Source organism: Anthonomus grandis, chromosome 4, assembly GCF_022605725.1.
Source record: "Anthonomus grandis grandis chromosome 4, icAntGran1.3, whole genome shotgun sequence".
In the NCBI taxonomy this organism is placed as follows: Eukaryota; Metazoa; Arthropoda; class Insecta; order Coleoptera; family Curculionidae; genus Anthonomus; species Anthonomus grandis.
The window spans coordinates 25,398,683-25,468,468 of NC_065549.1; the positions used below are offsets into that span (position 1 = coordinate 25,398,683).

The 69,786-nt window shown below is 30.2% G+C and overlaps 1 protein-coding gene across 5 annotated transcripts; it reads left to right on the forward strand.

Moving 5' to 3' along the window:
• The first annotated feature begins 1,212 nt into the window (after nucleotides 1-1,212).
• Nucleotides 1,213-55,646, forward strand: LOC126735629 (uncharacterized). 5 transcript variants are annotated; one of them, XR_007660480.1, is made up of 4 exons: nucleotides 1,220-1,575; nucleotides 12,664-12,870; nucleotides 33,666-33,796; nucleotides 55,176-55,646. XR_007660480.1 is itself a non-coding variant. In XM_050439689.1 (3 exons), the coding sequence occupies exons 1-3, from the start codon at nucleotides 1,344-1,346 to the stop codon at nucleotides 24,420-24,422; spliced, it is 807 nt and encodes a 268-aa protein (XP_050295646.1). In that variant the 5' UTR covers nucleotides 1,213-1,343; the 3' UTR covers nucleotides 24,423-24,660. The 5 variants fall into 5 exon arrangements, 4 of the variants coding, with proteins under 4 accessions (XP_050295646.1, XP_050295644.1, XP_050295645.1 ...); XM_050439689.1 differs by lacking the exons at nucleotides 33,666-33,796; nucleotides 55,176-55,646 and adding an exon at nucleotides 24,055-24,660 and having other exon boundaries at nucleotides 1,213-1,575; XM_050439687.1 differs by lacking the exons at nucleotides 33,666-33,796; nucleotides 55,176-55,646 and adding an exon at nucleotides 24,052-24,659 and having other exon boundaries at nucleotides 1,213-1,575.
• The last annotated feature ends 14,140 nt before the right edge of the window (nucleotides 55,647-69,786 follow it).

The following is a 69,786-nucleotide window of genomic DNA, read 5'->3' on the forward strand; positions in this document are numbered from 1 at the left end:
GTGCTTGTACCCGCTGGATATGATAAGGGTATAAAAAATTATTCTTTAAAATTCTGAAAACCGTAGAAGGACTTACATTTAAGTTTAAAGCAATCTTTATAGTGCTTGTTGCAGGATTTTCCTCAAATTTGTGTAGTTGCTGCTGTGTGCGGTCTCATGTTACCAACAGTTTATTGTTGAAAATCATGAAGACGCCTGGCTGCTAATAAACTGCCGTTGGCAGTTTTGTGTAAACACTATTTGTGTAAACCATCGCAAAAAATTAATAATTTAAAAATTATTAAACCCGTTGGATATAGTAGATAAATGGGTATTAAATGTATGTATGTTACAGGCCTTTTTGATAGATATTTTTTTTAGTATTTCTGTTGCGTTTAGGAATTTGTTATACACAATATTCTTTTTACATTTATTATTTAAATTTTTAAAAGGAATTTCACACAACCTAAAAAGAATAATTATTGTGACTTTTAAAATGTAATGCATTTATTATGTTAAGTCTAAATATCTCGAAAACAGTGGCTTGTAACGACTTCGACCAGGATACCTTTATTCCGTAAAAATAATAGATAAATCTACTTTTTTACTTAAAAAATAATTTAGGAAACCATAAAAAAGAATAAAACACTTTTAAAGTATAAAAAACCGTGTATGTAGCGCCCTCTACAAGTGCGATTCCTGGTAACATTACATTTGAATTTACCATAGCAAAAACCCGCAGATGCCAATTTTCGTTTAAATATCTGCATAACTATCAAAATTATTAGGAAAAAACAAAAATAAAAACTGTAACACCCTGTATTTTAGAAATGAAACATTTGCGAACATAAGTAAATAAAGACTTTTTTTATTATTTTTAATCAGGGAAACTGGGATCTTAATAAAACACCTTGTATATTAGATTTTTAAAAAGTATTATTTTATATTTCAAAATCAAACTGCTTTTTTTTTGTAAAATATAGGTGATGAAATATCTGATTAATATTAGTTTTAAAATACTTTATACTTTATATGACTACTTTATATGCCGTGAGTATTCTACCCTAGTATCAATATAGGAAATTCAAATCAAACCATTATCCACTTCAGTAGATCACATATAGATCTAGTGCGGAATGGTACAAATGACGCAAGTAAACAACAAAACGGTTCTCTACATACACAAGACAAGATGTTCCACATTCGATCTTCTTCTTGGTTCGTATAAATACTTCCCACTTTCTTCATTTCTTCAATCTTGATATTCACCTCTTAAGGTCAAGGTGCCGAATAACGTGTGTCTCTGTTTTTTTCTTCGCTGCACCTGAGACTTTTTACATTAATTTTCTTTTAATATTGGCATCATGTACAAAATTAATTTAGTTGTGTTTCTATTAGTGTCCGTTAGTATAATAGTGAAGTGTGAGACCATAAATGAAGAAAACGGCAGAGAATCCACAGAACAAGAAAGCATCCAACGAGGAAGAGATTTAGGGTCGTACATGGGGTTGGTCTCATGTGCTATTACATATGACGTGTCTTGTTTCGTTAATGCTGCCGAAGAATATTTAGAAAATAAAAGAATAGATCTACTTGGTAAGTATTCAACTTGCTTAGACTACTTTAAAATCTTCTTAAAAATATGTTTAAAAAGTATTAGTTTCAACTGGTATTGTTAATATAATTGCTATTTTAAATCTTTAAGTTAATAGTAACAACATCAACTTTGATAATGTATGTACTTTTAACTAGAAAAACAAAAGAGTAATATTTATATTTCTCCTATAATAGTTAAGAAAACTAATTTAGCGACACCTTAATTTAAATATTGGTAAGACAACTATAATACGTGCAACACGTGACAAGAATTGCCTTGAGTAGTAAACAGATATTTAAATAGTTTTTAATTAATTATATAGTTGTCGGTTAGACAAATATTAGTAAACAATTAGATTTTCATTTAAAAATTTGCATTATTTCTATAATGCTCCTTTTAAACACGTACGAGTATATTATGCGGTTTGCCTTTTATGCTTCTAATGAGGGATCTAGGAGGTCCTTGAGGTATATTATTGCATAAAACCTCTTAAGTATCACGCTCCTAGTATAGTCCACAGGTACTTCAAAGTTAAATTCAATTTTTTTTATTTCATCAATATATACATATACAAATACAATTCATCAACAATTTTATGAATATATATGCGAGGGCAAAAAGGACTACAGCGCGACCATAGTGGCCATAAAATACAAGTGATGTGTATTTGTGCGCTGTACCCCTGTGTAACCTAACTATATTAAGTTAATAATAAATTTCGAATGGCGTAGCAAATGACAGAAAGAAGAGTTGAAGGCGTGCGCGAGACAACCAAGGAAAGCTAACAGTAAATATATTAATTTTACCGGTTATCTTAGCAGGTAAATCTGACAACAGCACAGCACACATGATTAAGAAGAAATATAGTTTATTTGCTCATTAATAAGAAATTTCTTCGCATATTTTGAGAATCTTTTATAAGTTAATTCCTTTACTTTATCTGGAAAATCATTCTATAATTTAATTCCTATCTATGTAAAATATTTCTGAAGAGCTGCAGGGGATTTTGAAGCACTCTGTATTCACAAATCTTGTATGATGCCGGTGTAAAAATAGATTAAATAACGCTGCAAGGGTAGTGTTGTGTATAATATGTTCTCTAAATGAAATATTGTAAGAAAAATGCATACAGCTGTTTTGTATTTGGTGTGCTAATTGCATCCTCAAAGATGAACCATAAACCACATCATCGTAGTCGAATAGGGATAATGTTAGACCGTTACATAATTGATACTTTATTTTGGATAGTAGCCGGATTTTTTTGAAATAATTAAGTTTTTTTAATCTTATAAAAGCAACTTTTAATTTATTAAGAATATATGTTTGAAATGTTAGCGAATCATCAAAAAGAATACCCAAATTTTTCACCCCTGAAATTGAAGCCAAGGGCACATTATCTATATGTGGAACAAATAATTGCTTAATTCTCTCAGTCAGATATTTACCATTAAAAAATAGCATGCAGCATATATAAGAGTTTAGTTTTCAATTATGATCATCGGAGAATTTTTCTTAAAATTATTCAAATCTATGTTAAATTTCTCATATTATTTTCACTTATATTATCTAAAAAACAAGAAGTTTTTATTTGAAAATCATCAGTATTTGCAACATGTATGAAAAACAACAGACGCCCCAAAATTAAGCATTGAAGCACAACTGTGACAATTGGTACACATTCAGATCGAACGTTTTGAAAGTCTCTCACAATTTCCACATACACCTATCTATTATACATATACAAATACAATACATCAACAATTTTATGAATATATATGCGAGGGCAAAAAGGACTACAGCGCGACCATAGTGGCCATAAAATACAAGTGATGTGTATTTGTGCGCTGTACCCCTGTGTAACCTAACTATATTAAGTTAATAATAAATTTCGAATGGCATAGCAAATGACAGAAAGAAGAGTTGAAGGCGTGCGCGAGACAACCAAGGAAAGCTAACAGTAAATATATTAATTTTACCGGTTATCTTAGCAGGTAAATCTGACAACAGCACAGCACACATGATTAAGAAGAAATATAGTTTATTTGCTCATTAATAAGAAATTTCTTCGCATATTTTGAGAATCTTTTATAAGTTAATTCCTTTACTTTATCTGGAAAATCATTCTATAATTTAATTCCTATCTATGTAAAATATTTCTGAAGAGCTGCAGGGGATTTTGAAGCACTCTGTATTTACAAATCTTGTATGATGCCGGTGTAAAAATAGATTAAATAACGCTGCAAGGGTAGTGTTGTGTATAATATGTTCTCTAAATGAAATATTGTAAGAAAAATGCATACAGCTGTTTTGTATTTGGTGTGCTAATTGCATCCTCAAAGATGAACCATAAACCACATCATCGTAGTCGAATAGGGATAATGTTAGACCGTTACATAATTGATACTTTATTTTGGATAGTAGCCGGATTTTTTTAAACTAATTAAGTTTTTTTAATCTTATAAAAGCAACTTTTAATTTATTAAGAATATATGTTTGAAATGTTAGCGAATCATCAAAAAGAATACCCAAATTTTTCACCCCTGAAATTGAAGCCAAGGGCACATTATCTATATGTGGAACAAATAATTGCTTAATTCTCTCAGTCAGATATTTACCATTAAAAAATAGCATGCAGCATATATAAGAGTTTAGTTTTCAATTATGATCATCGGAGAATTTTTCTTAAAATTATTCAAATCTGTGTTAAATTTCTCATATTATTTTCACTTATATTATCTAAAAAACAAGAAGTTTTTATTTGAAAATCATCAGTATTTGCAACATGTATGAAAAACAACAGACGCCCCAAAATTAAGCATTGAAGCACAACTGTGACAATTGGTACACATTCAGATCGAACGTTTTGAAAGTCTCTCACAATTTCCACATACACCTATCTATTAAATATTGTTCGAACAGTTTTACAGAATTATTATAAAGCCCATAGTAATGAAGCTGAGCTAATAGCATATTATGGCTAATCGTATCGAATGCTTGGCTAAAATTAAGGAATATTGCTTAAATCAAGGAATACTGATATATTGCCTGGTAAGGCAATATATCAGCTTTTTATCTTCACTGTGACGAACATTATTTAAAAGATTAACCAAGCAAGTAGAACTGCTGTAGCCAAATCGGAATCCTGGTTTACATAATGGAATAAAATTTGACGTGTTTAGGAAGTCGTATAATTGTTAATTAATATGTTTTTTAAAAATTTTAAGAACTATTAAAACAATACTGATTGGTCTTAGATCTTTTAGTTCTTTGGGATCTGTGTTTTTAGCTAGCGGTTTTACGATTGCTTATGGAAAATAACTTTCTAGAATACAAGAATTTATTATATTTAATAAAGATGAAAGGCAGTATAGAAAGCAAAGTTTAATATCCTTTACTAACACACCATCATCGCCCATTGCCGCAGTAGATGATATATTTAATTTTTTAGCATTGCCCCAAAATTCTTTTTCTTTTTTTTGAAAAAAATGATTAAAGTAAATAATTTTCTCCCATGCAATAGTATGTTTTGTAGGATTGCTTAACTGTCTATAATTTTCTACGTTACGTTTTTAATGTCTTGCAGGAGCAATAATATAGTCATTGGAGCCTAGCATTATTTTATTGGGAGAAGCATTATTTTATTAAGGTTTCTTTTATATCCCTGATAAGGTCTATTTCTCTTTTATTACCCAATTCCAAAAGACTCTTTTGGCGCTGGACTATTCCTAGATCATCAATAGATGAAATTAAATTTGTTATTAGTATTATACTTTTCTATTCTTTCTCCCAATTTATAAAACAGACGAGCATCGAACAGCTGCGTGATTGTCTATAGTTTTAAGGTTGCTTCAGGATTCTTTAGATTAACTCATAATAATTAAATCTAACTCAATTATTGCATGTATTCACTTCAAAAGAGCGGCAATGTATTTGCCTACTAAAAAAGATTTTCGAAATTTTCTCACAAATACATATTTTTTCATATATTGTTTAAGTAGGAGGTGCAATTTTTTACATATTGGTCTCTGATAAGTACTATCTGATTAAATTAGAAGTATAGTTATCTGTAGTTTAAACATAGTTTACTGCTTCTACTAAATTGAACGTAAGAGCCTATTTGCTTTGTTTCTATTGCAGATGTTTTGATGCTTTTTATTGTCTTCGAAAACTGTTCCTAAAGCTTCCTTTTCTGTATTATTTTTTGGCCAAGAGAATCATTTGCTGTAAGTATTAAAAATAAAAAGGATTATATATTTGCCAACAAGCTTTAAATAGATATTAATTTACCAAAGACATAAACATAGAAAGGTATAACTATATATAAAAGTACTGTTATCTTTTTTACATTTACATATTTAAATCTTTATAAAAATATGTTCTCGTAAATTGCATTATCTTTTGTTGTCCACTAAATTTACTGCTTACAGTCTGCAATTTACTTTAATGAATCTTCATCGTTAAGTTTACCAATAAAATATCAAAATCACAGTATATCTTAAAGACCTTTCTTTTATGACGTTTCACTTTCTTGCAATATTTTCTTTTTCTCACATCCGCATTTTACTGAGGATGTAGAATCGCAGATGCAAAAAAATTATATAATTCAAAATCGACTGCATTTTAATAAAGCTCTGAAGCGAATGAAGAATACCAGCATCTATTAATAACAATAACGGTAATTTATCGAATTTTATAAATCGAGGACATGGCCCACAAAAAGGTGATATTTAACTGGCACAGATTAAATATTTATTGAATTTGTCACTAAAGAATAAAAAGTTTCAGGTATATAAGAAACATATTTTAAATTTTTTTTTATGTACCAAGAAAGAAAATGTATATTTTTTATTTTAGGAGTACTGTAAATAGTTAAAGTGCCGATATGGATCACCTAGATGTTCAAGAATTGTGCGCTTAATGTGCTTTTGCCCTGTGTGTAATGTGCTTAAGCCCCTGTAATTTCGTTAATAGTTAATTTACTAAATTATTGTGGCATAATCTGGGTAAAAAGTTTTAATAAGTAAGCTATAATTTAAGAATATATTTTTGAAATTTTAAAAATGTATATAATATACAGGCTGTTGTTTAGGTTGGGGTTTTTATGTAAGGCGACATAGAACTTCAAAAACATTTACCATTTTCTTGAAAACTCAAAAACATAGTCAATTGAAATAATATCAAAAATCAAATAAGCCTTTTTGTAAAAATCCTATTTAGTAGGTTAAATTCTAACACAAAGTATAGGCCCGCCTAAAAAAATAGTTCATTGTTCAAAATGATCACCATTGGATCAAATCACCTGGATCAAGGTCTGCCGACCTTGAAGGGCATCTTATTGAACCATTACGGCTTATCCAATTGTTGGTAAATTTTCTATACAAAAAGTCACTTCGCTTCTAACATGATATAGTGCTCGGTCGTGTAAAAACCACACGGATTGTCTTACATATAGGGGTACATTCTACTTTACAAGTGCCTGGTAATAATTGGTCTGGTAAATTATTTTCCAAAAAACATAGATAGTGTGAAAATTGGTTCGTCGTATAACGTGGTGATTTTCGATAGCCCATACATGCCTGTTTTGAAAATTATTTACTACATTGCGAGTAAAAGTTGCCTTATCGGTTACTAGAATAAATGTAGTAAAATTTTCATCGCGGGATTTTTGCTGTAAAAGCGATTGACAAAATTGCATTCTTTGGGGATGGTCTTAAGGCCTGAACTCGATCGCCGCGATTTTCCTGCAAGTTTCCGGTATTCAGAGCTCTTAAAATAAGGATAAGGATAAGGCATTCTCTGTGATGCCATCGCAAAGAAAAGCTCTCGACAAACAGTCGCAATGCTGCAGAAGCATTTTGGCGATACTCTCCGTATTAATAACATATCAACCAATTCGTTATTACTGTAAACATAGGCCATTTTAAAAACCAAAATTAACCGTTCAAATCCAAGTAAGGAATAATAGCATATGCTATGAAATGTTGTGGGTGCCTTATCGGTTAATATAAAGTGTTGACGTGTTTACATAAACAGTAGGAATATCAAGCGAGCGTTATTGTTGAAGAAAAACAACATTTAAAAAGTTATTATTATTAGTCCAAGTTATTACATTTGCAGAAATAATTCATTTTTCATATCAATTTTTATTATTTAAAATTACGTTAATTTTGAGTTTTTGAGAAAATGGTATTTGAAAAATTTATTTCTTTTTTAGAGTCTTTTTGCTTACAAGGAAAACTTCAACCTAAAAAATACCCTGTATAGTTAGTATCAACTTTATTATGTATTTCCAACACTACTTAAACAAATATTTTAGGCCTATTAAAAATGAAATCAAAGTGATTTTTTAGTGATCAAGTAGAAAAAAAAACTTTACCAAGATGTCAACCACAATTTGTATAGCTCTACATAAATTACTTTCTAAGATCTTAAGATGTTAATTTTTTGTTCAAAGCCGCCTTGTAGTCATTATTGCATGAAGTTGTCTTGAGACAAGTAAAGCATTCTTTTACCAAATTGAATTGACCCAAAACAACTTTAAAAGTGAAATTTTTTTGAAATTATAACCGGGTTGGCATAAACAAGTTTTTTATTTGATTGTCGTTCTACTTTCAAAATTAGCATTTTTCTAGAAATAAAATAAGAAATTTTTATTACTATACTCCTAAAAGATGCCAATTTCAGTAATTTAATTTAAAATGCATCCTATATAACACTTTCTTTCGTTTAGGTCAAATTAAACCCGACGCTTTATTTTTTTACATACAAACCTATCTAAATTACTTAGATATATCAATACCTGATATTCTAATATAACTATATAAGTATAATAATTCTATATAAGTTAAGAAATCATTTCTCTACACCTGTAATGTATATTTTTGTTAAACGAATTCTTTTGTAGTTCTTGAATATAACAATAATAAAATATATACTGTATCAAGTACCTGATAAATCTGTGAAATTAACGGATACCGATGTTCTATTAAAATCGTAAGTTAAATAGTTTCAATAACAAATGAAAACAAAATTGAAAACAAATTAGAGTGGAACGCTTACATCTAATGTTTGCTATTGTACCAAATGAAAGGCGAAGTACAAAACGCTGTCGCTTTTAATATTATGTATAGTGCCAGGAACGGTATTTATTCCGGTGCAAAACGAAAGCAAAAGCTGAGAAGTTGAGTGTACAATAGCTAGTAATAGTTCGTGCAATATACCGAGATATCTGTATGTTAAGCCATATCGTAATATGTTTCTAGTAAAACTATAGTATAAATATAATTGAATTTTAGAAGTTATAAGCCCAATTATAAGCGTTTAAGTCCAATATTACAATACCATAACATGTAAATAATTTATTTTACATTCCTGCTAAAAATGTGCATTTTTTTTCTGGTTAAGGATAGATTTTTAGCTCACAATGTCTATTACTCCGATTAAAAAAACCACGGACCTCGTGAACGTTGACGTTTCTTAATTATTAGTATAAAAGAGAGTTTATTTTCCTTGAGTGTGGAATATTCAATTAGCTGAGGATAGTCTCAAGGGAAAAACTCTGAACGGAAGTAAAATTGAATAGCCTCACTTTTTGCTTTTTTAAAACATGAATTTTAAAAAATTTTCAATACCAGCGTATTCTTATGTTCTTTCCAGGATTTTCGAACTCCTGTAAAACGGAATAAAACATTTTTAAACTTACTAAGAGATTTAAAATTAAATTATGGAGCTAGATTTAAAAATATTTTTAGAATGACAACCAGTATTGGGAAATTAATTTAAGATTTGTCTCAAATATTTGTAAATAAGATACAAAGTACAGAGCAGCTATCTCTATTGCAGTTCAATAAGCAATAACCCTTAGATATTTGGCCGGTGGGTATTTATATACTAGTTTGATATACAGGGTGTCCAAATTTGGACACTTTTGTAGGTTATCTCGGTTACTATAGGAGATAGAGCCTTGTGTCTTTCTAGTTGTGTAGTGCAATTTACATTTATTCAAATTCAGAATAGCAGTGCAAAATAATTACGACAATTTTGAAAAATATTATATGCTAGTTGATACTAAATAATTATCAGAAAGAGAATCAATTGAAAAAAATTAATGTTTTGGAATGTGTAGCTAATAATGCGTCTAGACCTTGTAGAGTCATGCAGTCTAAAGTCGGGGTTAAGAAAATCAAGGCCCATTTGAATCTAAAAACAAACAAATTTCACCCTTACAAGAAAGACATTTTTTAACATTTCAACTTAGAAACGCTAAACGCCACTTAGTTTAATTGGTATATTTCCTACATACAATTAAACATTAACTTTGGCCGATTTGTAATATCGAGAGATAAAACCTATTTTTCATCAAATGGAATCTTTAATAGACATAATAGAAAGGGTGCTAACAGCAGACCGGTTTGCTGTTAGCTAGCATACAACAAGAAGTAATTTACAAGCTTTTAGAAAATATTCTTGAAAATATACAGAAAATGTAAGCAATATATATTCTCAACAGAATGGTGCACCAGGACATAAAGCTAATATTATTCGATTATTCCTAGAGGATTTGTTTCTGCAAAAATGGCAAGGAACCAATGGTCCTATAAGGTCGTCGGAATGATATTCCAATTTTTCAATTTTAAATTTTTTTTGTATAAGGCTATCTAAAAAATAATGTTTATATGATGCGGCATACAAATTGTGAACAATTTCAGCAACCAATAATAACAGCTATACAGAATTTGCGTGCGCTTCTCATTATTCTTTTAAATGCGATAAAACAAATTAAGAGATTATGTGAAATTTGTGTATGAGGAAAAAAACAATTTTGAACATTTTTTATGAAATATTTTGAAACAATTTTTAAAACGGAAAAAAATAAATAATATAAAATGAATGAAAAAATACAAAATCAATTAATATGATTTTTTTTTTAATTGGAAGTTCGGTCATGGCCTTAATAACTACATCTATTTCATCTTCCAGTTTTTTAAATTGCACTTTCAATGCCTTGTAGATCTTGTTAAGCTTTGACCCGGTCAGTATTAATAATCAGCAGCTGATTAAAAATTATTTTAATATGTGGCATAATTTTACTCAACATTAGTAACCAAAACATGAAATCTCTGTTCTTCTTCTTCAAAAGTTTATATGCACTGGAGGAAGCCAGTCTAGTTTGTGATGATCGTGGTAATCGTTTATAAATATTTTATCCAATACTTTTGTTCTTTAAGGTGCTAAAAAAGAAACAAATCCCAATTAAATCAGCATGAAAAAATCTACACAGAAGCATTAACTAAAACCGCATTGTTCATTATAAGTTGATTTGATATCAATTTGATGTGATCATAGCAGTGTACAATTTTATTTAAAATAAAATTTGCTATTAAAATGGCGCTGTGTCCAGGAAGATTTGAAAATTTCCAAAATATTTCCACTGACTTATTGAAGATAATATATCGTGAAGTAAAATAATTTTTACTTTAAAGTTGTCTGCAACATTTTTTTTGTTTTTTTTTGTCAAAAATATCTTTTAAATCTTTATCTAATTGAAAACTAACATCTATTAATTTCCGTAAAACTCCTTTATTTGTGGATTACTCTTCAGACTCATCACGACCTCGCAAAGCTAATACTGATGCACCAGAAAATCTGATAATTTTCGAAATATCTGTTACTTATATGATATATCTGTTTCTATCAACTAGTTTTTTATGCATAATAATATTTTGTCTAGTAGCTAAACTTAACCTAGTCATTATATTTTATTGTCCGAATATAGAGTAACTACAAATATTATTTATATGTATCTTGCTATTTTCATTAATTTTTATTTTTTCATAAAATTGTACTAAATCAGTGACACCCTGTTTTGTACATGAAGAATCACCCGAAAACAAAACATATTCGAAACAAAAAAATTAATTTTTTTCATCACATCGCCAAATCCAGGTATTTTTAAAATATAAATTCCGTTAAATTTTCTTCTTTACGCCTTTAAAGTTTAAAGCTAGATGTAGAAGCCTTTTGGATTTTTACAATGTCCCAATTGGAAAGAGATCGTCCAAGTTCTTTAATTTGAGTTTTCTCCTCCAACGAGTGAATACTCTATAACTATAACTTTGTTCGTTATAGCTAAAAAGTACTAGCTTAAAGAGACTTATATAGCTTTCTTCACTTGTTCTTGCTGGCTTATCAATCGGCCATCCATGAAAACACAGCAAAGTTTCCGGTCGAATGGTAATGGGAAGAGAACTCCATCTCCCATGCGATTTGAAGTTTGGTTTCCCGCACTGACTTGAAACATCCTAAGGTGGCCCAAACAAAGTTCGGAAGTCAAAAATGATGTTCTTTATAGAAGACAAAACAGTGGGGTAAAGTTCGAGTTATTCACTTTGTCGTCTTCAAGCTTACAGTAAGTTATGCTGTCTCCTGTTATCCTCCTCAGCGTGGCTGCTTGAAGAAAACCATGGATTGCTACTTCTACAAGAGGTCCTGTTGCGAGAGATGAACCTTCTGCGTATATCGTCTTCCGCCGTTCGGCCGTCACGAAACTTGCTAATAATAAAATATTGTCAAAAATTAAGAAAAACTTACGTTACTCCAAAAATATTAAAAATATTTAAAGAAAAACATTTTAGACTTTAGACATTATTATTAACCTTAGTTTCTTCTTCGTTTCCTACGTCTGTTGAGCTACTACCTCTAGAAAGGTACCCTTACAACAGCAATATTTCGTAGCCAAGCCAGTTTCCTTACTTGGGAGACTTTGCTGCTTCACTTATCTAAGAAAATGGTGCAATTTCTCTTTTATTTGGGTTTAAAAAAAATAAAAAATAAAATCAACCTTAAGCAGAATTCGTTACATCTCTGTCTCTAAATCAAATTAGCTAACTGTAGTAATTTAGAGCCAATCTTAGCATTATATTTAAAATACCATTTACCATTTGTGAATTAAATATAATAATAATGGCTTTTTAAAAATCACTATTATATCACACAAATAGACGATCATGATCCTCGCTAATGCTTTTAGTATTTTTTTCTCCCTTTTATAATATTGATATTAATACAAATTATTTTTTTATTTTTAGCTGAAGCCGATGCACAAGCTTTACAATCAGGTAGATCAGACAGTGCTGCCGAAAAGCCTTCCAGTCTTGCCCACATGATTGCAGAATTAACTAAATTATTCGAAAATGGAATTGTTCGATTTTTTACTAAAGAGATCAACACTGAGGACGACGAGGAGAATGTAGACAATACTAAATCGGACAATTCGACTGATATTTCTAATGAAGGTACGTATCAATTGCATGTAAATAGATGCTTTTAAAATGTTATATGCGATTTAGAAGTGCAAAGAATAGGTCGTTAATATTTTATGTGTAGTTGTGAATATGTCGCTTAATAGCTTTTATGTTATAGATACCAGTTGACTCATGTTATTTGTGATTTTATTAAACTGACATAATAACATTAATAACATAATCTTTGAATACAAGCAAATATTATTGAAACTTAGTTTCATTAATTGTGTAATCATTATTTAAAAAACCTATAATGTATGTAAAATACTAGTTTCTTACTCTTTTTCTCCTGCTGCAGCAGATTCAATAAAAGGATGAATATAAGGAAAATATAAAGGAAATTTCAGGAACCTCCAAAAAAAAACTTTCCGATAAGCCTTCTTAAGTTTTAGGTATAAGTAATAAGCAGTAATCTCTACTAATCTACCTACATCTCTATATTTAACCACACTTGAGAGAAAAAATGCCATTCTTTAAATCCTTTTGTCAGACAAACAGACTAATGTGTTTTGCTTCAGCTATGCAGAAAAATGATAATATAATATTTTAGGTTATTATGCGATTATTTTACCTAAACTTATTGAATCCACAGCACACCATACTGTAAAAGCTAACCTAACTTAAGTTTCTTAATTTTTTAATCCACTTTACCTACCCTTTATGCTCAATACACTTGATTAAAAAATATTGCAATTTTTTGTGTGCACGGACTCAATGCTTTTTAGGATAACCAGATAGAATCAATGTAATTTATTCATAAGTAAAATATACTTTCTCATAAAGTTTATATAGACAATAAAACATTAAAATAGCTATACCTTTTTTCAGGAAATATAAATTTTGTACTTCTTGAAAACATCTTGAAAACTCCAATGATACACGGTTTAAAAAAATCCAAAACCTTCTTAATAATCTGCATTCCTATAAAATTTCTAAAAAGTAAAAACATTCTCATAATATAATTATTTATCATTACTATATTTTCTAACATAACCTGAGAACTTAGAGAAATTGGCTGACAGTCTGATCTAACTCCCTTTTAATACAGCTATATTATTGGATTTTGCCATATATATTTTAATTTTCAAATGCTATTAAAAAATGTGAGCTAAGAGCGTGTGCTCCAAGGATATTCTGAGTAACCTTCTTCTTCAAAAATATTAATTTAAAAATCTTTTAAATTCTTAAATTAATATTTTTGAATTTTTGAAAACGAGCCTCTTAGGCACAGATAAAATGTTTTTTTTTTTAATTACAAGTAGCCACTGTTTGATCATTCGGTTCTTGAAATGAAAGCTATTTTGGTCGCTGCAACTCGTTTTTATTTTTTAAATTATACAATTTATCGAAGAGAGAAATCAAGGCCTGTTGACACACCGCGTTGGTTCTATCACTGCCCATCATTTACAGCAAATCCAACATTGCCACGTCTTACACCTAAATCTAATATAATACTAACTAAACGTATGAATAGGACCAAATTCTAACTAGATAATAAAAGTATTAAACCAACTAACAGAACAGCCACTAATGTGACAATTAAATGTAGTTAAACTATTTTCATCACAACAAACTCAAAGTTCTGGAATAATACGAGCGGCTTAAAACGACACAATTATTATTCGTTAAAAAGTATCTTACAAAAGGTTTATTGACATTATGTAAAAATCAATATATCTTGAGCTGTTAATGCTTTTTAAAGTTGAGGGCCAATATATAATTTTTTTTATATAATTTTATATAATTTTTTAAAATATAGTTAAGCTGTTTTCAAAAACTTTATATTTTTTCTGTTACTGTTCTTGTGCCACTGACATTTTAAACTATTTTTAAGAGTTAATCGAACAATCGAAAAACGATAGATGTATTGCTGGTAAACTGTCGTTATTAAAAAAAGTTACAAGGAATTATAAATACATACAATTTGTACATTTTTTATTTATTATATATTATTTTTTAAATATAATAGGTTTTTAGATAATTTATCAGCTTTTAACTTCTCGGGGTTGAATATTTTGTATACAAATTGGATTGATTAAGTAATATATGGCCGAGTATCTAACCATTTTTAAATGAGTGTCGAATATGTAATGTTCTTATGAGCACAAACCATCAGCATATTCTGGCATTTACTAAGGTCACAACTAATTCTATTTGATTATGTATAATATAGATGTAATGACAAACTATCGCAAATTGTAGTCATTATCCGTTGTTTCAGAGTGATCTTACATTTTTCTTTTATTTATTATTCAACTACCTTTTAAGCATTTGAATTTTTAATAAAACCAGAATTCACGATAAAACAATATTTAAAAAAGCAAAAGCCTGCAAGAGGCTGAGTATAAATGATAATATCTAAAAATAGACAGAAAAACTGACATCTTTAGATATTCAAATTTCGGTTTTAATTCTTGATCATACTTTCTTTAATATAAGCTTCTTCTTCTTCTAAAATTAAATTAAACTTGCAATAAAATTATCGTTATAAAGTTACCTTCTGAATCAAATTGCAAATGATAGTTTATGCAAATTGAATGCAAATTTAAATATAATTTAAAATTTGTGGCAATTTTAGGTAAAGTCTGTTTTGCTTTGAATTTGTTACTTTTAAGTTAAAATTATTTTTTATCAAGTGCGGAAACACTTAACGACCTATTACCGTTACCGATTTAATATTGGGTTCAGTTCTCAGCTTGGTATATAAATGTTCCAGTCTAGAATCTAAAATTCTGTCTATATAGCAGACAATAAAACAGCAATATTTTTATTTAAAAAATTAACCGTTTTCGCAGTGATGTGACATATTAACGCGAAACATGTAAATTATTTTACCATATACTATTGTCCTCGATCTAGAATATTTTTTTGTATAGCGGATTTGGAGTTGTTTGATTTTCATTAGAAAAGGTGATAATTGTTTGTTTAGTTTAAAAGCAGTAATAACTGACCTAATAAGTTCTCTCTTCAATCGATGAACGCAAATCAAATAATAAGCTAACCAAATAAAGAATTATAATTCTAGAAATAAAACAATTTTATACTTAAACGTCGGTTACCTCTTCAGCCCAACTTGCCTTACAAATATTCTTAAATGCAACCCCTTTATTGTGATATCTTATCTGAAAATTCTTAAATAATGTTTCTCAATAATACGCTATTACTGTGGTTTTTTTCCTATTATAGTTTTATAAAAGCCGATCTAGCAAAAATGGAAGGTTGCCGCTGAGTAAGTAAGTAATAATGGGTGATGTATTCATCCAACTAGCGTAGGTTATAATTCGAGACAAGTATTTTTTTAAAAAATTAGTTTTAAGAGAAATTTTTGCATTTCTATTTTCACTTTAAAAGACGAAATATTACTATTATGAGAAATGTTTTTCGTTACTATTTTTATAAGAATTGCATTTATATTCACCAACTAGTACCAAGAAATTGGAAGGAAGTGATACTGTCACAAATAAAAGACAAGTATGAACTAATGCTACATTTTCATATCTTTCTCTAAAAAATAGCTCACTATTCATGAATTATTCTTTCGGTAAGTTGCACTAATTCTAATGAAAATTAAATAATATTAAATAATAAACTAATAAAATTAAACAAATCCAAATCCGCTACACAAAAAAATATTATAGATCAAAGAAAATAATATATGTTAAAATAATTTACATGTTTCCTGTTAATATAAAGAAAGAAGATAGAAATATTGCTGTTTTATTGTTTACTATGTAGAAATAATTCTAGATTCCAGACTCTAAATTTATATGCCAAAGCGAGAACTAAACTTTTCACTCTTTCGAAGAGGTTGAAAAAAAGGTCTTAATAGATGTGTTTTGTGTTTTTATGAAACATTTATTTCAAGAGCGCTAACGAATTTATTCCAGTTAGAGTCCACACCCTGTATGATAAATTATAATCAAATAAAATTAGTTGTGACCTTAGTAAATGATGCCAGAATATCTGGCGATGGTCACTAATCTCACAAAATTTCTAACTTGAGATTTTAAAAGCTGATAAATTATCTATAAACCCAAATTTTATAAGAAATTACCAAATTCCTAAATCTGTTTTCTATAGTATTATAATAATTGCATGTATTTCTACTTATAAGTTTTTCTAATAATAGCAACCTACCAGCAAAATAATTTAAAACAATGTCAATGGCACATTAGTAATAGAAATAATACAATAGTGGCTGCTTGTAATCTAATTAAAATTATTTATTTTATCTGTGACATACAGGCTCGTTTTCACAAAGTAATGTAACAGTAAAATTAAAATCTGTAAAGTATTAACATTGGCAGTGAAAGAGTAAATAAAAAACTTAGATTCATGAGATTAGGGCGGCCAATAATAATATGCCTAAAAATATGTATTCGATACTATAGGACTCTCATGGACAACAAGTTTAGCGGTAAATAGAGTTTATATTTTCAGTCAATGTCAACAAAAAAAATCAAAAAAAAACTACCAACAACAACACACCTATAAGCAAACTACACCTGAACAGGTGTAAGAAAAGAAAAAAAATAAATAAAAATGCGAAAAATAAGATTTCAAAGGCTGCCATTAATATTCTGGGACCATAAAGCATTCGGTGGGATCTTACGATCATCAAACGATGTATCGCATGACTCCCCTTTCTATTTAATTTTATTTTTCAAAATGGCGACGAGACGCCATTTTGCAAAATAAGCTAGGCCAACCTAAATACAACTTGTTAGTCAAGTAGGTTGCCAATGATGTATACCAAATCTCAAATTTTTATATAAACGTATTCAAAAGATATATATTTATTTTTATATATAAAAAATTTTAAGAAAATGTATTTTTAATAGTTATAGGACCACTGCCCAAAATTACTTAAAAAAACTACCGCCGACAAATTCATCCCCTAAAAACCACCCCAACTTTCTTTTTCAAATGGCACCACCATTATTTCTTCTAATATTTGGAATGCCTGTAAAACTAATTATTCAATTTCATAAACAAAATTATGTGTTAACATCAACGTAAGGAATTTTTAAATTTAAAAATTTTAAAATCAAAATACTTCTGTTGCAAAAATTAAAATGGCCGGTTTCTCTTTAAATGCAATTTATTTATTATACAATATTTTAACATCATATTAAACTGTTTTACAAAAATTTTAATCTATTATTTAATTAAATGCTCAAGTTGAGCTCCATCAGCTTCCACGCAAGCTTCATATTGCCGAAAGATCTCTTTTGTGCAAGCTGCGGTAATTGCAGCAGTAACTGTTCGACAAACTTAACAGCTCTTCAGGATTATTAGATGGTCGTTGATATCGTATATATTCTTTAAATAATCCCAGACCAAAAAATTCATTGAGATCATATCTGGAGAACGGGCTGGTCCTATTTCCAGTCCACCCTTGAGAAAATCTATTGTCTAAATAATCTGTAATAATTTCGGCATTATGAGGCGGAGTGCCATCTTGTTACCAATTCATTAAATTATACTCTCAAATAGGCACGTTTTCTAATAGTTCACACAGTGAATTTTAAAGATAATTTAAATACCGCTCTGAAGTTAATGTACCTTCATTAAAATATAAAATACGGTACAATAAAATGTCCATTGAATACACCGGCCCACACGTTTATGCCAATTATAGTATGAGAACGAGTTTCCGAGACCAAGTTAATTTATTTGTTTACAGATTAAAAGTACGCTAGGCCGCTGATTGGGGTGGTCTTTAGGAGATGAATTTGTCGGGGATAGTTTTTTTAAGTAATTTTGGGTAGTGGTTCTATAACTATTAAAAATATATTTTCTTAAAAATTTGTATATTTAAAAATAGGAAAGTTATAACTTGTGACGTTGATTCTGGGACACCCCCATATATAAATTTATTTATTTCATGAATCATGCCTATCCACTGTCTACTTTATTTTTAAATTTTGTGATAATTGTTAAAATTAAGCAATAAATAAAAATAATGATACATATGCTAACGGCAGTTTACAGCTTTTGGGCGTGAGAGTTGAGTCAGTTGGTCGTGAGTTTGACAGGAATTGTTCAAATGAGATGCCTACCTTGTGGGCACCATCCAGTTTTATCAGAGTGTATTCAAGTTTATCAGAAACTTATAACTCGAAAAAGTTTTCTGTGAATAAAAAGTCGAAAGAGATATCACACTCAGTTAAACACACAATAAGCTTCGGTCAGTTTTAATGGTCAACTCGATCAGAGACATCACTCTCGGTAAGAGTGATAACCTATTTCCAAAACCCATAAATCATGGAAGAAAACCGCCTCAGTTTTATTATGCCGTATGCTAGCAATCAGTAATACATTAAGCCTAGAGAAGGGTTTGTAGAAATTAAAAAAAGATTAAATAAATGTTGAGAATTTAAAGCTTATTATTTAATTAGGCAACCTATGAAAATAAAAATGCCACAGGACATTGTTATTAACTGTTATTAAATCAATATTTTATTATAATATGTAAAAAAGATGGAAAGGTTTTATTCTAAAAATAATAACATATAAGAGTTAAGTTGGATAAGGGGTCACTTAAAATAAAAGCTATTGAAGTTTTTTCCTTTTAATGTCAAAGTTTTGGCCTTCTTCAGGGCGCTACAAAATTTTAAAAACTTAAAAAACAATTATAGAGAAATTAGAAATATTATGGTAAACAGTGGTCAAAGACAATATTAAAACTAAACTCTGATATTATTCAATGACTACTTCATTAGTTAAATAAATTTTTAAAACTCACAGATGAAAATCAACATTAAAATTTGAGACTTATAATTAAAATTAAAAATGAAATGGGAACATTCAAATGACTTACTTAACATAATGGTTTTTCCCTTTTTTTTTAAATTATTGTTATAAATATTTTAAGATAAGTAATATATTTGCGTATGTTATTAATTGTTTGAATGGTTATACAGGATGTATTTGAAGAGAATTTAAATTATATTTTTGTGTTTTATTAGATAAATGAGATTTGCGTAAGATGTGCTTAAGTTGTCAGTATCTTGTTTTTTGTTTACACTGTTTTCAGGTTTTTCGATCTTCATGATTTCTGAGATCTTTCTTATGGTTATCTTTTCTTATGGTTATTTTGCTTATCATTGATGTTAACCTCCCCAAAATTAAATTCTCTCAAAAACTGAGTCTACATACTCTGCCAGAGCTGTTTTTTACGTTAATAGTATTTCAGATTTAACGCCCCTTTTGTTTTCCGTTATTCTAGTTTCTAAATAACGACCTATTTGACCTATATAGCCATCTTGACAGTTAGAGCGTGTTGACGTTTTTTGTCTTCTGTAAACTTCTTTTACTGTCACTAAAGTAATACATAAAATCAATTAATTTCAGGCTCACACTGACAAAAGAATTACACAGGATTTCTGGAGAATATTAGAAATACTTATTGACTTAAAACTCACAACATCTTTAAAACATATGCTAAGATTTAACACACAATTAGCAAAACTTAATAATTATAAAAAAAAATAATTTATTTTATTATAAAATGTTTAGAGAAGTTAGAAGAATTTCCAAATAATTTTTCTTATTCTGTTGTAGTTGCGCAAAAAAAAACCTGTAAGAAGTTGTCTAGACAAATTCAGATTAAACAAAAAAATAAACTAAATCTTAAAAAAAAAAATTAAGGTATGGAAAAAATAACAACATTAACAATAAGAATTGGTTCATAAATCTAACAAACATTGATTTTTCTAATGACATTCAAGACACCTTAAGCTTAAGTGACAAATTTAATATATTCACCAACTGATTTCTATAGAGCAACTTATTATTACCACAGAATATGTTTTGGACCAAATAACCGATGAAAATCTAAAAATTTAAAATAGGAACAAAATCATTACCATAATACCAAATCAAACTTAACCAAATGTATTTATAACAGGAGCAAGTAGGGGAAATACCCTGTATTAATGATCTAAGGAGATAAAAAAAAGCAAATTTACTTTTATTCGATAAAAATACGTACATAACTCTTAACAGAGATCTCACAATTAACACCCAAAACAAACGAAATAAACTTATTGATAGCATTTCTCCCTCCCTTACATCATTCGGTACATTCGGAATTAAAACCACTTTTAATATTTGATATGGAAAAACCAGGTCTGTAGTTGAAAAAAGTGGTTGTCGGAAGACAAAACGTCGGATCTAAAATTTAATAACGGCATATTAAAAAGGGAAGAAAATGGCTATGAGAAAGTGTCATTTATTTTCAAAAATAATTTGTAATAAACTCATCTGATATCTCCGGAACTACTCGGATTTTTTTGGATTTCAAGGCTATATGTTATTAAGAACCCAAAGCCTCTATATTCTTCCGACTAAACCAAATTTCTATCTTTCATGGTTAGGGAGATCCCTGTATTGGCCCTTCTTATCTTGGGCACATTTTATATCTTTTTTTATAATAGATAATATTCCAATCAAACAATTGTTTTAAGATAAGTATAGGAGTGAGTTATAATAGTTATAATAGCCTAGTGAATTATCTATAAACTATTTGGTGAAAATATACTTAAATTTACCTAGATCTATTATTTTTCAAATCAAAAAAATATATATTAGATACCTTATGGACTACGTAACAGATCTTTGACTAATCGATTTTATCACGTTTGGAAGTCTAGTATTTTCATTTATCGCGAATCTTGTTTGTAATAATAAGTAGCAGAATTTGTAATTTTAAATATTTTTTTTAAGAGTGAAGTTAATATATAATATAATTATAATTATATAATTATAGAATGTGTTGTTGCCTAAGTCTCTAAGGGATATTAATTATTCTTTGAGCTATTGAATTAATGCATATCATAAGCCCCATCCCATGCAACAACACCATAGGTTAACAGATTTTATACAAAATAACAAAAGTAATATAATATGAAGTATAGAAATCGGAGGTCGTCCAGAAAGCATATTTGTTTAATAGTTCTAAATACTACTGACACTAGACATTATTTGAAAAGAGTAATTATTTTATGTTTGTAAGGTTAATTGTTAGTAGACTTTAATCAAGCCAATTGTCCATTGTTTGCATATTTGAAACAATTGTCCTACCTCTTCCTAGCTTTTGTCAGTCATCAGCAAATGCTATAATGTTACTTGTATAATCTTGTTGAAAAAGTAAATTTATGTACACGAGTAATGTCATATCAAATATATTTAATAGTGTCTACTATCTCTTCGACACCTAGGTATTTCGTTTGTTTTTAGATACAAGTACGTCCGTTGAATTAGTTTACAACAATTTATTTGAACCCTGAGTGTCAGAGTTATACAAATAAGCAAGTAAAGGGCTTAACATAGTACCTTGTGGCAGGCCTAAGGCGGCTATTTTATATTGGGATATATCATTTCCTATTTTAATTGCTACGTATCTGTTATTAAATAATTCAATAAGGTTATGTGCAAACCTCTTCTAGAAATGTTCAAACCAATGAGTTTTACATGATGAGTATTACATGTCGTATTATATTTTCATATATAATACGACATAGAGATATATAATATAGAGAGTGCCTATATCTAAGAATAAGGCTGCTAGGTAGCCATTTTTTAAAAAAGTTTCTTGTATATCTGTGATTTAATGTCCTAAACAATCACTAATATTTTTATCTTTGCGAAAACCAAATTCAAAAAATGGAATTATATTTTTAGACCCCACCATTCTAGGTAATTTTAAAAAATTCCCTCAAGAGTTTTAGTTACGCAAGGAGCAAGAAAGACAGGGCTATATACTCAAGGTTTACCTAGTTTTTTTATTGGAATGACAACTGATTTTGAGATTAATTCTTCCTATTTAATTATAATGTTATGAAAAGCTTGAATTAAGAGATATTCATATTTGGCACAATCTGGCTAATCAAGTGATGCTAGTGTTTTTATGTTTTTTAATATTGATATAAGTAACGAAATTGTGATTAAATATATAATTAGCCATATTTTAATACAGCAAATTATATTGCAAGATCCAGGGGCAGAAAGCTCAATAGAGTGGCAAAGGCCTTAGTTCCGTTGTATAGATCCTGTGATACTTAGCCATGATCTCGGTTCAGATGAACTCGAAATTTTGCTTGCTCTCCTTGCAAGAATATCTAAGCTATTTCTTTGATGATAACTCCGTATATTTGACGAATAAAGGAATTATTGGATATAGATCCCAGATATACACGAAGGTTCTTCTGCAGGCCCAAAGATATATGACTGCAAAGATATATTAGAACTCTTTGGAATCCAGTTTCTATGTGACCTAGACACCATACTATCCTTGAGTTGTACATGTACAATGTCCAACGTTATAATGGATGATGTGTCGAAGTTACGGAAGATATATCAAATAGAAAGCTGTAAAAAATATTAGTTAATATGATGATCTAATAAGTTCTTACAGTGCGTAAATCTAGTAAAAGCGAAAGAACACTATTTAAATATAATATTTCAGTATTATAACGTACCCAGATTAGTGCTTATAATTAGGGCTTATAATATAAGTACTAAAGTATCTAAGATAATATTTAAAAATAGCAAATTTACTTTGTATTTTCTTATTTTCTACTATTTTCTTGTGCTGAAAGAAGGTAATCATAATTTATAGTAGAATAATATTTCGCGTGAATTTTATTGAAACTTACCTCTAAGCTATAAGATAATAAATTTTTTTATACATTCTGTTCACCAGTTTAAACTTTATACTCTTTGAGATTTATATGTTTATTATTGTTGACTAGATATATGAAATATGTTCAATAATAAATTATTGGTCAATTCAACAAGTGCAGGAGCTAATGAAGATTTATAAAATGTGTAAGATAAGCATAACGGTTTTCGGATGTGACTACATTCAAGTAAGTGTATTACTAACAATTAGAGTTAAATAGCCTATTCTAACATCTTATATAAAATTAAATTTTTATTCGTGTTTGCTTACCAGCTTTAAAGAGTCTGCTTAAATAAACTATTCTTCCTGAGTTAAAGCCTTTGCAAAAATTCTTAAAGCATATTTATAGCCAATATTGATGTAATAGATTTTCAAAACAAAGTAAAACAAGTTTTTTAAGAGGAATCTTGGGCTATAAATATGTTTTAAAATAGTTGCATCTGAAGTATAATTTTAAACAAACTTATAACAATTATCATTTTTAGCAGCAAGAGAACTAACCGCAACAAAAAAAAAGAAGAAAAAGAAGCCCTTAAAAAACCTGATTCGTTTAATCAAATTAGCACTCATCGCACTGATAATTGTTTTAAAATTAGCTATTATATTAAAAGCCCTTCAAACAGCAATGCAATTTAAATTCCTGCTAATTTCACTTGGGACGTTTGCGATACAAGGAACAAAATTGTGGATGTCTATAAGAAACAAGCATAATCATCATGAAGAGATTGTTTACAAAAATCCTTATACTTCTGGCGAGGAATATCCTTCTACTGGGAGCGCTTACGGTGGAGAATACAATGCTGCTAGGAGTGCACATGAAATAGCCTATTCAGTTCAAAGGGCTTTTAATATGTAGTAATTATGAACGATTTGAGTGCTAATATTTATTATAGATTTAGAATAATATAAAAAGTGATGATAAACTAATTACTTTCAACAAAATACCTTTTGAAATTTTTTATGTACTTTTGGTAGATATTTTGTAGGTAAGTTTATTTTTAAAAATGCGTGTACGAGAAAAGATTACAAAAGTACAATACTAGATACATATATAAAAATGTATTTTTAGCTTACTTTAAAAAGTTACTTATAAATTATGTGTAAATATTAATTAATTAATTAATTAGCTTAAACATTTTATAAAAAATAAAAACAAAAAATTGTGGGATTTCTGGTAGTTTGTTCTATATTTAAGATAGTATTTATTTAACTTTATTAATTTATTTGCAAAATAATACCTGTCGTACAATTTCCCTTACCCAAATATAATTTAATCTAGGAGAACACCGGCTGACTATACAATTTGATGTAGTTTCTTAAATTGGGCAAATATGTAGAGAATATAACCTGTAAATTTAACTTTTGAAAGCAAAAGAATTAAAAAACCTTAGTTTTTTACACTTTTTCTACATCAAAACGTCGTCGGGTAATATTGACACATATATGCAAAAAAGAATATTTCTTCAGAAATAATGTTTATTTAAATTACAGGTATAAAAATCAAATACAACTGTATGATTTTCTGTAAACAAAAATATATTATTTGATCATCTGGAAAATAAAAATACAAGATTTCAAGTATTTGAATACAATATATTATTATCACTATTAATTTTTAATACAATACAAATTATAAAATCATAATAATAGTCTTGGACATGTTCTGTTTGTATCCCAAAGACTGTAAATAAAAAAAAATAAATAATTAGTTTAAAGTATGAAAATATTTTATTTTTTTGAATTCTTCAGTACAAAGGTTCAAAAGAACATAAGTATGCGTCAATCACAAATTTAATCTAGGTATACAATTATTAAAAATCCTTATAAACTAAAAAGAACGAATAATGAACTTAGAAATAAAGAAAAAAGACTATTACAATGCAAACTAAACTTGGTACTTCTAGTAAGCTTTAGTAAGTTCACATAAATACTCCAGAAACCGTAGGATATCTTAGCTTGGTAAGTTCAGAAAAAAATCAATATGACATAGTATAATGGATTATCTAGAAGGAGTTGATTTATTTTCAATTTAAATTTCTTCGTACTGTCAATTTCTCTTATGCTCTTTGGTAGTTTATTAAATGCCTTGGGCGCTCTTTTCGAAAAGAACCGACTTATGTTGCAAAATGCTAAAGTTGTGCTGATGTCTTGTTTGCATATCTCTATTGTAATCCGAGTTCCTGGCGAAGTAATGACTGCAGTTTTTCGCAAATATTAAGAGTTTATAGAAATAAATCGAGTATACTGTCATAATACGGTGCTTTCAAACAATGGTGCTGCATGAGCCAGAAAACCGGCACCGTTTTGTTTTGTAATCATTCGTTTTTAAAGAATGAATAATCGCTCCAGATCAGAAGAGACCCCAATTAATGAAACCATATGAGAGACGACTTAGACATGGGCATAAAAAAGTCTAACTACACTCGTGCTTACCACGAGTGTAGTGTTAAGTTACTCACCACAAAGCACGATGTTGCCAAACCTTTTGCTAGATGGTCGATGTGGGTATTCCATGACAGCCTGTTCTTATGTTCTTATAGAACACTTTGGGGGTTTGTAACAGTTGAGTGAATATTTTTAAAATGAATAACAGTAGACTTTTCGACGTTTAATAATAATCCGTTTTCTTTGCACCAGTTTGCAAAATTCATAGAAAGTTCATTGCAGCTAAAGACTGCATCAGTGTAGGTCGGTTTTCGCACTATGATTGATGTGTTATCCGCAAATTGGCATATATGAGAGCCTTGACTACTTAGGTGACTAGATAGATCGTAACAAAAAATAAGAAAAAATAGTGGGGATAGTTTATGTTATAGATAACTTTGAATCTTACGCCAAGCATTAAAGATTTAAAGGGATAATTTTCTATTTCATTTAATTTATTTCGGATTTAAACATACTGTTTTCTATCCAAAATATAAGACATTAGCCAGTTTAAAGGTGGGTCATAATATATACCATACACTTGCCGTTTAAGTTTTAGTAGTTGACCATTAATCACATCAAACGCTTTGCTTAACTCATAACATATCCCAAAAGTCACCAAACCAGAATCCAGACTACGATTTATAAAGGCCAATGCTTTAAAAACTGCCATATCAGTAGACCTCCCTTGCAGAAAGCCAGGTTGACACGGTGAAAAGAGTTTGTTAAGTCTAAAGAATTTTACTAATCTGTAAAAAAGTCTTTCAAAAATCTTCGAAAATACACAGAGATTCGAAATAGGCCGGTAACTGCTAATACTACATTTATCGTCCTTTTTGTATATATTAATTTTTAATCTTGTTGAAAAATGCCCTCACTAAAAGAAGTATTAATTATATTTTCAAGGAGCGCCACACCTGGCAACGTAATTGAGAATAAAATATAGGATTTCATCGTTACCCGCTGATCGTTTTTTTGAAACTTTAACAATAACATCAAGAATTTCCTCGGCAGTGATCGGACTAAGGAAAAAAGAATTGTTCGAATATTTAGGGATTACCTTATTTACATCTGGTTTCTGGTTAATTATTATTTTGTCAACAGAGGATAAAAAGAACGTTGAATTCTTCACAGATTATTTTATTTTTATGGGAGTTTGTGCCAACAAAAGTATTTAGGTTTATATTTGGTTTAAAAATGTTTTTATCTATCTATTTTTTACTTGATTTGAGAGGTTTAAAATCTCATCTGTCACTCACCGACTTTTTTTTTTTTTGTTGAAAACTTATTAATTGTTTTAAAAATGACGTATTAAAACGATATGTGAAAGTGTGAATTTTAAGATTTTGAATCTATGTTGGGTTCTAAAAATATGTTTGCTCAGTTTTCGGCTATTAAAGAGTTTTGAAATTTATTTTTGTTAGACTCGCTATACAATCGCCTTAACACTGTACTCACTTCTGCAGATCTCTTAATCGCTATGTCCACCAATACCGCCTTGTGATCAGAGAATTCACATTCTTCCCTAAATGGCAGTATCACATCGTAGTTAGTGTAAATATTATCGAGTGTTGTACCTGTATGGTTCTAGTAGGGAGAGAATGCGATGGTTTTAGAATATAGGCGTATATAATAAGATATAATATCTTCAAAGCTAGACTTATTAGATTCAGAATTGTTGAGATTAAGAAATTTAAATTAAAATCGGCACTCAAAAAAATATATTTTGCCTTTTTATTAGATGCCGAGAGTAGAATCTCTCAATTTTTTGAAATTTGTATATTTTTTCTTCCTATAATCTGAAGAGCGGTATAGAAAGAGAAAAATGCAATCTATATTTTCGAGTTTAAACTCACATGCACAATATTTAAAAGTTTGTTCAAGGCAATCGAGATCATAATAGGCGGGTTTTACCTCAAAATCTGATCTTGCAAATGAAGCAACTCATCCGCCACCCAAATGAGACCTACAAAAAAAATTGATAAAATAAAAGTCTTGTCTCTCAATTTCAACAACTTTTCTCTCAAGAGAAAATGTTGTTGAAAACGAGGTTAGGTCAACAATGTTGTTGTATTTGTTATTGTCGTTGATCAGCTGCTGGCGTAATTTCGGCTTACTGAAGTTACCGTTGGAGGCGCTACGATGTTGTTTTTTGGGAGCAGGGTATTGGGATTGGTAGACTGAGACATAAGTCGTTTATCTTGTGTAGTGGCGTGCGGTTGTTTATTCGTCTTTGTCTCACGCACTTGTTTTTTTTCCATGTCTACTGAGGTTAGCGATTGATGATGATGCGCCCGCGAAGTAGATGAAATGGATACCGACGCAAATTGGATTCCTTAGCTTTATTATTAAATAATTTTCGTGTTTTATTTGCTCTGGCAGAAATCTTATATTATCTTGCATGGTAGAAATTTCAAGATTTTTCTCCTTTAGGATTTGTTTCAGTTGGAAAAGCTCACCTGCTATAGGTTAATTAGCTCCATCGGAAGGGCTGGTGAAAGTGGTATTGCCAGATTGATCGTAAATGTCGTTGGCCATGTCTTTAGAAGCTATGTTATCAGGATGAACAGGTTTATAACAAATTATGCTATTGTCGCTAAGTTTTTGGATATCATTGTAGTGTATTTTATACAACCTGGGTACATAACGGATCTGCAACTAACACATTTTAAGCCATTTGCCGACGCGATATTACACTTTTTATATTTTTTAGAAGGAAGTTCATCACTGACTCGTTCACTTCCCGCCATCTTGAACTGATCTGTGTAGTTTGAATGTAGTCTGTATGATCTGAATAGTAAACTTATCTAAACTTCTAAATAGAACAAAGAGTATGAAAACCCAAAAATTCTATTTAAGTGTGTAATTATAATATCCTACATATCAATATGATAATAACTGAAATTGAAAAGCTAATAGTATCATATTTTTTTATATCAAATTTTTTTTTTGCAAATGTTAGACTAATGCAGAAAAATAAAATATAAACTCTAAAAACAAAACAAAATATACTTCAAAATATCTCAACAATACCTATAATTTAAATATACAGATTGCTCGTAAACTAAGGAATAAATTCAATAAATTAATTAATTAATTCGTGAAAAATTTCTTTTTTAAAATCGCTCGGACCCGTCGAGTTTACTTTTTTTTATTTTTTTAGATTACCGTAGCCAATCATCATTAAGATTTCTATGCGCTGTGTCTCAGTAAGCCGCAGACTAATGTAATTTAGTGTTAAAAAAACTAAAATAGACTGAAAAACTAGTAAAACGTTACCAAAATACACATAGAAATGTCAACGATAATAACTATTAACATTAATTGTTCTTTTATTTCCCGTATCCTACATCTTTTTCAGTGTTTCATTTTCAAATTTTAAATATGAGAATAACTCCAAAACGTTTGAACTTAGAAGCACATGTTAAATGAAAAATATTTACAAATGTAAGGGCAATCCAAAAATGCAATAAACAAATAAAAAAATAAAAAGATGTTTAGCAAGATGTTTTTCAAAATTTTTTTTTATAAAATATGCCTCGAAAAAAATAAAATCAATGGCTCCGACCGATTTAAAAAAAAAACTATGTTTTCTTGAAACGAAAAAACAACCTAAAACAGGAATGTAATAAATAAAGAAGCTTTTAATTAAGCTTTAAATTCGCGGGTATGACGAATGGTGGACTGCTGTACTCGCCACAATAACCTTGTATTGTTCTTTATTACATCACAATGAATCCTGATTCTCTGTTAAAGTTCCTCTCGAGTATCGACAGGAATTGAATACGCCAAGGTTTTGAGGTGACTCCATAGGTAAAAATACAATAGCGTTAGATAGGGAGAACGAGGAGGCCAGGCAATATATCCGCCTCTACCTATCAAATAGTTTAGAAAAAACATATGTGGTTCCTTACTGCAACGATAAAATGAGGTGGGACTCCATCATGCCTAAAATACATGTTTCGGCGGACCTCAAGTGGCAAATGCTCTATTAAATCCAGAAAATTGTTCTGAAGAAACTCCAAATAAAGTTCTCCATTCAATTGTGGCGGTAATACTAATGGCTCAATCAGAAAATTGCCAATGATTCCTGCCCAAATATTAATTAATTGGAACTAATGTTGATGATTATATGAACAACAGCAGCATGAGGATTTTTATTAGCCCATAGATGCGGTTATGTAAATTCACAATACAATTTTTGGTAACCCCTGCTTCATCGGTAAAAAGAATAATGCTAATGAAGTTTGAATTAGTTGCCTGCTAATCTAATAGCCAGTTCGCGAACTACATTCTACGAGGAAAATCTTCATGAGTTAGTTCATGCACTTTTTGTAGATGATATGTGTATAACAGCTGTTCCTAAAGTATTTTATTTAATACTGTGTTTGGTGTATTAAGTTGAGCGGCTAATTTTCGAGTGCTCATTGAAGGAGGATTAGCTACAGCATCTAAAATATTTTTCTGTAATTGTACCGTAAGTACTTCTCTGACCAGCATCAATACTTTTTTTTCCAAAACTTCCTAAAATTACAATAAAGAAAGTCAATAATATCACCTCAATAAGTGGAATCGCCTACCAGTTATTAAGGTACCAGCCAGCCTATTCGTTGAAATGTCATTTGATTTGAAATAGTGCGATTAGGAAATCTCTCTTCATACAGCCTTTTTTTTTCTAATGCATTGCAAGACGCAAGACCATAGATAAGATACATATCTGCATACTCAATAAACGTGAATTCCATATTTCTACTTAATTCAAATTAAATTTACCAAGAAATCCGAATATCAATAAATTGTTATCGAAATAAACGATCAATATATTAACAACGTGAAAGATGGCAAGTTTTGAAAGATAGGTATTTGTTAATTGTATACCATAGAAACGTGTGCAAGAATAGTGCATTTAAAAAAACAAAAAATGCTGATAAAAAGATGCAAAATCATTTTCGCTTACATTATTTTTCAGGTTGTTTTTTCGTTTCAAGAAAAGCATAGGTTTACATTTTTTAAACAATTTCGTTAAGGTGCCTTTCTAAGAACCACACTACATTTTTAAAATTATGTACTTTTTTCCGATTAAACATTTTGAAAATGGAACTTCTCTGTTGTTTGAATAACTGTCGAATTGCTAAAAAAAGAACATATAATTGTTCTTTTTAATTACAATAAAACAGCGATTCCTTAACTATTTCATTCTCCAAAACGGTTCATTTTATCGATAATGAACAGGAGTGCCTTTTTTTAGTGTAAGGTTCAAGCTATTGTTTATCAATTTTATTATTTCAGAATCTTTATCATACAGGGTGTTGAAAATTTAAGCATTATAAAAGGTAAATATGTTTTAAGAGGTTCTTAGTAGTGTTGATCGCGTAAATTTTTTATTAAATTATATTAAGTACTTTAAAGGTTATTCAAGAAAAACCAATTTCCAGCGGTGCCTTTAAGGGACCGCATCTTCATAGGGAGAGCCTATAGAAATTTTTTTTTATAGGAAAGTTGTTTTTTTTATTTTCTACAAGAATAGACACAAAACCTTAAATCATGAATACAAGAGCATGGTTTACTTGATTGGCGTTTTTACCCAGAGAATCTAAGTCTTCAAACCCTGAAATTCTCTGACTAGATGTTTCATAAAACTTATTATTAGAAATACTTTATCAAACATATTACATATATATATACATGTACATACATACATGTATATATATATATATATATATATATACAGGGTGTTCATTTAAAAACTTCCAACAACGGATTTATCGAAAACCACTGTTTAAAAAAAAACGCCGAAATACGTCAAAAGGTTTGTCAAGGGGAACAACTTTCTAACCTAAAATTACTTCACCCCAAGAAATAAAAACTGATATTTTCATGTTTTTGTTTTCTATCTGAACAAATTAAGATAAAGAAAGATTTTTCTAATTTTCTCGAAAACGAATCGACCAATTAAAAAAATAAAACGTCAAAATAAAAGACTTCGAAAGACCTTTTAAACAAGCTTTTACTCGATACCCCTTGCCATTTAAAATTTTTAAGGGGATGACCCTGGGGGCAGAGGGTAAAAGGTGGTAAAAAAATTTTAGGTTAGAAAATTGCCCTCCCCCTTGACAAACAATATATATATACAGGGTGTTCATTTGAAAACTTCCCACCACGGATTTATCGAAAACCACTGTTTAAAAAAAAACGCCGAAATACGTCACAGGTTCTATCAGTAGGTATATATATATAGTCAGGTATATATATATATATATATCTATATATAAGTATATATATCTATATATAAGTATATTTAATTATATATATTCAATAGACACAAGTTACTATTAAGTCAATATATAAGGAATGAAAGCTAAGAAAATAGCTTCACAATCCGGCAATGCTATAGTAATTAGTGTAATTCTCCGGAATAGGTTGTATCTCAAATGTCAATAATTTAACAGATGATAAACATCAACGTTATATTTTTTTTTAATATAGGAAAAAAGTAAAAATATTTTAGATCAATATAAAATTAATAAGTCCGCGATAATAATCCAGTATACTTTTAATATCTGTGTCCATAAGTAAATAAAAGCATAGGAAAATCGTGGTTTATATACAACATACATTTTCATTTTTTTTTGGTAAAATGGCTCAACCAAAAATTTTTTTTAACTAATGGATTTAAGGCAAGATTCATAAACATACCAAAAAAAAAAAAGATGCGTCGTAAATGCGCCTGATCACCAAATCATACTCTCACATGCTTTTTAAAAAGTAGTGGAATGATACTGAGGGCTGCAATTTGTCAGAGGAGTCTCTCAGCTACTCAAACTAGTTGGAGGCTATACGCGTATTGTGGCTGGTTAAAGAGAAACTACGTCATGCAGAAGGCACTTTTTTCTGGGCTTATTGGTCCCGGTCAATTAAATGGCTACCTTTTCAAAATAAAACTTAGCAGAGTCCATTGTAGGGTATGCAACTATGAAGACGAGGCAGTGGAGTACCTACTTTGCAATTGACCTGCTCTTTCGTCAATATCCAGCACGACGTATACTATTTAGCTTAGAGAGATCAGGAGGTTCTTGGCGACGTTGTCGCTCTTATTTATTCGTTGGTCTGCCTTCCAGAGAGGCGCGCAATGGGCCGTTTGAGTACTAAATGCTGTGGTGTTCGTACTACCCTCTGTAGTTAAAGATACAGAACTCTGGTGTTTACATTGATGCACTGCATTGACAAAATTATAAAATTGATCAAGGTGCTTAGAAGAATATTCTTTTCAATCATCATTTGCATAAATTTTATTATAAAGATATTGTCCCAACGATCGTGTGACAATTTACAGTAACGGTGTTAAAGTTATATACTCAGTCTATCTATTGTTAATTATCTGTTTATTTTTTCAGTTTTCCTTAATTTAAATTTAAGAACTTTATAATTATTTAAAAAATAATGAGTTCATTTTAATTAGTTCATCTACTGTAATGACCTATAATATAACTAACAAATAAAAAAAAACAAGAGGCTAAACCTTTATCACCAATTTTAGTAATTTCACCTTTGGTACTCAAAATGTACCTAAGAAATAAATAAGAATAAACTAAAATGTAGTACCTTCTCATAACTTAACATATACATTTTCATCTAATAAACAAATGGCATACTAACATATTTTTAAACCTTTCAGGTTTTAACTAACAATAAGTTGGATAAGGAAATCAATCTCACCATCATGCTTCCTGAAAAGTGCATGTCATACTTTTATTACATCATCTAAAGTCGAAAAGATGCTCTTAACTCATTTCATCCAGTTAAAAGGTCGGTATTAGGTTAAAGGTCATTATTTAAGAATTATTAATCCTGATAATAAACTTTATTAAATGTATGTATATATAAAAAAATGTGTGTTCATACACATCATAAATAGAAAATTTTAAAATAAGAAAGAGATACCAGTTTTGATATATTATGGTGTAAGTAAAATGCGCTAGAAAATCTAATTCAATAAATTGTATTGAACCCACCCCTTTCTGGAACACACTTACTCCAGTAATAAACTTTTATGTCAGGAACCCATTCTTTTTATTGCAACGTCAAAAACTTTTAACTGACACGGGTTGACTGTCGTTTAATTTTTTCTAAGGTAAACAACAAAACTAATTAAAAACGTTTTTAAAAACCCAACTAAAGACCCAACAATTTGGAACTGCTTAGAATTTTCTAGATTATTTTTGCCGATGGAGATCAATTATTTAAAGAGAATACTGATCGTCAAAGCAAGGATTTATAATAAAATAAGCTAAGAAACCTAAATTAGGGCCGATATGGGGCCCTCAAACAAGATACAAACTAATAAATACTAGACACTTTAGGTGAAAATATTATACTACATGTAAGTAGAACCCTAAATAAACCTAACTAATCAACTTAAGCAACAAAATAAGAGCAGTAAACACTACAAAAACTATGAGAATATTAACGAATTTACATTTTCATAACAATATGACCATACAATATGTCCAAAAAGTTTGGAAAAAATACCTTTTACAGGTAAACGAATTACATAGCTGAAAAATGTTCGGACACTTCAATTCTCTTTTATTTTCTGTTAACTGTCAAGAAGACTGGGCAGTTGTTGACTTTCTTACGTTAAATGGAACACCCCATTTCTTAATGCATTTTTAGATTCTATGATAATTTCTACAGACATTTCATGTATAACACCCTATATCAATCTTGAACTGTGTTCGAAATATCAACAATTAAATATCTACATTTTTAAAAACTTTACCAGGCTTTAAAATCTAAATTATTTAACTCTCGGTACTTTTTTGTGTTATAGATGGCATGTTGACTTTGATTAATACATTTGATGGCTTCGCAAAGTTCAATATTGTCCGAAAATTACATTAATAAGGTTAAGGGATTATGAAGATCGTGTCAGACCATACGAAGAGGTTGTTCATTTATTTGATGATTTATTTCCGAATAGAAATCCAATTAGCTTATCAACTGCTCAGAAAATAGTAAAGAAGTTCGACGAAACTAGCAGCAATAAAGAAATAAATTACGAAGAAAGAATGTTTTACAATGTTTCGGTGAAAATGCCCACACTTTGTTGCCAAAAATTCGCTTAAAAAATTAGAATGCCCAAATCATCGGTTGAACTAATTTTAAAACAAAACAAATTCCTGCCTTATAAAATTCACTTTACGCAAGAACTTTTGAAAGGTAATTTTGAAAGGAGGGTAAAATTTTATAAAACAATCATCGCAAAACTAGACCAAGATCAAAACTTATTAAATAACATTGTGTTTCTGGGTGAAGCTTCGTTTCGGCTTTATGGTATTTTAAACGGCCACAATTGCAGGTACTAGACTGATGAAAAGCCACATTGGATGCGGGAAGTGCGTACCCAGTATCTCCAAAATGTTAATGTGTGGGGTGGGATAGTTGGAATCCACATAATTGGCCCGTACTTTATTGTGGGAAAACTTACTTCTGTAAAGTATCTAGAAATGCTTTAAACCGCATTATTTCTTATTAAACGTTTGGCCGGTCCAAACTACCGACAAGATATTTCCTCCGTACTATATTCGAGAGGTGCGTGATTATTTAAATTTTACTTTTCAAAATGAAATTTGGTAAGTCGGTGTAGCATCTAAATTGGAATTGGCTGACGTATTCATGACGTTGTTTTCTGTCATTTCCGGTTCAACCAGAAATGACCCTAACATTCTTATTTTAAATGAGACCCCCCAACTTGTTTTACATATTTTGATATGATATTACAATCTAAGAAAAATGACAACCCATATGTCAACTTTTGACATCTAACCTTTAAATTATTTAATTTTCAATTTAGAGTGCCATGAATAATTTAAAATCGTTAATTTTACATCAAATACCTAGTCCTAGAAAAATATAATTGACTCTCTTTTGTTTTTCACAGCTTTCCTAGATGCGTCTAAACTTTGCAAAGTCGTATTTTCGACTCTAACTCATTTTTTCAAATAGAACTAGGGTGGCTCATTACCATAGTTAAAAAAAAAAAATTTACAAATAATTTGGTATAAGACAATCGATAGTGGGTACTTTCAAAAAACCAGTATTATTGAAATTTTATTATTTATCTCTTGGTATTGGATTGATCGCAGCGCCGCCGTCGCGTCACTGTAAATTCGACTATAGTGATGCGTAACCTACCCAATGAAAAAACAAGTAAATTATTTGACAATTGACATGTCGAATAATTTATTAAGATACAAAATGCTCAAAATGCCCACCCATTTGTTGCTGGCAAAATTATATACGTCGAATAGTTGCTTAAACGACGTTGTCCAATTGTTCAGGAATTATTCGATTAATTGCCGCCCGCACTTTATTTTCCAGTTCATTTTACGTATACGATGGTGTATCGTATACTTCATTTTTAATGGTTCCCCATAAAAAAAAAATTAGTGGGGTGAGGTCAGGTGATCTTAAACAAAAGTAATAAACGAAATATCTAAGTAACTTAAAAAAAATGTACCTGGATGGCCATCGATTTGGTCCTAAATTTCCAATCCAGTATTCTCCGTAGTTATTGTAGGTATTCGGTAACTGCTCGAGCATTATGAAGAGGAGCGCCATGTTGTTGGAAATACATCTTTACTTTATTATTAAGTGGGAGATCGTCGATAAAGTGCTCGATTTGTTGCATTAAATCCAAAACGTACTTGAAAATTTTGATTTTCAGCCTGTTATAGGTTTTTCTTAGACCCTTATCTTTTATTGTTTCGGTTAAACAGTCCCAAATTTGTTAAGCGACTTTCATCAGTGTAAATTATTTTAAACGGGAATCTATTATTTTCTTGATATTGGTTCAAATACCAATTACAATATTGCAGTCTTCTTTCTGCGTCGTTTTCAGAGAAATGTTGATGTAATTGATATTTATAACTTATTTGTTGATATTTGTATTTATGCAAAATTCTAGTGCAGATAAAAAAAATAAAAATCAGTGTCTTTTGATATTTGACATTCCACAGCAATCTCTCTTAGAGAAACATTATTTATTTACTTCGTGCCAAAACATCTATTTCTTATTCTTCATTAATAACAAATCGGGCATTTTCATTTTCAACTTCAGGCTCACGGCGCATTTCTCGGGAAATATTGTCTCGTGGAATGACGTCGATTGGGAAATCTTTTAGCATACATTTGAGCAGCATTAGTCGAATTCTGTCGGCACTCTCCAAATGTGAACAACATATCAATTTTCTCCGATCTGGTATAGCTTTGCATGATCATTAGAAGAATAAATGAATAAAAATAAACTATAAAAACTACTAAACTAGATAAGAACAATAAATTAAAATAACCAAACAATAAATAACAATACAATAAACGCGATTAGGATAATAATGATAATTTAAAATTACAGTGAAAAATGTCTGAATAACTCAAATTATATCAGAAACTGACACGTTGCCGTGACAATTCGTAGCAATGATATGTCAAATCCAAGGCCAACTTAGAATTACCAAATATCTATCAATATTTAAAAAAAAAATAAGTTATAGCCGAAAATACGATTTTGCAAACTTTAGATGCACCTAGGAAAGCTGTGAAAAATAAAAGTCAATTATATTTTTCTAGGACTACTTCATGTACAATTAACGATTTAAAATTATTCATAGCACTCTAGATTGAAATATAAAAAATTAAATAATTTAAAGGTTAGGTGTCAAAAGTTGACTATTATTTTTCTTAGAATGTAATTTTCTATCAAAAAATTGGCGGATCCTATTTAAAATAAGAAAGTTAGGGTCATTTCCGGTTAAACCGAAAGTGACAGAAAACAACTGAATACGTCAGCCAATCCCCATTTGGGTGCTACACCCACGTACCAAATTTCTCTTTTTAGCTTAAAAATTAAAAAAGTTATAGGGGCGAACCACTTTTCTAAGACACCCGGTATATTATTCAGCAGTTTGAAAACATGCAAAAAAATAAAAGATAATTGATGTGTCCAAGCGTTTTTCAACCAGGTAATTCGTTTACCTGGAAAAGGTATTTTTTCAGAATTTTACGACACACTGTATGTATGTTCATTTTAAAATTCAGTACATTAACTGCCAGGGCAGAGACTGGTATCCGACTGACAATTGTCGAATACTTTCCTATAATTGTATTAAAATAAGCCAGGAAATAGTCACATCTATGTAATTTTTATTATCTGCTAGCTCAATCAGATGGCTTGATGTCTTTTGGTGTTTTATCGTATTTTTTAGAAGATTTATTTGATATGAGTTGCAAATTCAGCATTTCCTGATATTTTGCTTTTTTTTTCTAAAAATTAATCGAACAATCCATGCATTTCTAAAAATTCTCATTTGAAATTGGACCAACCATATTTTCCCTTCTAATTTTGTCATATAAAAAATAAAAATTTGTAAAAACTATTTCCAACAAAATGTTCCAATTAGCATAATTTTATGATATCAATTAATTGTTACAGCTGACAAATGATAGGGTAGGTCAATTTTTCTTCTTTCTGTTGTTTTTTTTGGATTGCGTTTTTTGTTCAAATTTCCCACTAAATGTTTCTCTTAAAGTAACTGCTTGGGTAGATTAGCACTGATAATAGCTCAGCCAGTATCTTATTTTTTTAACTTACTGTTAGTTCCAAAGTAACGTAAGTTAAAAAAATAAGATACTGGCTGAGTGTAAAGTTTTTTGTTTCGTCCCAGCTAGTACAGATATATAATACACCTGTAATATAATGGTACTTTGGCGATATTAAATCTCTCGCGCGATGTATTTTTAATATAACATAGATAGATAATAAGTAAATTTCACGTAATATACAATAAAAAATCACACGGGGTTGCAAGGGGGCAAGCAAGAGTTTCCTTGTTTTAAAATTTTTTTATTTTCCTTGATTTAAAAAAATATTAAAATATTTAGTTTTGCCTCAAAAGTTATTTAAAGTCATACAACCGTAATGTCATAACGACATTTTTCGTAGATACTGAGTCATACTGATGCTACAGATAAGTCATATCTGTAGCATATCATATATGTAATATTTTAATATTGGATTGTAATAGGATTAATAATTATCTGTATGTTGGGAACGAGTTGCAATCAAATACATCTAGAAAATCAAGACTAATAAATTGCAAAACAATTCGCTACGTAATATGCTAGCTTGGGTGGTGCTGAATTTTTTTGACAATACCGTTTTATTACTAACTAAAAAAGTAACTTTTATAATGGTATTAAACTATAATACAATAATGTATATATCGATAAATTGACAGATTATCTGAAAAATCCAATTGAATTTGAATTTTTATATTTAGGATCTATGATTTTTAATTATCTGTATCTTCAACTAAACGTTGAGTAGAAAAAATATTAGTTTGGTCCATAATCATTGTAAATATTTATTTAGGTATTAATAAATTCTTAAGTAAAGTTCCCCATCTTGTAGTAGAGATAATAGTTATTAGCTGATGCTTCCTCCCGGAACACGTTTAAAATTCTTCTAATTCGAACAAAATACTACCACAATCGGTCTGTAAAGAATTTGTTATAATTGGATTGCTAATTGGTATATATTTTGTTGTATATATATTTATTGTTTTGCATGCTTGCTCCAGTGTTGCGTATAAAAATCTTATTTTTTCTTTTCTTTCTGCGCCCAGAGATAAGTCAAACATGTCCGATACCGGTGTCTGCCAATCATTTTACATTTGCGGTATACATTTGATGAATGTGGTGCAAAAAACTCGTATAGTAAACGCAGTTCAATACATATCTACTTCTTGGAAGGTAATCTACCCGAGAAACCCTGAAACTGACATAAGGCATATTTGGAAAAAATATTGAAGACATATATTTCGTACTGACGCGATGGACAAAAATACAAATTTAAACATCTGAAATCCTGCATCTTTTTATTAGCACGTTTTATCAATAGGGTGGTTCATTAGTAGTTTTATTTTATATTAGAAACAAAAATATACAGAGTGCTCAATCGAATTTTGTAAAATTAGTCATTTTAAATTGCTTTACAATGAGCCACCCTGTATGTTTTTAGTATTTCCTTGCATATGTTTTTAATCTAATTATGCTTACTGTGTGGGAAGTCAAGTTATATTTTATTGAATCTATGTGACTTTAATACTTTTGAGCCACTCTACCTAAATCTTTTTTTATTATAAATAGTGAATTATTCGTATAATCATTTTCGGTCTCTGTAAATTTCGTGGTTCACAATTTTTGACAAATTATGTGTTTTTTCCCACATAGGTAAGTGTAATTGGGTTATAATTATCTGTTTCCCAGGGGTCTAACAAATAATGTTTTAATTTTCAGGGAGAAAAAAGAATGACCCCGTAGCCGATGGAAAACATAAAAAACAACTTCTAAATGAAGGAATAATTTTCTTAAAGATCACTGCCATTATTGCCGGGATAGCTCTTGTGTTGACCATACTAGCTGTTCTTCTGGGAGTGAAACTGATATTTCTGAAGAGTTTTGTAGGCATTGGTTTAGCGATTTTCTTGATGGTTAAAAAGCTACACAGTAGTAAAGAACATCATGCAAGCTGGAGTTAGACTAAATCTTCTTTTAAATAAAAAATCGGAGGGATTTATACAGGGTGTCCCTTAAATAGTGGTAAAAAATTTAACAGCAGATTCCTTTTAAAAAAAGGATTTGGTTAAGTTAACTTTTTCCTCAGATGACTGACCCTATAACTTTTTTGTGTTTGGCATAAATAATTTTTTTATTAAAAATATGTATTGTGAAAACAGTTTTGCTTAAAAAAGGTACACTTCCAAATCTCGTTTCGATTCACCCTTTTCGAGAGGTTTACGTTTAAAGTTTTTAATGCACTCGAAAAAAATACATTCATAACCTATTTAAATTGCTTTATTACTTCGAATGATTAATAAAATAGATAAGATAAATTTAAAATAAAAATTATGAATATTTACCAGTAAATGATCAGCATGACCTCCATTTGCCTCAATACATTTTAAAATTCTTCTACTGAAAGATCGCCAAATCCTAAAAAATAATTGATCATTTCGAAATTACTTAACAGCTTTAACATTTTACCATTCTTTTCATATATCTATAATGGGTTAAAGTCTGGGCTTCGTGCAGGCAAAGGTCTTCGGCTTTGACGTCATATGCTGTAAGTAACAATAACTAACAGAACTAATAATAAAAAGGTAATAAAAGGTAATAGATAACATTACTACCTGTGTGAGTTTGAATAACCACTCATCAAAATAACTGACAAGAACATAAATCCTGAGAGTGAAACTCAAATTTATCATAATTCATCTTGTCAGGCACAGCCTACTTAGCAAATATTTTAACCTGGAGTAGGAAAATAAAATGTTATCTTGAGCGCATTGAAAACATTTAATCTAAGTATATCGAAAAGGGTAAATCGTAGCGAGATTACTATTATTTATGGGAGATCCTGTATCTTGCACTATGATATTGCCTGATATGTCAATGTTAGATTATTAACACAAAAATTATTATTGAGTTGATCATAAAATCTGCATAACAACTTCTCAAAAGAAAATTCGCTCATCGTGTGTTTAATGCATTTACGTGTCCTTTCACATTGTAAAAATAGTTATTTCTTTATTTTAATATTGACAAATTTGGCCCGAAAAATATCTTAATATTAATTTATTATTTATCTGAAGTATGAGAAAAGTTAATGTATAATTATCACTATTTTTTAAAACTGTGTTGTGCATAGGGCATCCTCAATAAAAAATAAACGTATCTTAAAAAGAAATAGAAGAATTTTAATTAAGTTTGTTTGTTTCCAAATGTAATGTTAAATACGAATACTTACAGAACATTGTGTGCCTCTAAACCGCTATTATTATGCTTAAAAAATGCTTCTTACCTGTTACAATTATGTTGCCAATTGCTATTGACATTTGTCAGGTTCAAGCAGGTTTTTTTTGATATTTGACCAAGATAAATTCTTTAAGGCTGCGACTATACTTTTTAAAGTACAAAGGGTTAAGGGGTTCGATAAAGTAGCTAATTAAAGCTAGACTGTATAGTCGTAAACCACTTCGGTCAGTTAAGTTAACTCTATATTTACATCAATTAATATAATAAGCAACAGAAATTCATAGGCAAGCGTATGTAAAGAGAGAACGCCAATGCCATAGATAAACAGTTTATAGGGGTTAATTGACCAATTAATAGGGTTAATTGGCCAATGCTTCGCCTGAATCCCCACTTCCGCATAGCGCTGAGGGGACAATGAAATGAAATAGGTCTCAATTATCTCGTTTATTTTAAGTCAAGAGTGTAGTTCGTACACAGAAAACAGACCAAGGATAGAAGACAAACCTCTGAATACAGTTCTGCGCAATAAAACGCCACAAAAACGGTGGATGCGATCCGAACTAGCAAACATACCTGTAAAAATGTATACCGGACCCCTTCACCAAATATGGAGAAATGAACATTAAAAATCTGTTGAAATAATAATAGACAATATTAATTATTTTCCCCATGATATTTCAATCAATATTCAGGTAACCTGAAGAAATATTATTACATTTCTTTTAGAATTTCAGTTTACCTCCGAACATCAATTGAAATATTATAGAAAAATTAATTTTTGTTGCCTATTATTATTTCAATCAACGATCTGAAAAAGACATAGCAAAAACATAAAATTCAAATATAGAAGTTATAGAACTAACAAAATATTTATTAAAACAAGTAAAAATCTTAAAATCAATAAGTACTACATAATAATATGCATTTACACGGTATTATATTTTAAATTAAAAAATATGGAGGTGAATTTTCGACTTATCTTTTCTTGGCGACCTTTTGTAAGTATTGTCTATTTTGCATTATGTCTATGCCAAATACATAACATACTACGAAATAACATACATGCAGAAAAAAATAGTTGTCTCTGATATGTATCAAAAAACGTACATGTATACGTTTCTGTGATTTCACGAATAATAATTTATTATTGGTGAAGATGGATATTATAATATACATCATTTTATAATGAACTTGTAAGTAGGACTATTAATATGTTTTCATTGGTTTTTAAAATCTGTGGAATTGACATATTTTTCGGCAATACCTATTCTCTCTTTGTAAGATTTAATTTTTTTTTCCATTCCATATATTTCACTCCTCCAATATGTTAATTTGGTATATAATTTTTTGGCCTTTAGTGTCAACTCAAACGATGAATATTTAAACTTTTTAATGAAAACCTTCTTTTTTCAAGACCTAAAAACATATTTTTTAAATATTCAAATAATGCATTTGTTTAAGGGAATATTAATAAAATTGGCAATAAAAAAACGAATAAGAACTAGTGAGGAATAAAATAAATAAATAAATAAATATAATAATAATAAATGAATTTTATAAAATAGATATAATAAATGTATACATATTATTATGTAAGTATACTCACGTTTCTTAGCAGATTCCTTTTTTCTTGAGGCATTAGGTACAATTTGTAATGGTAATTTTTCAATATCTATTTGATTGTTGGAATTTTCTATTATAGCAATTATTTCCATATAAGATGAGGTATTTTCTGGAATATCTTTTTGATTTAAAGCATATGAGGATTTCTCATCAGCTATTTCCATAGGTACTTTTAAGATATTTTCTACCACATTAGTTTGGCTGATAGGTTCTAAAAGATTAGTAACTTTAGAACATATGGACCCATCGACGAAACCTTTAAAAAAATTATTATATATTTTTAGATACATATGAAGGTCTAATAATTTTTTGGTGGGAAGTGCTAAAAAATACTTTTGGAAAAAGGCAATAAGTAGTACTTGTTATTTTAACAAATGTTAAGTAAAATGAAAAGGTTTTAATTAAAATATAAACAAAATCCAAATCTAATTGAAACATAATTAGGTATCAAAATGCATTAATTTAAAAGCATGGTCGACGTCTTCTCAACGTTAATTTCAAAAATAATCATTTCAATAATTATAATATTAATTAGTTAATGTCATCATTAGTTAATAATCATTATGCAAAACATATATTTAAGCCATTTCATATATTAGAAGTGACAAAAAATATGCAGAAAATATCAAAAATGTATATAAATATATTCTATTCTGAGTTTTGAAGAAATCTTACCTTTTGCATAATATATGCCATTTATTATATGTCCTTTATTGCTTAATAATAGCTCAACATTATAAGCACCATACCCTAAAAAATAAATATTGCTTTAAATATAAAGTTGCTTCCCAGATGATATAAATTAATGTAAATAATTTTTACTCTCAGAAAATCAAGATGTTAAAATTAATTTATTTTTATAAATAAGATCTACATATATAAAAAATCTTGCAAAAAAATGTTTTAAAGCAAATTAAAATGATATTTTGAACCTCTCCTAACATAATTTAATGAATCCCTATATAAAGTTGATACCTAAGCCAAAATTTTATTGTTTTGAATGTTTTAATCCACATCTCAAACTCAGGATTAAGTCATATCACTCTAAAAGATATGACTAATTTTTTTATAAAGTACCTACTTGATGCTTTATCATCTGTTTTCAAGTTTAAAATCTATAGCTTTTCATATTTTTTAAAATCAACTAAAGACAGATCCATTATCTTGAATATTTGAAAAGCTGCTCTCGGAAACAACTATTTAAGGTAAGTATATATTATGTAAGCCCCCAGTTGAAGATGCGGGGTTTAAATTATTTTGTTCCCCTCAGCCAAAAGGTAATATTGAGTACAAGATACAAGCAATTTTCACTTTTTTATAAAATACTTTAATGCCCAATAATCAAAAATTTATTTTTAATAACTCAGCATTCTGTTTTATTAGTATAAAAAAGAAAAAAAAACAGTTTTTAAGGTGAATGTTTTATACCCAAAGCCCCCAGTGGTAAGAGGACTGAACTTAAGAATTTGAAAGATCTTTTGCTAGTAAAACATAATTTTCTATTTAAAAAATATAATAGTAATATCATTCTATATGTAGATATATATAAGTAAAACGTGGAAATTTTAATTGCAATAAATTCAGTCTGGAAAACCCTGTTCATTGAAAAAAAAATAAAAAAATATGGGTCCCAAATTTTAGGTTTGCCACCAATTTAAGGAAAAAAATTAAATAATAAAATAACTTACATGAGTAGATAATATGTAAATCTTACTAAATAAGATTTACATAGATATTCTTTTAATAGTAATTCATTCATTTACTTACCTTCAATGTTAAGAGTAGGTATTGCTGCTCTTTTGAGTCCTCTCTTACTGGTTGGCACTTTGCAGTACTCTTTAAAGTGACAATCGCAAACATAAAAACGATTATAGATTTGTTCCAAGGATAAACAATGATAATTAGGTGGATTAATAATGGAAATCCATACATTGTATATTTCTGGGTCATTTTTTGGAAATTTATGCCTCTTACTATCCTGATTCAGACACCCAGCTAGGTACACAACATTTTTTTGGGTGTGACTATGGAGCAGTAGATAACATGATTATTTATAGAGAAACTAAAATTTTAAAACCTTAATATTAAAATAAAAGAGAGTATATAGAATCTTACCTGAAAACTAGTTCTTTATTAAACAAATAATAATAGTTTTGTAAATTGCAACCCTAATCTGGAAATTTACCACAGGTTACAGCACTATAATCTATTCTATAATGTCCTGTTAGTTTGTTTTTTTTAATAATAAAACAACACAAATTGTCACAACAGTATATAATAAGAAACTAATCACTATTCACATAAAAAGAAAATCTATTATGCGGATAAATATCATAAACTCGCACAAAAATATGAATTCTAAATGTTTTCTGTAATTCCCAGCCAACTACCAGGAAACGAAAAGTAAGCACACTTTTTTGCATATAGTGCTGCCATCTGTCAGTCAAAATAGAAAACAGAAAATAAAATGGGACAGTGTTACTAGCGCCAAAGTGGACGCGATCCGAACCTTTTCCGTGGCGCAAATCCCCATTTATGTTTTTTTTCTATTTTCCTCTTTGTGTTCTGTAGTTCGTAAAAGACCAGTAAAAGAAACGCTATCATTATCTTTCATTTTAACTTGGAACTTATTACTTTGGGACTATTTATTTATTGCAAGTTAATAACGTATTATTGCTAATTAAATGTATTTCCGCAACCGAGGCCTGAGTTTGCCAAACGTGTATAGAATATAGATAGGATTAAGACTGTCAAAGATATTATACCCAATATTAATATAAACAAAGATAGTCCCGATAGTCTTATATTATTATAAATATTTAAAATAATATTATAGTTTATAATTATAACATTATATAAGTTTATTATAAGTTTATAGTTATAACAAACTATTATAACCTTTTGCTATTTAGCCATTTTACACATTTTATTGTTACATCAAACTTCAATAGTGAGCAAAGTGATATTTTACACATGTATAACTCACATTGATTCACACTTAATTTTTAATACACCACAAAAGAATATAAATATACAACATACAATCTATATACAGGGTGTTTCACTAGGCGTGAATCGCCACTATATCTCAGGAACTGTCAATCTGACATCATTGCAATATTTTTTGACATTATAAAAATGGCTAAGAGAAAATGCTGGAAATAATTTTTGAGTTCGAAATTTGGTGACTAGGGGTCTTAAAAAGTCAATAATTCAACTTTAATTTTTTCCGGAGAATGTCAGCTTAAGGTACCTTTTTTAACAGAATTAGAAACCTTGAAGTATTTTCCATCATTTTGGTCAAAAACTTATTGGCGTAGCGACCTTCATAAGGTAGGGGAAAGTAGTGAAAGTCTAATTGTTTAAATGGCTTTAACTTTTAAAAGACCTTTTTAATTTGCGCTTGTCTAAAATTGAAATGTACTTACATTTAATTATTGTATCCAGTAGTATGTGAAAATTTTTAGTAATATTGGTAGGAAGCCTCATTTTAATTAAAAACTGTAAGTTTAATTTTTTCGCAAAAATTTACTAATTAAAATTTATTAATAATTTTGATAGCAGAATCAAAAAGTAGATCAAATTTACTAGAAAAAAACATGGAAACCGCAATCGGCTATCTTTATTAGTTTTCGAGGCATTACCAAAATAAACATTTTTGACACCCAAGACGTGTAGTTGGCAATTATTGGGTTTCTTTTGTTTATTTAGCACCTCACTTCGCAGTTTATTGAGGTATCGGACTAATCCAAATTATGTAAAAATAAGAATTCTCCTAAAACACCCAATAAAAGACGAGAAAGACAATTCCAATTTTTGAAAAACATAAATTATTACGTCAAAAACCAGGAAGAATCGAAAAAAATGTCTTCAAAAACTTGGAATAAAAGTGACGAACGTGATGACATTAATAAATTGCTCACAAGAGCTTGAAAGAATTAATTTTTTTTCTAATTTCCAGGAGATGAAAAAATCACGTCGAAAGTCTGGAAAACGGGAAGAAATATTTGGTTCCTGGAATACTCAAAAAAATCCTTTTAAGAGCGTGTTAAAATATTTTTTTATCTGACGTTGAATTTATACTCCTAAAAATTACGTCAAAAGTAAAAACGAAAAAAATTGAATTCTGGGAAAATATCGTAAATTAGATCAAAGACATTAAAAAAAATCTTTCCAAAAGCCTGGATTATATCCGATTTCTGGCAGATGTAAAATATTATATTAAATATCTTTTCTCTCTTGGGTCCAAAATAGAACAAATGTAATCCACTTATTATAAATAAAATAAAATAAAAAAAATATATTTATCCTTTTCTAAAAATACAAAACATATCAAAAAAATTTCAGACTAGTTCGGACGCTACTATGACACACATAATACATATATTTTTCAAAGGAGGGAAAAAAGTAAACTCAAAGTCCAAGTCTCATAAATCAGCGTCTATTAAAGGTTACGCGTTTCGCCGCATTAGGGCATCATCAGACCTAAATAAAAATATCAAAATTAAATGATACGGAACAGAACGCTAATTAACAGAAAAGATATACCTATCGAAATTTAAATATAATCTTTGATGATTGATTATTTTGAATTACATATATTTTTATTCGCACATAGCAAAAGAGGAACGGCGAAATAGCGGTCATCGATAACATGATACTACTTTAGGGAATTATTAAAATGTTATTATTTATTTTTTTATTTTATCTATTCAATTCTTCATTACAAAGGTTCAAAAGAACATGCGTCAATCACAAACTTAATCTAGGTAAACAATTATTAAAAATCCTTATAAACTAAACAGAACGAGTAATATCGAATCCTAAATGAACTTATAAATAAAAAAAAACAATACAAACTAAATAAGTACCAAACAGACTATTTATTCATACTGTCAAATTAAATCTAATAAAATTAAAAGTCAAATTAAATACTACCAAGTTTATTCATACTGTCAATTTCTTTGGTAATTTATTAAATGCCTTGGACGCCGCAAAAATTGCGCCCTTTTCGAGTAGGACCAAGTTCTTTGCGAAGTAATGACTGCAGATTTTCGCAGATATTAAGAGCTCATAGAAATAAATCGAGTATACTATCATAATACGGTGCTTTATAGACAATGATACTGAAAACCGGCTCCGTCGTCTAGTTTTCTGATCATTCGTTTTTGAAAAACCAATAATCGCTTCAGATCAGAAGAGGCCCTGGGGTTTGTAATAATTGAGTGATTATTTTTAAAATGAAAAACAGTAGACTTTTCATCGTTTTATAATAATCCGTTTTCTTTGCACCAGTTTCCAAAATTTATAGAAACTTCGTTGCAGCTAGAGACACTGATATGATTGAGGTGTCATCCACAAATATACACATATATATGAGAGTCTTGACTACTTAGGTGACTAGATAGATCGTTACAAAAAATAAGAAAAAGTGGTGGGGTAGGACAGTACATGACAGTATCTCGTGGTAGTTAGTGTAAATGCTGCCTTTTTAATAGATTCCGAGAGTTTCTAAATTTTTTTGAATCTTTAAATTTGTTGGAATTTTTTTATATCTGTTCTTTGCTGTAATCTGGAGAGCGGTATAGAGACAGAAAAAATGCAATTTATATTTTTGAGTTTAAACTCACATGCACAATATTCAAAAGTTTGTTCAAGTCAATCGAGATCATAATAGACGGGTTTTACCTTAAAATCTGATCTTGCAAATAAAGCAACTACCCCGCCACCCAAATGAGACCTACAAAAAAAGAGTACTTAAATAAAAATCTTCAAGGGAAAATGTTTTTAATTCAGATTCGGTGCACCAGTTTTGACAAAAATACCTGGACTTCAAGCTACTTTTTACCCGCGCTTCTCATATTAGCTTTGCTCGCGGTGACAGTCCCCGACAAAATCATAGTTACTTCGCATGCGCATTGTTAAAAATAGCGTTCACGACGACCAGTCCCGAACTTCTAGTTCGAAATCCTGCCGTTCGCGGATGTTTTGTTACTTGTTTTGATCTGTAACTAGTTCAATCGATCCTTGGACTCTCATTAGAATTTTGAGTTCTGGACTTGCGCAGTAGATCTTTAATGACATATTTGATGTATGTCGACTATTTATTCTTTTTATGTTTTCTGATAAGTGGTGCTTATTTTATTTAATATTTAAATTTAAAAGCAATAATAGTTTCTGTTACAAATAATAATTGCTTGCCTACTGTTTTTATTAGTTTTATGGATAGTTTGTTGCTTAAGTAGCAATTCCTGCTTTAATTCAATTGATTTTGTTCTAGATTAGTTGTCCATGATAAAATTACTACCATGATCTAACTAAAGCAAAAACCTTCTTAACTGGTCTTACTGGTTCATCTATAAATATAATCAGCACATCGAGACTAGGAAAAACAAATAAAATGGCCACCAGTCCTTCCGGCTTATCCTAGATTCCAGTGAAACTATTTTTAAGTCATTAACTAGAAAAAAAACAGAGAGATCGAAGCGTAAACAACTGAACAGCGTACAGAGGTAAATGCTCTAAAAACGAGCTTAAAGAGAGACAGTGAAATGGAGAATTTGATATTATCCTTAAGTATGCGAATGGGATTCCTAAGCTTTAAAGAAATTACTTCTGTAAGTCATCAACTATTATTTATCTCTACTAGTATTTTTTTTAAATGTTAAGAGGCTCTCGTACAAAACTTCTTTTTGAAAATGTATCTTATTGCCAATATGACATCTTATAGTCTTCTGAAAGAGATAACGAAACATACTTGATAAGTGATATACATAGTTCGAAATTACAGATGTTCGACTATAATATATACTAAAAAGATAGATCCTCTCACACTAGTATCCGTCATAGGGGGGCAGGGTCTTAAAAATAACCAGTAATAAAATTTTAACTGCAACTATAATCCTTGTGTCCATAAGCTTTGTATCCTTGGGTTGTCCTTCCTTTTTATTCTTCCTAGCAGTATATGGATCAAAGATGAATTGGCATTAGTAACAAGTCCTTTGATTGGCGGTTCAAAAAGTGAAATTGAATCCATTCAAAGATCCAGTCCATTGATTTTAAATCAATGTACATGAGCTATGACCATTTTTTTATCCCAGTTTGAATGGGACATATTATCTTAGAACAGATCTCTAAGTGATATGATCAATATATTTTAGGATATTGTTTATGTATCAGTTCATAGTTTTGTTCCCTTAAAGTCATTTTGAGCTCAAGAGTTTTCTATTTGGTTTTCCCAGGACCTTAAAGAAAAAATTATAGAAAAAAACACATAAAAAATATCAAGTGAACATTTACAGACCTGTAAGTATATTGAGCTGCATACCTAAGGTCTTTGAAATTCTAGTATGTGACTATCTCTCCGCAAATTTAAAGGACTATTTCATCAATTAATAGTTCGTATTTTTACCCAATCGTTCCGCTAAGCTAAATTTACTAACCATTACTGGTTTTCTCTAAAAATCATTGAAAGAAGGATTACTATATACACTGATTTCACTAATGCTTTTAAAAGATTAAACCATAAAATTCTAACAAAAAAAAAATGGTATGAGCTTTTAGGGTCAGCTTTTAGAGTGGTTGAAATCATATCTTACAGAAAGGATTCAAATTGTACGTATTTAGAGCTTTCTGTCCACTGAAACCAAGATGTCATCAGATGTTCTACAAGGTTAACACTTAGACCCTTTAGTCTTCAATGTTTACGTAAATGATTGCTTCTTGTTTTATGTTTACTTTTTTCGTACTATTTGCTGATAATGTGAAATACAATATTCTATATTTAAAATTCAAAATCAACATGACTACAACAAACTTCAATCAGACTTAGAACTAATAATGGTATGATCAAAAGGAAATGGAGCTTAATAATAATAAGTGTTGAGGCTTGACTTCCAACAACTCTCCAAATCCGTGGCATGCACAGAGTCTTACTTCGTTCTATAACTTACTGCGCCCTCATTCTCATGCCCCTGAACTCACAAGTAATATGACTTCATGTTCTCTCTCGGCAAATTAAATTAAATCAAATCATTCCTTCCAAGTCAACTCACATCGGACTAACTATGATCGGAACTTTACGTATCTTAATTATGTTTGTTTTTTTGTGATTAAATGAAAGCTCCTGGTTAAACTTTCATTAATTGTTATTTATATATTTTTTCTTGTCGTTACCTTTATTTTAGTTATACTTTCTAATATTTAATCATTATAAATAATCATTTATAACTTGGTTCTGTGATACCTAGGTTAGGTCTAAACTATAAATGTTTGCATTATTTTGTTAATTTTCTTTATATTAGGCAGTAGCCACTTGATAGATAAATAAATAAAGCAAAGCGACAGACGAAGTTTAGGTTTTTTTATTTTTCTATCATGCTTGTACAGGGTGTCCCAAATTCGAGGGTGACCATTGGGATCTCGGAAACCGTAGAGTTACGGGGTCGGTTAAATAATAGAAAAGTTGCGCTATTTGGAGCTTAATAAAATGACGTTTAAAAAATTTTAAAATTCCGGATACTTCCGGAGATATCCAAAAAAAAAACGAAATTTGTCAAAATCGTTTTTAACTTCTACCGACTTTATTTAAAGAGATATCGGAAAACTAAAAACAGTTTTTTATTACCACTTTTTAGAGCATTCTACAACATCACACAAAAAAAATAGTCCGACGTTTCGTTTTTTTTTCGATCATCATCAACTTTATTTTTTCTTATAAGCACCATATTCGATTTTCTCATTTTTAAAAAGTATTTTTAATTGCCTTTAAAATGAAATATCGCACTTGCATTTCCGATTAGTCCTTCTAGTACTTCCCATAAGAACTTAATGGGATTATATCAACGGGATTGGTTAACAAGTTTATCTGGGAAATTATCATCAACTCTGTTTTATATATGAACCAAAGTTATGAAGTACCCTGTATTCAATTGATACATTTTCATTGAATTGGTTTAAAAAAAACTATATCAAATACAGGGTATTTTATAGCTTCAGTTCATATAAAATCAATGTATTTGGAAATCCCATTGATATATCTTTCTCTCTTGCACTCATGGAGTTCTTATACGAAGTACTAGAAGGAGTAATCGGACATGCAAGTGCGATACCTCATTTTAAAGGCAATTAAAAATACTTTTTAAAAATGAGAAAATGCATTATGGCGCCCATAAGAAAAAATAAAGTTGATGATCATCGGAAAAAAAACGACACGTCGGATTAATTTTTTTTTGCGTCATGTTGTAGGACTTAAAAAGTGGCAATGAAAAACTTTTTTAGTTTTCCGATGATCTAAATAAAGTCGGTAGAAGGTAAAAACGATTTTGACAATTTTCGATTTTTTTTTTGATAACGGAAGTATCCGGAGTTTTAAAATTTTTTAAACGTCATTTTATTAAGCTCTAAATTGCACAACTTTGCCTTCATTTAACCGACCCTGTAGCTCTTACGGTTGCCGAGATTCCAATGGTTACCCTCGAATTTGAGGTTTTGGGTACTTTTACGGGATATCTCCGTTATTTTTAGAGATAGAGAGTTGCGGTTTTCGCAATTTTCGACACTTTTCATGCTACTTTTGCGTGAAACTAAAGATGCCGTCAACAAAGTTTTCGAAGCCCTTTTAGTTTTTAAGATACAGGGCATTTTTGAAAATTTTGCATTTTGGGACCCCCATCGTATCTCCGTTATCTTTAAAGTTTTTGTAAAAGTAAAAACTCATTCTTATAGATTTTCTTCCGTAGAATCCAGTGGTGTAGATATATATTTTTTTAATAGTAGTTTTTAAGTTATAACCCAAAATTATGTTCTTTTAAACGCAATACCCTGTATATTTATAATTTATAATATTGGCCTTTTTTTGCCTTTTTAAAAATATATAACAGTATAGACTGATTTTCAAAAATACGCAAATAAATAACAATGTTCTAAATTTAAATGATCAAATTCATAATCTAATGGGAGGCCATGGCTATTTAAACAAGAAACAACAAAAAATATGTTATCTGGTCTGATGAATGCTTTTTTCAAGTGCGGGCATTTTTATTCGACATAATACTCGAAACTGGCATGCAGAAAATAGACATTTAATATTTGAAAGGGCACAACAAGGACGCTTTCATGTTGGAGTATCCTGTTTTATTTTGGGAAAACAAATAGTATATCGAATTTTTGAAGGGGGTCTTACAGCACGTAGGTACCTAGACCTACTTGAGAAAGCTATTCCAGAACTTCTGAAAAATATCCCTATAGCCCAATATAACACTGTCTACCTACAATAAGATGATGCCCGAAGTCATAACTCTGGGCGAGTAAGGGCATTTCTTGAAAATAACTTTGCTCAAAGATGAATACGTATCAACTGACCTATTAGATGGCCTCCACGGTCTCCCGATCTCTCAATTTAAATTTTTTTTTATGGGGGTATATACAAGATCAAGTGTATAGAAGACAATGCAATAATCTAATAGAACTTCAAGACGCAATTCATTTAGCATTTCAAAGGGTTACAAAGATGTGCCAATTTTGTATCAGAGAATATGGTGGTCATTTTGAACATTTCTTGTAAAACTGTTGTTTTGTTATATGGTTGTTTTCTTATAGTGTTTATTAAATTTATATATTTGGGTTTTATGTTCTTTTATTACAAAAAAAATAAGAATGATGCAATTCCCCATTCGTCGTTATTAATTTATAACTTTTTATTTGTCTATTATTGTTATTCATGGCCTACTATTAAATTATGAATTTAATTTAGAAAATTGTTAGTTATTTGCGTATTTTTGAAAAAAGTCCATGCTGTTATATATTTTTGAAAAGGTAAAAAAAGGCCATTGTTATGAAATATATAGGGTGTTCCCTTTAAAAAAACATAAGTTTGGGTTATAACTCAAAAAATATTGATTAAAAAAAATATGTATCTACACCACTAGATTCTACGGAAAAAAATCTATAATAATGAGTTTTTACATTCACAAAAACTTTAAAAATAATGGAGATATGATAGAAGGTCCCAAAATGCAAAAATTTCAAAAATACCCTGTATCTTAAAAAATAGAAGGGCTATGAAAATTTTGTTAGCAGCATCTTTAGTTTTACGAAAAAGTATCGATATATTTTTATACATTATGGGACATTTCCGAGTGTTACAATAAATTTTATTGTGACACTTTTATGGTTGGTGCAACATACTAATTAAAATTTCATTAAACCTGTTATCCTTTGGATCAATTCATTTAGATACATATCCGCTTTTTCTAATAAAAGCATCCGTAGTACTTAAGTTGATTTAGGTGGTCAAATATGTTAAATATAATTTCACTAAAAGAACTATTTCTAAGATATCTTATTAAATCTATTAAATTTACTTTTAATCTAAAATCATTAAGAATAATTTTGATAATGAGATATTATGTTTATTGCTATTTTAGTATATTGCGTATCAGAAAAAAACCTAATTTCATAGAAACAATTTTCCCAAAAATTGACCCTTTTCGAGGTGCCATCTTTCTCCTGTAAATAAAAATCATTATAAAAATCATACAATTAATAGGCAAAATAAACATCGATTATTTTCATATGTATCTTCGGATACACGATCCTTAATTATCCATAGTATCACAGACATGACGAAACAAATCAACAAAAATTTGTCTGGTTATATCTGCGATAATAATTTTTTCTTTATTTGCAGCCCGAGGACATAAGAAAAAAAAGCATGAAGGCCTTATCAAAAAAATAATCAGGACGGTGAAAACTGGCATTTATGCACTCGTGTTTGCCATAAAACTAATCACTGTACTTATGATGTTCAACTCATTCGTAGGCTTTAAAATGTTAATGGTAGCCATGTGGGGACTGGCATTATTTGCAGTGAAAATATGGATTCTCCACAAAAATGGAAACGAGCCAGTGGTAATCCACGAAGATGTTCATCATGATCACCATTACGAAGATGAAGGCCACTATGAACATTTACCAGTTGATGACTGGCATGCGCATAGGAAAGCCTACTCTGCTCAAAAACCTTCATCTAGTTGGAATTCGTGGCTTGATAAATAGAAATTTTTTCAAGAAATGCAGCGGGTCAAGACGTAAAAGATTTAATTTATTTTTAGATTAAGATTGTGTAAGTAAAGCAAAATAAAAACAATTTCTTGATTTTTGTGGAAGGTTTTCTTACTTGGAAAATACCTACGTTATATGAGGTTAAGTATCTTCGTCCTTGTTCTTCTCCATCGTAGTAGTTTATTTTCCTGAATATAATATATAGTACACTAATTGACTCGGAGAAATAAGATCAGAACCAATTAAGTTTTTACTACTACTCGAATTTTTCCCCGTTAACTTAAAATCTCTATTGAACTATGGCAGTATCTGATAATATGATACAATTTAGAAAAAGAATGCCGAACGTGCATTATTTATTGGTTTAAAATAATGTCTTACGCTTTGGTTGGTCCAACTGGATTCTGATAACCCGAACGAAGCCTTTTCGAGAAATTTTAAATTGATACATTACTGGTAGAATAGTGGTTAGCTATTAGTTGTTAGTTTACTCTTGACAAATAATTAAGTTATACAAAATAAATTGTGTAAGTAACGTTTTACTGTTTCGTTTAAGCTTGCTTTCCAATCCACGTCTCACGGTCACAATGAATAGAAATCAAAATTTTCATTCATATGGTATATGTCAAAAAAAAACCCAAAAGCAGCCACTTGGCAAATTTTCTAATTATCACTCAATATCTGTGAAAACACAAGTTTTCTAATAGCGAGTTAAATTCAGATATCGACGAACGGACTTTTAAAAAACATTTATTGATACAAAAGGGCCTTAAAACTAGGTGAACAGAAATATGAACAGCAACGGTATTAGCCGAGGCTTTGACACAATATTAATGCTAACGATATATTACAAGCGATTTCTTAAATATAAAAATAGTCCTAAGCTAAGCATTTTATAATGTAATATAAACAATTAATTGTGGTTTGAGGATATGTCTCCTCCACCCTCAGTTCTGCCAACGTCCTCGTTGACAAGTCTCTGCAGGATTCTCAAAGGGATGGCCTTCTTTCTTCCTTGTTTTTGCCAATGGTAGATGATGAATGCTAAGCAGCATAAAAGGATGATTGATATTGTCGTAAGAACATAATTGTGCATTGGAACATGTTGTGCTAGGTCATGGAAATGTATTGGTTTGATGATATCTTCTTGGATTTTCTTAGGATTTTAAAGATGTCTAATTTCTAGATTGATTGAATTATTGGTGTTTGGGACTTTTATAATTTTTGGAATTATGACTGAAATATTGTTGATGGCTAATGAGTATTTGTGTTGATTAATTATTACGTCACATTGACTTTGAATAAGGTTGCAGTCTTGGAGTATAATCTTCTGAAACTGGAAGCAATCTTCATAAATTGTTTCAGGGCTTTTTGTACAAAATAGAGGAGCATTTCTATAAGTTAAGGTATGTACCTTAAAATTGTTTAGAACAGTGGCATACTGATAATTTTTGGGTAAAATACATCCATTGGCAATTGGTCCAGAGCAGATCCATTGTGAGTTGACTTCTTCGCATTGGCTATACCATAGTTCGTTGCAATAGTATTTACTAGGACTTATAATTAATTTTGATTCATTATTTGGCACAGGATAAACTAATTCTAAATTACATACATTTTGTTCAAATATGGGTATCTTAATTGCTAGAATTGCCATTTCATTTAAAATTAAAAGGCCGGTTTTACAGATTAAGGTTAATTCCGATAAATGCTTAATTGGCCATAGTGCATTTTTAGGATAGTGAACTTTTAAGTATTGCCATATTTCATTGATTTGTTTTAATATTAAAATTTCGAGATCTAAAGTTTCTAGGTGTCCAAAAGATAAAATACGTAATATTTTTTCTAAAAATTGATTTAAGATTTAGAAATTTCATTACGTATGTTTTTCGAGTTCTCGTTAATCGTGTGAATATTATTTTTAAACGCTTGCATTATATTTCCTGCGAATGAACTAAGGTCGTTGATTTTGTGCATAGACTCAAGCTGATTAAATTTCAATATTTGCAAATTCTGGGTAATAACCTTTAGGTCATTGTTATCTAAGTTTCCTGTAATGAACTTGATACCACTTCCTAGGTAGTTTATTAAACCTCGTTTTTTTCGATTTTGCATAATATTTAAGTTATTTTCGTCTAATACATTTAACTTTGCGAAAGTGTCATATGTATCATTTAATGCTTTATAAGTCAAATAAAATTGTGATTTAATTAAAATACTATTTTGATTATTTACAGAGGGTTGCATAATTAATAAATTGGTAAATAATTGGGATAACGAATACTTAAGGCTACTTATATTAAAGGGTATATATGTAGTATGATTTTGACTTATTACTAAAGAGGGAGCAACTTCTTCTATATAATATCCATTATTGTGGAGTTTGTGCACCTGAAGTGCTTGGCAAGGGCTCGTTTGATTGAGTAGGGCCAGGATCAGGGTCGGGATCAGGTGGCTGAAAAGGTATAGATTTTTTTCTAAGTCTTTTGATTTTTCTAAGATGAGTAGATATTGGTTTTTTCTTAGCGGTACCTGTTATTTTATTTTTGTCTATTTGAGATACTTTAGGGGTACGTACTGTGGGTTCATTTTATTTCTAAGGGTAGTTTTCTTATATACCGTATCATCTGGGAGTATTTCTGGAGGTTTTTCTGTATTTTTATTTTGTTTTTGAGTATTTGTAGCTTGCTTGTTGTAAGCTGTTTTATAAATTTGTTCGTGGAATGGTAGTAACTCTTTTTTTCATCTGTCATTATATTGCTCAAATAAGGTTAGGTCGTTATCGATGGTCGGTTCGTTTACGTAAGGGCCATATAATATGGAAAAGGGCGAATGACCTGTTGTCGAGTGAATACTTTGATTGTAGATTAATACTGCGGAAGTCATGAGATTTTGAGGGGTTTCATCGGGATTTTGCATTTTCAGAATTCTTAGTTTTTCTAAAAGTGTGGAATGCAATCTTTCTACAGGACTGTTGGAGGAACAATTTCCTGGAGTAGTGTAATGAACTTCTATACAGAAAAGTTGACAGAATTCTTTGAATAAATTATTTTGAAATTCCTTACCCTGGTCTGTGACGATTTTTAAGGGGGTGTTATGATGTGAAAAGTAATGACGTAGTTTGCTTAAAATAGTAAGGGCGTTTTTATAAAATAGGCTTGGGCATATTTTGAGAATGAATCTATTATTGTTAGAAACTGACAATTTAAAAATTGGAAAATGTCTAAGTGAAGTGTCTTAAATGGTTTTTCAGAGAGCAAAGGTCCTTCGTAAGCGATTTTGTAAGGGTGTCTTTCATATTTATTTTGAAGGCATATTTCACATGAATTAATAAAATTAGTTATCGAATCTCGTAGTTTAGGCCAATAATATTTTTGTTTAATATGGTTATATGTTTCTGTTATACCGTTATGGTTACTTTTGTGATAATTGGCTAAAATTTCCTTTTGTTGAGTCTGGTCAGTCACGTCAAGGACGTAAGTACTGGCAAAAACTAGTTTTACGGTTGTATTTAAATTAGAAAATACTTGTCTTCGAAACTCGAGTTTTAATTCGTCATTTTTAATAAATATAGTAAAGGTAACATCTGGTTTAATTATGTCCTTGATAATTTTTAAAATGTGTTGTTCCTGATTTTCTTTTGAAATTTTTACAAAATGGTGGTTTTTATTAAAAGGTTTAGTGTAGGTGTGTTTAAATTCATCGCCGTAGTCGATGACAAGACGATTTGATGCATAATTGAGGGGTAATTCTGATATTGGGATATTCTTTCCTTCTGTATCATTATTGGAGTGTGCAGTGACGTCAGAATCGTCGTCGTTTGCGACAGGGTTAACAGGGTTTGAGATGTTTTGGGCTGGAGCGTCTTTGTATCTTTCATTAAAGACAAAATCGGCTAAGTCAAAATCGGATAAGTTGGCAACTGTATTGTCAACATTTGGGACATTAGACTGTGAATCGGCATCATTTGTTTCATGAGTGTTAAGATTAATGCGGGACAGAGCATCTGCTACTAGATTCTCTTTTCCTTTTTTATAGTGAATTTCGAAATTGTATTCCTCTAGTTTTATTTTCCAACGAATTAATCGGGAGTTGGGTTCTCTGATTTTTGAAAGCCAATCTAGGGGATTATGGTCAGTTTCAATTAGGAATTTTTGGCCATATAAGTATGGACGAAAATGTTTAGTCGAGTCCACTATTGCGAGAAGTTCTTTCTCTATAGTTGAGTAGTTTTTTTCTGCCGAATATAGGGTTCTTGAAAAGAAAGCAATTGGGTGGTCATTTTGCGATAACACACTGCCTATGGCTATGTTGGAGGCGTCGGTGGTGAGTTTAAAGGGTTTTGTGAAATCAGGGTATTGCAAGATAGGGGAATTGGATATGAGTTCTTTGCATTTTGAAAAGGCATTTTTATACTCTAAATTTTCTATATCAATTTGAGTATTTTTCCGTAGACATCTCGTTAGAGGAAAGGTAATTTTGGCGAAATTTTTGATAAATCGGCGATAGTAGCCTACAAGCCCTAAAAAGGCTTTAATTTCTTTCGGATTTCTTGGTATCGGGTAACGTTGGATTACTTCAATTTTTAAAGGATTGGGTTTCATTCCCTCGGAGGTAATGATGTGTCCTAGGAAAGCTACCTCTTTACTCAGGAATTCTGAATTATCAGGCTGTATTTTGAGATTAACTTCCCTTACTTTTTTAAATATCTGACGTATATGATATATGTGTTCAGATAGGGATTTAGAAAAATAACTATGTCATCCATGTAGACAAAACAAAATTTGTATAAGTAATCACGGAAAACTTCATCCATCATACGTTGGAACGTAGCGGGTGCATTTTTGAGGCCGAAGAGCATTCTGAGGTATTCATAGTGGCCATTGTTGACAGTAAAGGCCGTTTTTTCAATAGAATCGGGATCCATTTCTATTTGATGGAATCCTTGGGCGAGATCTAGGGTCGTGAAGTACATGCATTTTCCGAGATTATCTAAAATTTCATCTATTCGGGGAAGAGGCCATTTTTTTTCTATTGTCTCGTTGTTAAGGGATGTATAGTTAATCACCATCCTATGTTTCTGGATGCTTGAAGCATCGGGCTTTTTTGGGACTATCCACACGGGTGCGGAATACGGAGATATTGAAGGACGAATTATTTTGTTCTCTAGTAATTTCTGAATTTGGGATTGTATCTCAATATTCATTAGAGGGGGATGTCGAAAGGATTTTACATAAATAGGTCTGTCTGTTTTAGTTCGAATTTTATGTTTGGTTTGACTGGTAAAACTGAGGTCACATCCTTCGTGATACATTATGTCTTTGTATTCATGACATAAAGGTAAAATTTTTGATTTTTCGAGAGGGGTTAAGTGATCGAAACGTAAGATGTTTTCAGGGTTGAATTTTTCTAAAATTGGGTATGATGGGTCTAGTATATCAAATTGATCTCGGGGGATGACTTTCATCCTTTGATGAAAATTTACGTGGACGGTAGGCGTGGGGTTGGGAATAGTGCAAAAGCCATTTTCAACTTTTACTAAACTGTTAGGTATAATATGATTTTTTATGTCAAACGAGGGCAAAATAGCGACACCATTTTCGAAATTTACTGGTATTTTTAAAAAGTTATTATTAAAGTTGTGTATCGGATGCAAGAGGGGTTTATTGTAAGCCAAAGAGAAGGGTATTATTATATTTTCCAATCTAAGGGTTTTGCTTTCATAATCTAGCAAGGCTTTTAAGTTTTTAAGATCTTTTGATCCTATTAAGGCATCGAAATCGTTATGCCAATTCAGTACTCTTTATACCTAGTTCTTCTAGTAAGGAAATTTTTAAATTTTTGGTTTCTTTATAAGTGTTCTTGCATGCGGTTACTTCGAAAGGTTCGATAAATATTTTGTCGGAATATTTGTTTGCAATTTTAGGAGATATGATAGAGTCAGAGGCACCGGAGTCAATTAAAATTGTCAAGTGCTTTTGTGGTAAATAAAAGTATGGGAGCTCAATTCGTTGTGCTACGTTATTTAAGTTGATGGTAGATCTGGGCCTGATTTTGGAAAATTTGCGGAATTATCAATTTCGAAATTTTGTTCGGAATTGGGGTAGTGATTTTGGTCATTAGGATTCGTTATGGTGGGATCGAAAGAGGTTTCTTCATATTGAAGGTTTGGCTCGTAATATTCAGAATAATGTTGGGGTGAATAATCGGTATAATGTTCAGACTGGTTATCTTCGACATAAGGCACATCGGGATAAGAGTTAGCGTTGGTCTCAATGTTAGTTAACTCTTGGGACACAAAATTTCGGGGGCCTGATGATTGGAAAAAGTTTGGTTGTCGAAAAGGCATTCTTTGTTGATACTGCCTAGAGGGTCCAGTTATGGAGATTGACATTGAAGTAGGGGGGTCTAATTTAGGTTTATTATGATTTTGGGGAGCGAAGACGTTTCTTGATTTTCCAAAAACTTGAGCATTTGTCGGATAATGTCTTTGAACTGGTCTAGGTCGTATTTGTATGGGTTGACTGGGAAATTGTTGCTGGGGGAATGTCATGGGGGGTTGATTCTGGGGTAGTAATCTTACGGGATTTTGAAAGCTATTTTGTTTTACATAGGAATTATGGTTATTATTATTAGTAAATTGGTTATTATGAACATTAGACAGATTTGAAAAATTTACCTGTGATTCAATCATATTATAGTTAATTACATGCGTATATGCATCATCAAGTATATTAGGGCGTTGTAACATTAACATCGTTTTTAATGTCTGAGGCGAATTGGCTGTCAGAATTAAAACCGAAGTTTTTTCTATTTGATTAATTAAAATTAATTTCGCATTTACATCTGAGACTTCGCAATGTAATTTAGAAAAAATTCTTTGTACAAAGGATTTGAGTCTATTTACAAATTGTAATATGCTTTCATTTTTATTGATCTTAAAGTATTGTAGTTGTTGGTGTAAAATTTGATAAGTGATAGGATCACCGAACTTTAGCCTTATGGCCTCTTTAATTGAAGGCCATGAATCTAAATCTGGTCTAGAAAGTAAAAAGTCTCGAACATTGTCAATTAACTTTGACTTAATGGCTGCTAAAACAACCTTATTTTGTTCAATACCATCGTAAAATATAAATGTAAAATATAATTGGTAAAACTCTATATTATAAAACTTTCCAAATGGTTTTGAATTCCAGAGAAGGTTGGTAAGAGAGAAGTGTGGAATCTTACATATTTTCCATTTTAATATTTAAATTAGGCTTGGATAAATTAGAATCTAAAGTTAAGTTATCTAATAGGTTACTTATGCTATCTAAATTATTTTGATCGGAAGTATTTTGACTATCAATCAAAATCAATCATATGCTTTATTGTCAAAAAATTACAAAATTTTGTAGACAAAGCTAATAACAAAAAACATATAAAAACAAAACAAAACATACAAAATAAAAATAAAATATACAAACAAAATAAATACATGCAAAACTGTACAAAAACAATGTACCTGGTCAATATACGAACATTTTGTCGGACCCCAACCGTTATCAAGTGTAAACTGTTTAGTTTACGCTGGAGATACTTACCAACCGAAACGTCGTGTTACATTAAATAAATAAGACAATGCAAGTCCGACAAGATGTTTTCACTGTACCATTGTCCACCACCTTCAAAAACTGGTCAATATACATCATGATGTATAAAATGTCAATAAAAATAAACACAATAGTCAATAACAGTAAATTAATTAAATACAAAATGAAAGTGCAATTCATTTACTAAAGAAAAAAAAAACTAATATATTCTCTATTTTAAGACATAAAAAGAGCCAGTATGTATGTGATACCCAAAAAGTTATCCTAGAAAAAATCCTCCACTGCGTACAAGGCTTTTTCCTTTTTTTTGAAAGTATGCCTTCAAAGCATTATGAAATCGAGGAAAAGAAGTAATTGATTTAATTTCCAAAGGCAAATGATTATGCATCTTTTTGGCTCTGTATAGAATAGAGCTTTTTACTAACTCGGACCGAGGGGTTTGCAGATAAAGATCATGCACTGCGTTACGAAGTGAATAATTGTGAGACGGCCTACTTGGCATTTCTGACTTATGTTTGCGTACTAAGCAAATAGATTCCAATATGAATAAAGAGGAAAGAGTAAGTATCTTGTATTTTTTAAAGATTTCTTGACAGTGAGCTCTGCTATTAAGTCCAAGCAGATACCGAACTGCTCTCTTTTGGAGTTTAAAGATGCGCTCAAATTGAGTCACACCGCATGTGCCCCAGAATGGAAGGTACTTAAATTAGAAATCTTAGAATTTTCGTTTTCAACTACTAATCCTAAAGATGCCCTATTTCGTATTAATATGTTTTTTAATTTTTGCGACGGATATGGACTAGACATTAAATAATGGCAATTCAAACAAAAACTTACAGTACAATCAAGGGATGACCCATAGAGCTTGCACAGTAGAGGTTCACAACCAAAGGAGTCCCTATAAAGGCGTGGCTTAAATCGTTCTGGTCCAGATGAGATGTTTGGGAAGGCAGCACTTGGATCAGCTAGGTCCCTGACAACACGGTAGGCGGCTTAGCAGTTTCTCGGCTTGGTCTTCTCCAAAAGGGTCGCAGTACCAAGGGTTGCGGTACTTGGGGTTGGTCGATGTCTTCAGATTCTTGATGGATAGTGCACTAAGATTTGACAATCACTTTTACACAACGGTAAACCGATAAAGGGTAACATTGCACTATCCTGTTCGCAGCGCCAGTTAAATTCAGATATCGACGAACGGACTTTTAAAAAACATTTATTGATACAAAAAGGCCTTAAAACTAGGTGAACAGAAATATGAACAGCAACGGTATTAGCCGAGGCTTTGACACAATATTAATGCTAACGATATATTACAAGCGATTTCTTAAATATAAAAATAGTCTTAAGCCAAGCATTTTATAATGTAATATAAACAATTAATTGTGGTTTGAGGATATGTCTAGCGTAACAATATTATATTGCAAGAACTTATACAGTTTCATATATACTCGATCAAATTCTCGTCTCTCTCCCTCAAAAAAAAACATTTGGCCATTTTCTTTTTTTTTGCTAAATTAACAAGATCTTTTTTCCCTTTAAAATGACGTAAAACACTTTATGAAAATATTTTATACTTACGTCAAAAAATGAAATAGTTTATTTTTTCGCTGAGCTGGCCCTGACTATTATTGGCATTTTGTCGTACACAACTATTATTAACTTGCTAACTTATACTTTTATACGTAATTTCTAAATAAATCAATTAACTTATTATTAAATTACTTGTAACAATAATATTAAACTAAACTATTCAAAGTGACGGCCATTTTTGTTAAAACATTTTTCACGTTTGTTTAAAACACTTCTAGTTACCTTGCGCAGGGTGTTTCTATTTATATTATGTAAGACATACACAAGAGGTTCAAACTCATAAACTTAATTTTTTTCATATCCCCAAAGATAAAAAAGGGTGTAATATCTGGAGACCTAGCTAACCAATTGACAGCATCGCGGTTCGCGATAGGTTTATTGTTAAATACTTGCGTTAACAAGTTTTGAACGTCCCGAGTATTATGTGCGGAACACCCGTACTGTTGAAACCATACCTGACTCCGTATTTGTTCTTCAGGTATTATAGCTCTCACGACAGGTAACATCTGTTCTTCCAACAGATATAAATATCTTTGTCCTGCCAGTATTTGGTCATAGGAGTCTCTCAGGATACAGTTCCAAATATCTTGGCGATTGCAAGATTTGCATTCCTATTACATGTAATCTAATAGAACTTCAAGACGCAATTCATTTAGCATTTCAAAATCTGAGGAGACAAATTATTATTTTGAATGCTATTCAAAGGGTTACAAAGATGTGCCAATTTTGTATCAGAGAATATGGTGGTCATTTTGAACATCTCTTGTAAAACTGTTGTTTTGTTACATTGTTGTTTTGTTATATGGTTGTTTTCTTATAGTGTTTATTAAATTTATATATTTGGGTTTTATGTTCTTTTATTACAAAAAAATAAGAATGATGCAATTCCCCATTCGTCGTTATTAATTTATAACTTTTTATTTGTCTATTATTGTTATTCATGGCCTACTATTAAATTATGAATTTAATTTAGAAAATTGTTAGTTATTTGCGTATTTTTGAAAATAAGTCCATACTGTTATATATATTTTTGAAAAGGTAAAAAAAGGCCATTGTTATGAAATATATAGGGTGTTTCGTTTAAAAAAACATAAGTTTGGGTTATAACTCAAAAAAAAATTAATCAAAAAAAATATATATCTACACCACTCGATTCTACGAAAAAAAATCTATAATAATGAGTTTTTACTTTCACAAAAATTTTAAAAATAATGGAGATATGATAGAAGGTCCCAAAATGCAGAAATTTCAAAAATACCCTGTATCTTAAAAAATAGAAGGGCTATGAAAATTTTGTTAGCAGCATCTTTAGTTTTACGAAAAAGTATCGGTATATTTTTATGCATTATGGGACATTTCCGAGTGTTACAATAAATTTTATTGTAACACTTTTATGGTTGGTGCAACATACTAATTAAAATTTCATTAAACCTGTTATCCTTTGGATCAATTCATTTAGATACATATCCGCTTATTCTAATAAAAGCATCCGTAGTACTTAAGTTGATTTAGGTGGTCAAATATGTTAAATATAATTTCAGTAAAAGAACTATTTCTAAGATATCTTAAATCTATTAAATTTACTTTTAATCTAAAATCATTAAGAATAATTTTGATAATGAGATATTATGTTTATTGCTATTTTAGTATATTGCGTATCAGAAAAAAACCTAATTTTATAGAAACTTTTCGAGGTGCCATCTTTCTCCTGTAAATAAGTAGTCTTTACTCTAATGAAGTACTTCAAAATAATCATCCATTATTCTCAAAGAGACTTAAGTATATGACCAAAGGGGGGAGAAAGTAAACTCAAAGTCAAAGTCTCATAAATCAAGCGTCTATTAAAGGGTTACGCGTTTTACCGCATTAGGGCATCATCAGACCTATTGTTCGATATTTCATATCCAAACCCAACATCCATAAAACCCAAGAAATTTATAATCGCAACTGCGCGGAAGCGGCAACTTTTTAATCTGTAGTCACACATAAAAGTATCTATTTTGTTGTAAAACTTAAATTAAAATATATACATTATTTGGGAAAAACATCAAGTGTATTATTACACATATTTATGGTCCTTCGAGCTAGATTACCAGCGAGAAATCGAAGAAAATCGCCGTCTCCAGGCAATCCGAGCGGCCATTTTCATCAATCGAAACGACGAACGACGGTTAAGGGCGAGAAGCAAAAACCCTATCTGACTAGTAGCGTGGGTAGTTCTCCAAAAAGAGGTTAGTCCGTTCCAATTAAGAACTATTTTATAAATTCCTATATAATCGTTGATTTTGTATAGCATTAAGCGATGTATTTTCTCATATACATTCAACCTTAATTATTTTACATACTCCTTTTTTTGTATTATTTTTATATTTGTAAAAGTTTAAATTCTTAAAAACATGTCTTCCGAAGAGGAAAATGTTGTTGCTAATAAATTAATAAAGCTAAAGAATACACGGAAAAACGATAAACCTCAATTAACACGATGCAAGACATATTTTGAGGCTGAAATATTAAAGGAAAACCCAGATTTTAGAAATCAATCAAACCAGATGTATTCAGAGCAATTTTTATTTTAAAAGCTTAGCAGAGCGCTTTCGGCGTATGAGCCATCGTCAGTGCTAACTGAAATGAGTTGGGTGTTAAATGCGTAAAAGATAGTAAATTCATATCTCTACCATTCATTAATTCTCATCTAAATAAGAAAATCAACAATAGATTCATTAAACCCGAATCAGAATTACAAATTTCTTATAAAACTAAAAACAACTTGGGTTCGATTTTGATCAATACCAAGGATAAACTTTATCAAAGAGTAGTAGTTACAGATTGAAGTGTGATTCTTGTGATTGCTCATATGTGGGACGAACTTGTAGACCCTTAAAAACACGCATAGCCGAGCACTTAAGTAGACCCTCATCTGCATTTGGTGAACATATAAAATCTAACAACCATAATTTCAGTCCAAAGTCTAATTCTAAAACTCTCCAACAGGTTACCTCTAAGAACTATTACCGACTAGATTTTCTTGAAGACATTTATATCACCAACGAGCTCATAAAAAATCCCTCTTGTTTAAATATACAAGTGAACCTTAACAGACCTTACGTTCCATTACATAGAAGACTCCACAACTAAAAATTTTTTATAAGCATTGGCAACTTTCTAATTTAAAAGTTCGCTTTACATCCTTAAAGGATAACAACTTCCTTATCCGAACAAAAATTCACTGTTGTAGTCTAATTTGTGCCACCAATTTATAACCAACTCGCATTACCGCACATCATTTACGATAATGACATCTAGACCGACCTTTTAAAATAAAAATTGCTTTGAATACATCTGGTTTGATTGATTTGTATTGTCCTTCGAGCAACACAGCCACTTCCCTCTTCTACCCAGATTTTAAGCAACTAGATTTTCGTCTTTCTAAAATAACACCGATTTTAAACAATTTTTTTTGACATTCAATCCGAAATAGAACTCATAGAAACTTCAGTAGATGATGATATACATGAAAAAGAACGTACGGAGTTGAAACAATAACTTTCCTGTTGTTTCACGGTGTCAAACGTATTTAGAAAATCATGAACAATTTCAAACTTCTTCTGCAATGCCTTCACACATAGAAAACGAAATCACTCTGAACTCTGGCTTAAAGTCACCTCAAGTAAAACTTCTCATGATAACATTACCATCATTTGATGGAAATTTCGAACAATGGCTATTTTTTAAAGATACGTTTCAATCTCTGATTCATACAGATAATACAAAACCAGATATTAATAAGTTTCATTACTTAAGATTATCGCTAAAGGGTCAAGCATCAGACCTACTTACCTCACTCGAAATTTCCTTGAATAACTATGCTGTAGCATGGAATCTATTAGTAGAACGATATGAAAACAAGCCATTATTAATTACGAATCACATTAAAGCTTTGTTTGAAATCAAATCGGCTCTAAAAGAGGGTCATAAGGAATTAAGAATTATTTTAGACGGTATGAATCGTCAATGTGCCCTTGAAGTACTTGGTTTACCAGTAGATTCCTGGAATGTTATAATCACTTACTTATTTTCGTTAAAACTAGACCCAGTCACCAGGCGTGAGTGGGAGTCCGAGTATGCTAAGCACGACATTGTGACAAAAGAAATGTTTGCCGATTTTCTGGCTGAAAAGTGTCGAATATTAGAAACTAACAATTCTACTCCTCAACCTTCATGTAATCCTAATCAACATAATACTAGTAGGGCAAATCAACACATAAACAACACAATAAAACTTTATTTTTTACGCATGTTCCTATTTGTAGTTTTTGTAATAAAAATCACACAATTTATTATTGTAAGCATTTCATTGATCTCAACCCATATTTAAGGCTGCAAGAGGCTAAAAAGCACAAGCTTTGCATAAACTGTCTTCGTGATAATCATAAAACCGAACAATGTCGCTCTACCCCCTGCAGAAAATGTCAAATAAAACACAATACGTTATTGCATTTTAGCTTTAACCATAATGATACAAATGAAAACAGAATGCCTGCTAATTCAAATGCTCCATTCAATTGCAATGCTGCCACATCCTCTGAAATTCCTGAAATCTCAGAAAAGTCAGCCACCATCAAGACTGCATCAACGGTTATTAAGAGACCAGCGGTAAAGCTTTGTGTTTTACCCAGATGCGAGTAATTGTATTGAAGCCTTTAGGCTGTCAAGGAGGGCGGTATGTTCGATATTTCATATCCAAACCCAAGAAATTTATAATCGCAACTGCGCCGAAGCGGCAATCTCGCTGATGCCTGATTGCCCAACCTGGCTTCTACGTGACCACGCCGGCAGACAGACTTAAATCGACTTTCGACTCGAGCGTATAGACCGCTTCCTTTTTAATCTGTATTCACACATAAAAGTATCTATTTTGTTGTAAAACTTAAATTAACATATATACATTAATTGGGAAAAACATCAAGTGTATTATTACACACCTATCTAAATACAAAAACTACACACTGACTCACACTTACATAAATAAAATATAAAATAAAATAAGTTTACACCATC

Coding starts and splice junctions, on each gene's coding strand:
- LOC126735629 (XM_050439687.1), top strand. CDS start 1,344: ATGTACAAAATTAATTTAGTTGTGTTTCTATTAGTGTCCGTTAGTATA. Junction 1,576..12,663: donor TAAAAGAATAGATCTACTTG/GTAAGTATTCAA, acceptor TTTTATTTTTAG/CTGAAGCCGATGCACAAGCT. Junction 12,871..24,051: donor GACTGATATTTCTAATGAAG/GTACGTATCAAT, acceptor TATCATTTTTAG/CAGCAAGAGAACTAACCGCA.